The sequence below is a fragment of the Camellia sinensis genome, chromosome 7 (genome assembly GCF_055761805.1).
Source record: "Camellia sinensis isolate YWXY chromosome 7, ASM5576180v1, whole genome shotgun sequence".
Classification (NCBI taxonomy): Eukaryota; Viridiplantae; Streptophyta; class Magnoliopsida; order Ericales; family Theaceae; genus Camellia; species Camellia sinensis.
Window position 1 is genome coordinate 77948658 of NC_138967.1, and position 72089 is coordinate 78020746.

At 37.1% G+C, this 72089-nt stretch overlaps 4 protein-coding genes across 4 annotated transcripts in view; 3 read left to right on the top strand and 1 right to left on the bottom strand.

Annotated features, from left to right (window-relative positions):
- Positions 1–10136: 10136 nt before the first annotated feature.
- LOC114283749 (UDP-glycosyltransferase 74F2) lies at positions 10137–16857 on the top strand. Its single transcript, XM_082878271.1, has 4 exons — positions 10137–10235; positions 10416–10804; positions 13981–14162; positions 15832–16857. Exons 1-4 carry the CDS (start codon positions 10150–10152, stop codon positions 16570–16572), a joined length of 1398 nt encoding a protein of 465 aa, XP_082734397.1. The 5' UTR covers positions 10137–10149; the 3' UTR covers positions 16573–16857.
- Positions 16858–20635: 3778 nt separating this feature from the next.
- LOC114283748 (uncharacterized) lies at positions 20636–21340 on the bottom strand. The gene has a single exon (XM_028226619.2). It carries the CDS (start codon positions 21338–21340, stop codon positions 20636–20638), a length of 705 nt encoding a protein of 234 aa, XP_028082420.2.
- A 20893-nt stretch (positions 21341–42233) lies between these two features.
- LOC114283754 (UDP-glycosyltransferase 74F2) lies at positions 42234–45621 on the top strand. Its single transcript, XM_028226623.2, has 2 exons — positions 42234–42941; positions 44600–45621. The coding sequence occupies exons 1-2, from the start codon at positions 42285–42287 to the stop codon at positions 45338–45340; spliced, it is 1398 nt and encodes a 465-aa protein (XP_028082424.2). The 5' UTR covers positions 42234–42284; the 3' UTR covers positions 45341–45621.
- Positions 45622–64068: 18447 nt separating this feature from the next.
- LOC114261435 (UDP-glycosyltransferase 74F2-like) overlaps positions 64069–72089 on the top strand; it is an 18328-nt gene continuing 10307 nt past the window's right edge. The window contains exons 1-3 of the mRNA XM_082878276.1: positions 64069–64246; positions 69601–70088; positions 71753–72089. The exon at positions 71753–72089 is cut by the window's right edge and continues 324 nt beyond it. Of these exons, the coding sequence (XP_082734402.1) occupies positions 64078–64246; positions 69601–70088; positions 71753–72089 (994 nt within the window). The 5' untranslated portion in view covers positions 64069–64077. The remainder of the gene's footprint in view (positions 64247–69600; positions 70089–71752) is intronic.

Below are 72089 nucleotides of genomic sequence, written 5' to 3' on the forward strand. Positions count from 1 at the left end.
GGGGAATACATTGAGGCAAGGAAGGGTTTTCACCCTAGTTTCAGAAAAGACACAGAACACTGGAAAAGCGAATACAGGTATGATTTTTTTTATTATCTACTGTGATGTTAGCACTGTTCTCTATGCGATGGCTATGTTACTTATGCGGTGGAAATATGAACCTATGACCATGACGGAATAATATACCTTTGTTATTACTTGTTAAGGAATGATTATGTCTATATGACTACTTTTATATTGAACATTTCTGACGGAAGAATTATCACGTACAACCGAAATCTCTGATTTGAATATTATCAGCATGAGCTAAGTTTGGAGGACCAAACTTTTTAAGTTGGGGAGAGTGTAACGACCCAGAACCGTATACTATGATTACCAGTAATTAATTATGTGTTAGCATGATTTAATTGAAGATTATCTGTTGAACTTAGAAGAATATCTGTTGAGATGAGAACTTTGGGACTGAAATTGATGACCGTAATGGGTTCGGAAAACGAAATTGAACACGCCTATGTGATACCCGGAATTTGTAGAACCATTTGGGAAAATAAATTGAGAACTGAATTTCGTCTGATTCGTTAAGCCTTGTTTGGCTCAAGATAATGGCACAATTCTATTTTTATGGTATATATATATGTATATAGATAAAGATGTTGACCATGTTTTGACTCAAAACCAAAGAGAAGAAAAATCTGGAAAGGAGAGAGAGAGAGAGAGAATTCGTGAGAAAGGGGAAGAAGAGGAGGAAAAAGAGAATCAAGCTTAAATCTTCCTCAATTAAAGAATCAAGGTAAGGATCTTCTCTAAATTCTTGAAGTAAGGTTGATGCATCAATGATCTCATGTTAAATAAGAGGATTGAAAGGGGAATATGTGTTTAATTTGAGCATGCATGGCATGAATAGATGATTTATGGTTATATTTGTCATATTTTGAGGAAGAACCTCCATGGATATGAAGAAATGAAGCTTTTACATGAATAGTTATGATTCTTCACTTTAAATCATGGTTTGATCTTGTGCATGATGCATTTGGGTTTGTTTAGAAGCTAAAATGTTGAAATCAAGTGGGTTCCAAGTGTTTTGGGACTTGGGTTTTCATCAATGTTGAAGTGTTTTTGCAAAAAGGAAAGGTTAAAGCTTGAGAAGAGTCCAGAATTTCAGATTTTCGCGCGGTCCGCTCGAGCGGAGGTATTCTCGCTCGAGCGTGAAAATAGGCCTCCCAGCAGTTTCGGAAAATTGTGCAGTCCGCTCGAGCGGACAAAGTGGCGCTCGAGCGGGGACCTCTTTTTCAGGAAATTTTGAGAGGTTGAATTACTTGATTTCACCATGTTATTGACATCATTTAGCATCTCATAATCATAAAATAGAGTAAAGAAAGGATAATATGGCATGTATTAAGTGATTTAATGATAATGTGTATGGAGAAATGTGTTCTAATGTTGATAATTGCAGGTCAAGAGGCGAAGACCGTGCAATCGGTTTTGGAAACCCACTGTGAGTAACATTTCTGTAAAGATATGTTAGTATGATCTATGTTTAAAAGTGCTACGTTATGCTACGGTTCTGAAATGATAAATGTTTTCTGTGAACGAATGTCCAGTTTGCAAATCTAGTATGGCATCCATAGATAGTCCTAAGTGGACCAGTTTACGAGATCTCGGTATGTGTTTAATCGGTGTCCGGGACCGGTTACTCTAGTCGTTGGACGACAAATGTTATGTTCTATGGAGTATGCCATTATGTATGTTCTGATATGAGATGATTATGCTTATGGATGATTTATTTTATGGTATAGGAATGTGGAATCCGTTCACTACCCCTTTACGTTAATGTTACTTGCCGAGCTTTAGCTCATTGTTTGTATATATGTATTTATAGGTGAGCACTCTGGGAGTCAAGCCTAGGCGGGGTCCGAGCCGAGCCGCCGTTTTGAAGCCTACCCGGTGTTTTGGTGCCTCCGAGTTGGGGCTAGGCCTAGAAGGCCGTTAGGAAGCTTGGTTTTGGCTGTGCATGTGGCGTGAGCCTATGTTTTGTACATGAATCTTGTTTATATGTGATGTACAGTTAGTGGGTAAATTAACCACATTTTTGGCATGTAATGTATGTTCATATAAATGCACAGCTCTTTGGACTATTAGTGGTTATTGTTTTCGCTTCCGCGAGCCCCTTTTATTTATGTTTTGTATAGCAAGGCCTGTGGTAATCTAGGATTACTGGCCGGTCTCGTTGCCAAACTTCTAGGGGCGAGTTTGGGGCCGTGACAGCTTTGACATCGAAACTGATTTGTTTCAGGCATCGGATGAGTGGTGGGATAAAATAAAATTGGTAAGTAAAATTTTATTTTTGTATGTTTGTTTCATTTCATATTTTCTTGTTAGCAACTAATTTTTTCGTTTTGGTTGTTAGTAAAAATTCCACCTATTGCATGTACTATAAGGTTTTTCTTTCTTTCTTTTTTTTTTTTTTTTTTTTTTTTTTTTTTTTTGTACAATGTCTAATTTTTCAGACAAACAAAGTGTGTGCAAAGTTTAGGAAAACAACTTTGGAACACTGTGAGTTGATGGAGTCGATCTTCATAAGGGCATCTGCTACAGGTAAGAACCATTGGACCCTGGGAGATAAAGTAGTTGAACCTGTCGCTGTTTCATCCGATTTTGTTGACAGTATAGGAATGCAGCCATTCGTCGATCCGGTACCCGCATGTCCAAACGACATGGATTTAGATTCTTTAGTAGAACTAGTTGATACTGCGATGAAAAGGAAACGGACTCCATCAACAAGTTGTGCAAAGTTAAAGAAGGCAACAAGTGGTGCGTCAATTATAGCAGAAAGAATGAATAATTTGACAAACGTGATTCGGACCAAAAATCAGCAAGTCACTGTCAGGCTCCTCACAGGTTACGAATCATTGTACACAATTTCAGAGTGCATGCAATGGCTCAGGAACATTCCTTCCCTACTCGGTACGCCGCTATTCCATTTTGTGTCGACACTGATGGACAACGCAAATTACTGGGAAGTGATGATATGCCAGCCCAATGACGACCACATTATAGGCTGGTTGACACAGAACAGCTGCGATGTGGTGCTGCGGCGCCATTTACAAACCTGTTTAGGGCTCGCCAAGTTTGATAGCAGTGTGATGCTGAATATGGCCTTCCCTTCTCTTGGTTTCAAAAAATTTTGATTACCGTGGATGTTAGACTTGTAATAAACAAAATGGTTGTGTGCTTGTTTAATTTTTTTTTTCTTTTTAATTTTTTTTTGCTTTTCTCCAAAAATTATGATGTTTGTGTGTGTTTTTAGGATGGAATACATATATGTGTTTGGTTTTTATTATGGAAATTAGATTCACAACGGCAAGTTGCCGTGTCATGCTTTTTTATTTCCTTTTTTTTTTTTTTGTTAGCTTTATGTACCGTTTGTTTGGTTGTGTTGGTAATGCAATCAAATATTTCTTGGTTTGTATATTACTAAGTACCAATAAGTTTAGTGTATTTTTATTATGACTTGATCGATTATTACATGCAATTATACCTGTCTGTTAGGTATGTTCGACATGGTCACGCAAAATAAATTTTTTAAAGGTCGAATAATGTATTTCAGAACTGTTGTTACATTAGCCTAGTCCATCACGTGTAAACTGATTTCAACCATTCTTAATGTTGTAGGTGTCGCTGAAATCGAAGTGACGAACACCGGGGATGGAAGCAACAATGACAGTGTAATGGACATGCTTAACCAAACGACCATGTAGCTTCAACAACAAAATATCTGGACATTCCTCCAAGCATGCCAGTATGTCCAAGAGTGGTACAAAAAATACATGTGTAAGACGCCATGTCGCACTTCTATTTTGACCGGACATGCATAGATAACCGAACTATATGCGGGCTATGTCGGTCGATTTGAGAAAAATGTGTGTATGTCAAAGGAAGTGTTTGCGTCTTTGTGTCACACGTTAGTAAATGATTTTGGGTTACAAGTACCACAACGTGAACATGACTTAGCTATTCAAGAAAGCATTGCGATGTTTATCCATGTGTTGAAAGGGTTTCATAATCGCAATATCCAAGAATAGTTCCAACATTCGAGGGAAACTATGTCCCGGCACATGCATAATGTTTTAGCGATGATGAAGGAGTTCACTGTTGCACATTGCAGGCTAGCATATAGTCAGTATCATATACATATATACGTGCGGTCTAAATGGAAATACCTATCTTTCAAGGTGCTATTTTGAAACCTCACTCAGTTAAGTTTATTTCAATGTTTGGAAAGAATTTTGACATGACGTGTGAAAAACATCGTGTGTTTGGTCTCATCAATATTCGAATAAAAACCATTTCTTGTACCCTTAGAACTAGTAAGATAATTGGGTTGTTAGCAGGACTCTATCGAAGCCATTGGTGGAACACATGTTACTGCGCGGGTTACGGGGCCAAATGCTTCAACATATTTTGGTTGGAAATACCGTCACACTCAAAATATCATGGCAGCATGCGATTTTGACATGTGTTTCACCTTCGTATCGCTTAGAAGAGAAGGAAGTATGCACTATAGTCGCATCTTCAATGAGATAATAACAAATGACAATGTCCCTTTACTACATCCTAAAGAAGGTATCATATTGCATTTTCAAATTTTTGGTACATAATATTTGAGGAAAAAAAAAATTACTAAATTTGGTTTGTAATTTGAATTTCTGGTATTTTTGTAGGCAAATATTATCTTGTCAATGGTGGCCATCCGAAATGCATTGGTTACCTAGCACCATTTAGAGATAGCCGTTATTACAAACAACAATTTCGCGTTACTGAAAGGCATAAGACAACAAACACCCGCAGGAAATTATTTAACAAAGTTCACGCATCGTTACGGAGTGTGGTGGAACGCACTTTTGGCGCATGAAAAAATAGATGGGGGTTTATTCAAAATATGTCTCGATATGATTTTGCAAATGTGCAAGTTCAGTTGGTTGGCGTGTCAATGGCGTTGCATAACTATATACGTAGAAATACAGGCAATCCAACAACTGTTAACCCCATCTTCAACGAAAAAGAGGCTATGACATTAGTAAATGCCATACCAGAAGTTGCACATGACAAGGATGGTTTAATGGTTGGGGATAAGGACCCGCATATGGCATTGGTGTGATTTCGCATACGGGACAAGTTAGTGTACATGTGTAATAACAGAATGTTAGGAAACATATAATAGTCAACCTCCTATTTGTATGCTTGTAACATTGTTCAACCACAGTCAGGATGTATGTGATTATATTATCTTGTACAATATGTATGTGTTCACACGAAAAAAAATGAAATTTCAATGGTTTACATGCCTTATTTTGTAAAATTATTGGGTTGGAGAAAGATAAATTTTGTTATGTACTTGTAATAATTAAGCACGGTAGCAAGATGGCAAACCGCGATATTATGATTCAATAACTGTGACAGAAAAATTAAAAATTTTAAAAAATTAAAATGGACACGTAATATGTGGCCGTCGACTCAATTCTGGGTAAAGGTAAGAGTATGATTTATCCAATTTTTGTTTAACAAATTTGGTAAAATGAGAGAAAAGGTAATTTTGCAACTTTTTTTTCAAAAAATATGAACCCAAAATTTTTTTAAAAATATTCCAACAACCGGTTACTATCATTGACATAAAATTTTTGACAAGTTTGCCCTTTTTTTTAGAAAAAAAAGGCCAAAATTCTCATTTTTCCCGAAATTATAAAAAAAAAATTGCTTGTAAAAAAAACAAAAAACCAAAATAATCGATTGACGTGTTGGCCATGCAACCCACACGCCCAGGTAAATTAACAGGAAGAGGGAACACCTTCACCCCCGAGGGTATTTGGATAATTTCACATGTAGACAGATCATCAAAAATACACAAAAATCAAAAAAACTAAAAAATTTATCTCAAATTAAACTTTTTAGTCTCAGACTAAAATAATTGAAAAATTAAAAAGCCAACTCACATCTTAAACGAACACTAAATCATAAAAAAATGCTAATTAAAATACAAAAGTAATTTTTTTTTTAATTATAACTTGACTCAAATTTGAGTCGATGCGATGTGATGCAATGCAATGCTCTGGTCTGCTATGCTCTTAGTGACATGATTTTTTCTAAGTATTTGGAAAATTATTATTTTAATATGTCTTTTAGTTTTTTATTATTTTAATAGGTTAAAATTTTTATATTTGAAATATGATTAGATTTTTTTATAATTAAATGTGAAATTTGTAAGAGAAAAAGTGAAATAATTATAAATTTAATATGACATTTATTTTATTAATTATTTTAACCTATTTTATCTTCTTCCTTTTTTTTTTTTTTGTGTGTGTGTTTAAATTTTAGCCAAAAATAACCTAAACCTAAGTTGCCAAACACGCCTTTTAACTCACCAGATGGCCTTCATTATCCATGTTCTCAACCCGCGAATAAACCCTCCATTCCCAACATAAAAGACTAGCATATCACTCGTACTGTGCACGGATTATGTTTACAATTTATACTATATATTAAGTAAAAGGGAATTTTTAACCCCCTGAGAGTTTCAATATCCCAATCTGAACTTTTTAAATTTTTTATTTAAAAAAAAACTCAACAGTTATTAATTTGGTCAAAATCTCCTGGTCAGCATTTATTAACTTTTTTCAATCCACATGTCTTTCCACATGCTTGCATTTATTGATTTGGTCAAAATTTTCTGATTAGCATTTAAAATCTCCTAATATAAATAATTGTAGATACAATCTGTGTATAATTACTGCAGTACCCTTTTCAATTTCTCTCATACACTAAATTGTTAAATTATTTTTATAAAAAATCTTTAAAAACATAATTTATATATTAAAAAAATTTAAAACAAATATAAATATATATAATTATCTCGTACATAGCACATGTGATATGCTAGTTATCTATATATGTGAATTGGTATTTTTAAATGTCTTCTTCTTCTTTTTTTGTATTATATTAAAGTTTAACATTTTGATAATAATCACATGTGTTAGACTTTTCAAGGAATTAAATGTCTTTTTTTATTATTATATTATATTAAAGTTTAGTATTTTGATAATAATCATATGTGTTGGACTTTTCAAGAATTTTTTTTTATGCTTGTTCTTAATGCATTAAAGTGTTATTATGAGGGATAATAATCATATGTGTTGAGACTTTTCAAGGAATTCATATGTGTTGGATTTCAAAGAATTTTTTTTATGCTTGCTCTTAATGCATTAAAGTGTTATTATGAGGGTAAGACTTGAGGGTTGGGAGAAGTTAATAAATGCTAAGTTTTTTTTTTTAAATCAAAAAATCAGAAAATTTAGATTAGGATATTCTTGGTTAATTATGAAACATAAATCTTTTATTTTTTAACAAATTACAAATATACCATAAAATTTATTTAAAATATGAATTGGTCATATAATAGTAGAAATTACAACTATCGTTTGTGATAAATTTTAATTTAATACAATATTCAAGGAAAAGAAAGAAAGAAAGAAAAAAAAAAACTATTCTCCTATGCAATAATAAATTATCAAAATTGTTTATTGAAAAATATTTCTCATATCATTAAAAAATTATTAATTGACTTAATAATTTATTTATTAACAAAATGGTTAACTGAAATCTTTTTTCATATCATTAAAAATTATTAATTTACTTAATGATTTACTTATTAATAAAATTGATCAGTTGTTATGAGAGTATGATTTATGTATTAATAAAATTAGTCATTTGTATATGTATGTATTTTCTTCTGCTTCTTTATTAGTTCAGTGACTTATCTTAGTATTTTTTTTAGATGAGAGAATTATCTTAGTATTTGTTTTATATTTATCTGTTGAAAACAACTACACATTGTAATTTTTTTTTTTATGAATTCAGAAGAAATATTTAAAACTCATAAATTCACCAAAAATAATATGATAATAAAATTAGAGTCAACATTATTGGTTGTATAACAAATCAAAAAATCATACATATCATAACACATAATTTTATCATATATCTAAATGTTTTCTTTTTTTTCCTTTTTATATTATATTAAAATTTAATATTTTGATAATAATCATATGTATTAGATTTTTCAATGAATTAAATGTCTTTTTTTTATTATAGTATATTAAAGTTTAATATTTTAATAATAATCATATGTGTTGGACTTTTTAAGAATTTTTTTTATACTTGTTCTTAATGTATTAAAGTATTATTATGAGAAATAATAATCATATGTGTTAAGAATTTTCAAGAAATTCATATATGTTGGATTTCAAAGAATTTTTTTTATACTTGTTTTTAATGTATTAAAGTGTTATTATGAGGATAAGACTTGAGGGTTGAGAGAAGTTAATAAATGTTAATTTTTTTTTTTCAATCAAAAAATTAAAAAATTTAAATTAAAAAATTGAAACTCTCATAAGACTTAGAATTAAAAATCTCTTTTTACTTAATATATAAGGGTAGATTGGGTAAATGAGGGGTAGCTTTTATGCGGAAGGTGGATTGGACAACAGGCTAGAGATGGAGGTGGGTGGAACGGTGAGGTCAATGGTGGTAGTTCCAAATGGTGAAATGCAGCAGTAGAGAGAGGTAGTGGTGATTTGAAGCTGTGCGGGTAAATGATGAGCGGTGATTTATGGTTGGGTTGTTGTTGAATATGGTGTTTGAATACAGAGTCCCCTTTTTTTTTCTTTTTTCTTTTTTTTCTTTTTTTTAAAGCCATGGACAATGAGAAGATGAGCCGTGAGGAAGGAGAATGGGGTAGATTTTGGCATTTCTAGTCTTAATTATTATGATCTCATCAATTTCCGTTGGTCAATTGACAGCCCACTAATCGATGGACATGGTTGTCACACATTTTTAGAAAATAAAAGGCATCAGTTTGGTTTAAACAACAATGTTTCATCCCACTAAAAACATCACCACTAATAGTACTAATGTATTAAAAAAATAAAAAAATAATAAAAAAATACAACTCTAAGACCAAAATATCACATCATTAATGACGGGACCTACTGCGTGCTCCCAAGCATTTTTCTGGTTTATAATAGTCAATAAATGACGTAACAGACGTGCCAAACCATCAATGTCTATCACAACTTAGTACTTGTCCGACACACTTTCCTATCTCATTTTTAAATTTACTATTGTAACGAGTAATTAAAATATTAAGGCTAAGTTTGGTAATTAAAAAAAAATTAAAAAATTATTAAAAAAAATTAAAAAATTATCACTATTTATAAAAAAAAATATATAAAAAATTAATAAACGTAATATTAAAAACCAATCACGTCTACAGCAGCTTATGTCCAGACCTTGCCGCATAGGAGTGAAAGGAAAAAATAAAAATTATTACATGTGTATATTGGATGGTAAAGTTGGGCTTGTAGGGGCCACCACATGTCCTTTTTTTCTAATCGAAATCGTTCAATATGTAGAACTTGTCGAATATTATATGTCTATAAAAAATACTTCTATCGGATATCTCTAACTATATGATCAAATCAGTTTTATATAAAAAATGAATGGTGTTATAGTTAACATGTGACAAAAAAAATTAACACAATCAGATAGCTATCGATATTCAATGAATATGATTTTTTATAAGAATATAGTACTCGACGAGTTCTACACATTAGAACGGTTCAGATTAGAAAAAGGGACCCGAGGAGAGCCCCCACGAGCCAAACAATACCGTCCAATCAAAGGCCTAAAAGTAGTCAATCTTTTCCCATATCTTTTTCAACCAATGCCCTGCCCAACCGTACCAATTCATTAATTATCTTCTCCAACACATTTATTTATATAATATTTTAATACACATTTTTTCATAAAAAGTCAAAAAATTAATCCAAATATCTATATTTTCTTCCTCAATTTTTTAGTTCAAAAAGACAAAAAGTACACTTATTTAGAACACTCCAAACAACTCCTAAAAATCATATATTTTTTAATTATTAATTAATTACATTATATATGTTATTATATGTTATTAAATTTAAAAATTATTAAACCTAAAAAATGGTCAAGAAAATTGATTTGTATATGATTTTTTCTTTATTTAAAAGGGTTTGTCCATATGAAATAAGAGAGAAAAGATACAAGAGAAAGGTAAGAGAGAAGATGGGTAAGGAAAGGGGGTCCTCCTATGGAGCACATGTTTTGGCCCTTCCAAATCCAAGCCAAGGCCATGTTAACCTTATGCTCCAATTCTGTAAGAGAAAAATTAGGGATCATGAAAAAACTTTCATGAAAATGATCATGAAAAATTTATGACCCTTGGATTACCTTGATTAGTGTGTGGCATTTTATTCTAAATGTAATCCAAAGGTCATAAATCTTTCATGATCATTTTCATGAAAATTTTTTCATGATACCTAGCATTGCTCATTCTGTAAACGCCTTGTCTCCAAAGGTCTCAAAACCACTTTTGCCATCACCACTTTCATCTCCAAGACCATGAACCCACAATCCAACTATGTCCAATTCGACACCATATCTGACGGCTACGATGAAGGCGGCTTCATGCAAGCCGGTGATGTCCAAGCCTACCTCACACGCCTAGAAGCAACTGGCTCAAAAACCCTAGCTGACCTGATCAAGAGGCATCAAAACTCAGACCATCCCATTGATTGCATAGTCTATGATGCGTTTTTGCCTTGGGCTTTGGAAGTAGCCAAAGAGTTCGGCTTAGCTGGAGCTGCTTTCTTTACGCAGCCTTGTGCGGTTAATTACATATACTACTATGCTGATAAAGGACTATTGAAGTTGCCGGTGGAGCGGTTGTTGCGGATCTAGGGCACACCAGGGGACACTCACAAGCAAAAACACAAGACTTTTAACGTGGTTCGGCAAACCGGCCTACGTCCACGGGAGCGATGTTGTTATATATCAACAAATGGAGGAGATTACACACTCTCAACTCACTGTCTCTCTATATAACACACTCTCTCAGCTATGATGTCCTTATTTCAACTCACCATCACTTCTCTATATATAGAGATTACAAAGGCAAGAGGCACCCTTTGAAATGAGCTGGCTGCCAGCCCATTTTGGTGGCTTTCCAGATTGCTTCATGGCCTCATGGCCTCATGGCCAACTCACATGGCTTCCCCACCATGTAGCTGGCTGCTACTTTCCTTCACATGGCCAGAATCTCTGTAGCCAACTCAACTTGGGTTGATCTCCTACAAATCACCCCCTCAACCCATATGAGGTGATCCATAATAGCACCCCCTGCCTGGAGTGCCCGGCACCCCCTCACTGGCGTGCCATGCAAAGCTTACTTTGCAACTCTTTGAGATGGCATCTCTCCCTTCCATCCAGTCTTGGAGAGATCCCAATATGTCTCTAATTCAAGAGCAAAAGAAACTTTCTTCCCTGGGACATGCTTTGTTGTCTTGGTCTCTTTGCTCTGAGCTGTCTTTAAAAATTGGCCGCAATGGCTCCGTCTTGTGCACCTCCGAACTGCCTCCATGCGTTCTTGTACACTTTGGTTGCCATGTCTGCTGGGCCCTATGTCTCTTCTGTGCATGTCTTGTGCGTCTTGCCCGGTAAGTGACAGTAGCTCCGTCTGTCACAACCTTCTCCACAAGCCTGTACAGATTCCCCTCCAGTCGTCCATGTAGTATCACCGTATCTCCATGTATGACTTTGAGATTTCCTTTGCTAGATGTGAAGCTATAACCCTTCATGTCTAGCATACTTAAGGAAATTAGATTCTTCTTCAGTCTTGGCACGTGTCGGACTCCATCCAACGTGAAAATTTTTCCATCTTCCATTCTCAGCCGTACTGTTCCCATGCCAACAATCTTACTCACAGTGTTGTTAGCCACTCGAACAATACCTCCATCCTTGGCTTGGTAGGTAGAAAAAAGTTTCTTATCCATGCATATATGATATGTGCTTCCGGAATCTAAGATCCAGTCAGGTTTCGTCATACTCGACGAAACTGTAAATGCATACTCATCCTTAGCATTTACTGCAGCAGCGACATTTGATGAGCTCGCTTGTTCCTTGTGTGCCTTGTCCTCCTTGAGCTTTGCACAGTCTTTTATGAGGTGATCCTCCTGATCACAGTAATAACACTTTCTCCTGAAGCCTAACCTTGATTGCGAACGTCCTCTTGATTTGGATCTACCCCGTCTATTATTGGACCTACCTCTGCCTTGCTCATTTTCTGAGGCAACCATGGCATTTTCTTCTGGGTGTTTGCTACTGCTACCTTCCTGTTTCTTCATCGACTCATGAGAAATGAGCGTAGCAATCACCTCATCCAGTCCAAGAGCATCCTTCCCGTACAATAGAGTTGTCCTGAGATGCTCATATGATGCAGGTAGAGAGACCAGCAAGATCATAGCCCTATCTTCCTCCTGGGTCTTGTCTCCAATGGTGTCCAATTCCATTGTGATCCTATTGAACTCGTCCAGATGTTCTGTGAGGTTCGCACCTTCTGGCATTCTAAGTGTATATAGCTGCCTCTTCAGAGATAACCGGTTTGTCAAAGACTTTGACTTGTACCTCATCTCTAACTTTGCCCATAGCTCCGCCGGATCTACTTCACTGATGACTTCCCGGAGTGTGTTGTTCCCGAGATACAACTGAATTGTACTGTTTGCCAATTCCCTCAACTCCTCCATTTGTCATCCTTCATGTCTTCCGGTTTGTTGGACTTTTTGAGAAGAGCTTTCACCAGACCTTCTCGTGTTAAAATGTTTTTCACCCTTTGCTGCCACAGGGTAAAGTCATTACTGCCATTAAAAGGCTCAATCATGAAACTTGAACCTTTTCCTGCCATTGTAAATTTCTTCCCTTTTTAAAGAAATTCCGATTTAAGAATCTGACCGTACGGATGGGTCCGGAATATTCCAAATAGTTGGAACGCACTATTGGATCGCCAAAAAACGGACTCCGAATGGCCTAGATCTAGCCAAAAGAGTTTGAATGCCTCCGATTCAAAAACTAACCGTACGGATGTGTCCGGAATACTCCAAATAGTTGGAACTCACTATTGGATTGCCAAAAACGGACTCCGAATGGCCTAGTTCTAGCTAAAATAGTTTCAACGGTTCCTATCTGCTGAATCTGGTGCACCTGAGAAGCACCAGATAACTCCTCCGGTTCTGCTGACGTCAGGCTGACGTCCTCGGCTCAGTCAGCGGCTTGGTCAGCGGCTCGGTCAGCGGCTCCAGCTCGGTCAACGCGGCTCCGGCTCCGGCGGCTTGGTGCGCGCGTGCGACGCGTGTCGCGCATGAACTCACGCGTCTTCTTCCTTCGTCCGCGCGTGGAGCGCGTGGGTGAGACTGGGACCACGCGCCGGGAGTCTGAACGGCGCGTGTGGGCGCGTGATGAGACTGGGAGTCACGCGCAAACTTCTAGAGGCGTGTGAGGGCGCGTGGAAGCTCCTCTGGGCTCTGTTTTTGCTGTTCTGGACTCCTCTCGGGGAGTTCTTCCTCCTGGTATGGTCAAAAGTGGATTTCGACCACTTCGAAATCTGGACACTTTCGGAAAAAACTAGATTTTTCTCCACCCGGGCTCTGATACCAATTGTTGAGGATCTAGGGCACACCAGGGGACACTCACAAGCAAAAACACAAGACTTTTAACGTGGTTCGGCAAACCGGCCTACGTCTACGGGAGCGATGTTGTTATATATCAACAAATGGAGGAGATTACACACTCTCAACTCACTGTCTCTCTATATAACACACTCTCTCAGCTATGATGCCCTTATTTCAACTCACCATCACTTCTCTATATATAGAGATTACAAAGGCAAGAGGCACCCTTTGAAATGAGCTGGCTGCCAGCCCATTTCGGTGGCTTTCCAGATTGTTTCATGGCCTCATGGCCTCATGGCCAACTCACATGGCTTCCCCACCATGTAGCTGGCTGCTACTTTCCTTCACATGGCCAGAATCTCTGTAGCCAACTCAACTTGGGTTGATCTCCTACAACGGTCATCGCTGCCGGTGTCGATTCCGGGGATGCCGATGCTGGAGCTGGAGGACATGCCATCGTTCATATATGTGCATGGTTCGTATCCAGCTTACTTTGAGATGGTATTAAACCAGTTCCTGAATGTGGAGAAAGCAGACTATGTTCTTGTCAACACTTTCTACAAGTTGGAGGATAAAGTCAGTTTTATTTACTCTCTCTCTCTCTCTCTCTCTCTCTCTCTCTCTCTCTCTCTCTCTCTCTCTCTCTTCTTCTCTTTTCTGTTGATCATTCTGTGTTGAACATCACCAAAAATTTGGAAAACTAATTGGACCTATTGTATTTGTCAAAATATAAAGGCCGCTTTTGGTAGCATGTTTTTAGTCACTTCTTTTGGTTTGTAATAAAAGTTAGAGTTGGCTCTTTTGACTTTTTTTTTTTTTATTAGAAAGTTAGTTTTTAACCAATAGTAAAATTATAATTTTATTCTTCTTATGTCAAAATATACTATATGAGTGATGTTATAAATATTTTAAATTAAATAAGAATAATTTAGTCATTTTATTGTGATTTGACATTATAAAAAAATATTAATTAAAAGAATTAAAAGTAATTTTTTATCAACTTTTCAAATTATTTGTCCTAAAAAACCAAAAATTTAATTAAAAGTCAAAAAAAATATTTTTTACTATCTACTCAAAATAGACAAAAGGCGATGAAGTTGCTGTCAAAATAAATATATATATATATATATAAACCAATTAAAAACAAACCAGGGAGACTACGGGTTGGTTTGGGATGTTCCCAAAAAGTGCACTTTTTGACTTATTGGCTTATATGAGTTGGGTTTGGATTGGGTTTCATGTGATGTGTTAGAGAGGTGATGTGATTTAAATAAGATGATGTGACTTAAATAGGATAGTGACTTTTTGACTTTTTGTATTATTTAGTGTACCCCAAACTAAGCCTAACTGGGGTACACAAAATAGAGAAGAGTATGACCCCACAACCCATGTATATTATTTGTGGAATCAGGATCCACGCCTTGCGACTCTTACTTGACTTCCTACTTATTAGGTCATTGAGTCTATTTTTAGGCATAATTTTGATAATTCTAATCGTTCACATTTTAAAATTTGTTGAGTATATTATATCTGTAAAAAAATCAAGTTGATCGGATATTATTTATCAAATTTTTTTAAAAAGTAATTTTTAGTTCGATGATCCAAACGCATGCTTTTTGATATCCGATCAATTTAATTTTTCACAGGTATGATATACTCAACCAATCTTAAGATATAAACGGTTCGAATTATCAAAATTAAACCTAAAAGTAGACCCAATAACCTAACAAGTAGAAAGTCAAGTAAGAACCTCAAAGGGGAGGATCCTTATTCTTATTTGTGGCCCTATATGCGTCAAGAGAATGGAATTAGAAACCACTAGCATTTTTTCTATAAATTTAACAAAAAAATAATTTAGATTTATAGTATACATAAAATTCTTTGTGGACCACGCACATCTTCCGTGAATAATGGCCATAGGATAATTCAGAAATTTACCAAGAATTTTAGATCTAAGGTGTACATTTAAACTAGTTGAAAAAAAAAAAAAATTGTGTACATTTAAAGTTCTTGATGTAGGGGCCATACAATCTAGGCCATGCATTCTAAATTCTCTGTACTTTACTATTTTATTTTTTATTTTTTCAAATTTGTTTTATTGATGTACATATTGTGTACCTCATTTTCTTGAACAAATGGAGATGTATAAAAACATATATGTATACTTTGTACCTTATCGAAAACCAAAATTACTGTGGTGCAATGTTTTTTCTTGGGAGTTCTAACGTCTTTTTCATTATATTAGGTGGTGGATTCAATGTCAAAAGTTAGTCCACTGATGACGATTGGCCCAACAATTCCATCTCTCTACTTGGACAAGCGAGTCGAGAATGACAATGATTATGGGTTGAACCTCTTCCAATTAGACCCCTCCATGTGCTTAGAATGGCTAAGCCACAAGCCAAAAAAGTCCGTTGTTTACATGTCATTTGGTAGCATGGCCAATATTGGTGAAGAACAAATGGAGGAACTAGCATGGGGGTTGAAGAGAACCAATTGCTACTTCTTGTGGGTAGTCAGGACTTCCGAGGAGGCTAAGCTACCAAAAAAATTTGTGGAAGAGACATCGAACAAGGGCTTGTTGGTTGGATGGAGTCCACAGTTGGAAGTGCTAGCGAGCGAGACAATTGGTTGCTTTTTCTCACATTGTGGGTGGAATTCGACCATCGAAGCATTGAGTTTGGGAGTGCCAATGGTGGTTATGCCGCAGTGGACTGATCAAACGACGAATGCAAAGTTTGTCCAGGATGTTTGGAAGGTAGGTATTAAGGTTAAGGTTAATGAGAAGGGCATTGTTGGAAGAGAAGAAGTTGAGGATTGTATAAGGGAAGTGATGGAAGGAGAAGGGGGAGAAGAATTAAAAAAGAATGCCATAAAATGGAGGGATTTGGCCAAAGAGGCTATTAGTGAAGGTGGGACTTCTGATAAGGACATTGATGAGTTGGTATCCAAATTAACTAACTCTTTGTGTATGTCCTCATCTTGAATTACATGTGTTCATAACTAATACAATATTGAGGACCTCCAGTAAAAGGGGAAGTTAAGAGTTCAATTCCCCATCATTGCTATGAAAATAATAGTTTGTAATGTGAAGGTGTGACATAGGAAATTGTGTAAGCTGCTGAATTACTATTGAATATCTAATTCATTAGTGACATTTATCATTTGTGTTTACATTGCATTGATTGCCCATGGAAGGCACCTACAATTTGTAATTCAAATCATTTATAATTCACGTATTGAGTATTGAAATATATTTCTCTATTTCGTACCCTCTCAAATTTCTAACTATTTTGTTTTTTGATCAGCCAAAAAAAAATCTTTATTGATGAATAAACATACATGGTATGATAAAATACATCAATAAAGAGGAACTTGGAGCTAACAGAAAGCTCCAAGCGCCAGTTGGAGAGGAACCAACAGGAAAGAGAACAAAAACTCAAAAAAACAGCCACAACAACAGGCAGAGGCAACTCCATACAACCAACAAGAACAAAACAGAGTAGCATACAGAGCAAACCAGCAAATAGCACAGAGCAGCAACCAGAAAATAGCTATATGCAGACCTCACCATAACAGATGCAACAAACCAGCAACATACCAGCCATACCAACCATGTTATTTGCAGACCAGCAACATACCAGCCATACCAGGAAATAGCTATTTGCAGACCACCAAAAAACCAGTTGCAGACCTTACCATAACAGATGCAATCCACCAAAAAGCACCCAGCAACCAGAGCATAGCATACCACCAATCTTGATAACAGCCACTAAATGAAATCAATACAGCCAAATAGATGCAGAAAGCTTTTGACAATCTGTGCTTTCATTAAGCAGCTGACTGAAATCAACACAGCCCTTAATCCATACAGAAAAAAAGACCACCAAGACAGAGACAGCCTTCCCAAATAATTCAGCTCTTAATCAATTTGCATTCTAGATGGTCACAGAAGCAGAACAACCAAACAGCCTAACTATTTCTGATCAAAACAACAAACCAACCTTCCCATATAACAAACCAGCAGAGCAGATCATTAACAGAGTAGCAGATCATATCTGGTAGGTAGTAAATAATCAATGACAGCCCCTAATTCGCCTCAAATTCATAACAATATCATTAACAGAGTAGGGGAAGTTCTTAAGGGAGGCTTTAAGCCAAAAAGGTAATCTAACCTTGATGAGGTCCCACAGGTCAGCTGAGTTAGGAGGGACATCAGAGAAAATACACTCGTTTCTATTTTTCCAAAGAGAGCAGAGGACAACCAGGGGAGTGGCTCTCCAAAATTGCCTGAGAAAAGACTTAAAATTCACCCACATCCACCAGGAGAACAGATCTGAAACAGATAGAGAAATGCATCATTGGAGACCCCAATCCTGAAGCACAAAGGACCAAATGGCCCAAGAGAATGAGCAATGTAGCAGAATATGCTGGGCAGATTCTGGAGCAGAATTGCAGAAGATGCAAGAGGAGGAAATGTTGTTGTCTAGGATGCCAAGATTGTGCAAGAATTCAGAAGTTTTAATTTTGTTTTTCCATGCCAACCAACCAAACAATAGGACTTTGGGGGGTAAGATGTGGTTCCAAATAAACTTGCTTAGAACTAGTGGAGGCCCAAGAAGAGATGTACTAAAGGAGTATAAGGAGGACACATTGAACATACCAGAACCAGCAGCCGCAACAGCCCAAGACAAACTATCAACACACTCAAGTCTTAGAGAAGGAGCAGAGGATAACAAATCGAACAGTCTAGCTTCATCCACCAACTCCCAAGCATATAATGGTCTTCTATATGGGAGATTCCAATCATTAGGGCTAAATTTCATAGCATAAAAAAAGTAAAGGGAACCAGACTTGGCAGAGGAGAGGGTGAAAAGAGTAAGAAACTTGTTCTTGAGGGAGGTGGCACCACACCACTTATCATGCCAGAATTTGATCCTGCGGCCAACACCCACCTTAATTAGGCAATTATCCAAGAAGTAGTTAAAAATGATTCTACTCTGAGCCCCTATGAACATGATATCCTTCCACACCCTGGAATGTTTATAGGAAGTTTTCACTAGAGGAAGCCAACAGTTAACCTTTACCTTATATTTACTGCATATAACTTGCCTCCAAAGAGCATTAGTTTGAGTACCAAATTTCCCCACCATTTGAGGAGCAGGCAAGAGTTAACATCCCTAATCCTCCTAATGGCTAGACCCCCTTGAGGAACACTTTTTGTTACTTCTAGCCATTTGACCAAATGAATTTTCTTTTTTAATTCAAAACCGCCCCACAGGAATGCAACCTCTAGTTTTTCAAAGTCACGAGCCACACCTTCAAGCATCCTAAAGAGAGAGAGATAGTACACAGGTAAGCTTGAAAGAACGAACTTAATCAGAGTTAATCTTCCAGCGAAGGACAATGTTTTCCTCGTCCATCCTGAAAATCTAGCTCTGACAGAGTCAAGTACATGTTTCCAAGTTGATTTCCTACCAGGATTAGCACCTAGAGGCAGCCCCAAAAATTTCAAAGGTAAGTCGAGCACCTTGCAATTCAAGAGGTGAGCAAAAGAGTGTAGTGACTCATCCACCACACCAACTCCACAAACAACACTTTTGTGATAGTTGATCTTAAGACCGGATAGAACTTCAAAGCACCTAAGGATTCTTTTGATTATAACCACCTGTTCCAAATTTGCTTCACAAAAGAGGATAGAGTCATCAGCAAATTGGAGATGGGATATGAGGACCTTATTAGCTCCAACCAATATTCTTTTAAGAATGCCAAGATTAATTGCTCTGTTAAGAAGAATGTTGAGCCCTTCAGCAATAATATTGAATAGGAAAGGTGATAATGGATCATCTTGCCTAAGGCCTCTTTGCGGTGAGAACTCACTAGTTGGTGATCCATTCACTAGAATGAAGATACGGGCTATAAATACACAAGCTTTCATCCAAGAGATCCACTTAGACCCAAACCCAAAACTGGCCATCATGGAGAATAAGAATTCCCAGTTTATAGAACCAAAGGCTTTCTCAAAATCCAACTTGATAATTAGCCCTCGCCGTTTGGACTTCTTCCAATCATCAACTAGTTCATTAGCAATAAACACCTCACCAATGACATTCATACCACCTACAAAAGTTGTTTGTGCCTCACCAATAATTAAGGGCATCACTGGCTTCATCCTATGCACAAGAACTTTTGCCAAAATTTTGTATAGAGAACCAACCAAGCTAATGGGTCTATAATCAGTCAGATTGATGGGATTGGCAAGTTTGGGAATGAGGGTAGTTAAGGAGCTATTGATACCATAGGTGAGCTTGCTGTTATGGTGGAAATCTCTAAAAAATTGCATGATCTCAAGCTTCATAATTTTCCAAAATTTTTTATAGCACAACAAGTTGAATCCATCCGGGCCCGGAGCTTTGTTACCGCTACTCTCTTTAATGGTTGCCAAAACCTCTACTTTCGTGAAGTCAGATACCAAGAGGAGAGATGCAGGGCTACCCTCAATTGTTTTGAAGTCCCCATCCAACACAGGCCTATTCACCTAACTTTCCATGAATTGATTACTGAAGTGACGGAGTACTTCTTACTTAACTCTGCTAGGATCCTCACAAGGCACACCATTAACTAGAATGGAGTTAATCATATTTCTACTTTGTCTAGAACTTGCAAAAACATGAAAATATCTAGTGTTTTTATCCCCCTGCAGTGACCAATTCAATCTGGATTTCTGATACCATAACCATTCTACCCTCCTATAGAGTTTCCACACTTCACCTCTAACCTCCCTTCTCATGCCCTTTTCTGGAGCAAGTCGCCTCCGCAGTGATATCTAATGCATGCAATTCATCTTCTGCAGCTTTGAGCTTAGATGAGACATTGCCAAACACTTTCGAGTTCCATATCTTTAGTTCCAGCTTTAGTTGCTTAAGTTTTTGAAGGATTATGTAACCAGCCTAACCCATAAAATTAGAATTCTGCCAACAAGTAGTAAAGAAATTAGAAAAGCTAGGATGCAAAGTCCAAGCGTTGATAAACCGGAAAGGTTTGGGGCCCTAATATCTGTCATCTTTCATCAACAATAAAGGGCAGTAATCTGATATGAGCCTAGGCAAACCCCAAAGCTTCATGTTGAAGTGAATCAACCATTTAGGGCTAAGTAAGACCCTATCAACTCTGCTCCATTTCTGAGCCTCCTGAGCATTACACCAAGTGTATTTTCTACCATAGAAAGGAAGGTCGTTCAGTTCACAGGCATCTATAAACTCATTGAGGTCATTCATACCCCTGTCTTTCTGGGAACATCCAACTCTCTCTCCCATATGTCTAATCTCATTGAAATCCCCTCCCAAGCACCAAGGGAAAGGAAAGAAAACCTTGAGGTTGAGAAGAGCATTCCAAAAACTGGAATTGTTGCTGACCTCATTAGGAGCATAAATGTTAAGCATAACACAATGAAAAGAGTTATACAATGTACCTGAGAGTAAAATAAACCTCCTGTTACAGTAGCTACCAGATAATTGGAACACACCAGGATCCCAGATGCACAGGAGCCCACCTACTAAGCCTTCAGGGTCCATAGACAAGAACTCCATATTCCTATTACCCCATAGCCCCCTAGCCACAGAATCCGACACTATTACCTTCTTTGTTTCTTGAAAGAATGCCACATCAATGTGCCTATCTTTTAGGAGCTTTTTAATTCTACCCCTCTTCTCAGGCTTGCCAATACCTCTAACATTCCAAGATATAAGCTTCATAAAGAGACAAATACACACTTTGAACATCCCCCAGCTACTGTGCTTACATCTTAGCCTTACCCTCCGTGATAATTCTTTATTTGTCCTTGAGTTCCAGATCAATGATCTTATCTAACACTACATCTTCTTTCCCTTGAAAGTTTATACCAAGCTTTTGCCCCAGCTGAACAGTAGCTGCAGCTTCTTTGAGTAGAAAGCTACAAGGGCTGGAACTACCCTCAAAGAGATCAGATTGTGCAAGGGCAACAACAACTGGTCTAAAGAAATATCTAACTATAACAATAAAAAAATATCAATAAGTGTTATTTTCCTATTAGAATTCATTATCGATAACTAAATCACATTTATAAAAGGTTTCCAAAAAGTTGGTTACTTTATAGTGGTGGATTTTATTCCAAGTTTCTTATTTTATTTGAACAATAATTTCGTAAATAAATTTATTTTACTTAAAATTATATTTTTTTAATTGTAAAAATTATGAATACTATATCAAGAAAAAGAATTATAAACAACAATTGGATCCAAAGAAATAGACGTAAAATTTATCATATTTTTTATTTTTTCAAACTATGATTTTTTCTTTTTGGTTTTGTTTTATGTTTTTCAAAGTAAACAATCTAAAATGGCTAAATCCTATTAAAATTTTATCAATACAAATATTGATAAATTTTTCAATATATGAGATAGTCGATGAATCATATACTTATGTTTTTGTTTATCAAAAATTATTTAATTTCAAAATTTTGAAGTACTTTTATTATAAAATTATAAATAAATTAAAATTCTTTATAAAGTTTTTGGTTTATATTTTAATGAGAAAGATCAAAATTGAAATATATTATGGAGAATTGAACTTTTTCCAAACAATTTATAAAAATAAGATTTAATTGTCTATATTAAAATATGATAAGAATTAATAGCAATCTTCAAAACAAAATAAGACTTATTGATAATTTATTTATTTATTCCTTTTTTGGGAGTTCTATAAATGAATGGAAAATCAACTTAAAGAACTTTTATTTATTTATTTATTTATTTATTTATTTATTTATTTATTTATTTATTATTATTATTATTATTATTATTATTATTATTATTATTATTATTATTATTATTATTATTATTATTATTATTTTGTCAATTGATAAGAAATCAATTACAAATATGAGAAATATTTATATTATCAAATACACTACTAGCTTATAATAATTAGAAAGTTAACAAAGTCTAATATAACTAATATACCAAACCCAAACCCAACAAATACAACTAACTATATACAACCCTTATAATGTGGAGAAATAAATCACCACGACAAAGGGTATCAAACTGCTCTTTATAAGAGTTGAACCCAAAATCTCACACCGCAAAAGGTGTTACACAACAACTAATGTTAAGAACATTACCCTCTTATCTTTTAAAAAAAATCAATTCCAGAGCCATCAAATCTATTAATATGTGGCATTTTGAAATTATCAAGAGGTAAACAGCTACATCCTCTAAACCAGCAACCAAGTTTGGAAGGCAGTTAGGCCCTTTGGTCTAACTGAATCATCTCTGTACAAGTGTATATATACACATTTACTCAATACTAGTAATAACAACCTAACTAATCCTAACTATCTAACAAACTAACTACATCTTGTTATTATATAATATTCTCCTACAACCATACATACGGTAATTATGATGCAACTACTTTATTCATGGCTGATGCATTCATTATCTGATGCATTATCCTTAGCATTCCCCCGCAAGATAAGAGGTGGAGAAGCAACCCTTAGCTTGGAAGTCAAAAAAGCAAATCAAGTAGAGGATAAGGCTTTAGTGAACACATCAGCAAGTTAATGAGACATACTTAAGTAACAACTGGTGAGCTGCAACTTTTTCTCGGACAAAATGGCAATCGACTTCAATGTGTTTAGAGTGGCTATGAAATACTAGGTTAGCAGCTAAGAAGATGGCAGACTAATTATCACACCAAAGCACAAGAAGAGAAGGTTGGGGAATAGCAAAATCTGCAAGCAATATTTGTAACCAAGTCAATTCGGCTGCTGTATGAGCTAAAGAACGATACTTAGCTTCAGTGGAACTGTGAGAGACGGTGGATTGTTTCTTAGAAGACCAGGAGATGAGGTTCGAACCCAAGAAAATACAGTACCTAGAAGTAGAACAGCGATCAGAGTGATCACCTTCCCAATTAGAATCACAGTAAGCTTGAAGCTGAAAATCACTAGGTGTAAAATGCAAACCATGTAATAAAGTCCCCTTGATATATCGAAGAATGCGTTTAACAGCAGAAAAATGGCCAACAGTAGGAAAGTGCATGAATTGGCAAGCTTGATTAACAGCATAAGAAAGCTCAGGGCGTGTGATGGTTAGATATTGAAGGGCGTCAACAATACTGCGGTACAAAAAAGGTTGGTAAAATGGCTGAGAATTAGTGGAAAGAAGATGAGATTTCAGAGAGACCGGAGTGGCACACGGTTTGCAATCTTTCATACCAGCCTTGTCAAGGATATCAATAGCATATTTGGTTTGAGAAAGAAAGAAACCATAAGAGGAAGATTGAACTGAAATGCCAAGAAAATAGGAGATATGACCCAATTCTTTCATGGAAAAGGTTTTGTGCATATGGGTTAAAAGAGTTTGAAGGAAAGCTTCATCAGTACCAGTGAGAAGAATGTCATCAACATAGATAAGGAGGTTGGTGATAGAAGAAGATGTTTTATGAACAAATAAGGAGGAATCACATTTGCTTTGAAGAAAGCCTTGGGACAGAAGAAAACCAGAGAAAGTCGAAAACCAAGTCCAATAATGAGCTTGCTTGAGACCATATAGTGCTTTATGAAGTTTACACACCAAGATACGATTAGAAGGATCAACAAATCCTGGTGGTTGATCCATGTAAACTTCTTCCTCAAGATGACCATGAAGAAAGGCTTTACTAATGTCCAATTGCTTTATAGGCCAATGATGATGCAAAGCCAAGCATAACAAGATACGAATAGTAGGCTGCTTGGCCACAGGACTGAATGTGTCATGAAAATCAATACCATGTTGCTGAAGAAAACCTTTAGCCACAAGTCTGGCCTTGTGTCGGGCGACAGTCCCATCAGAATTTTTCTTAGTTTTAAAAACCCATTTACAGGCAATGGATTGCTTAGAGGGAGGAAGAGGAACAAGAGACCAAGTTCCTTGTTGTTACAGAGCATTGTATTCATCAAGCATAGCTTGGAACCAAACAGGAGAAAAAAGAGCATGTTGATAGGATAGAAGTTCAATATCAGCAGGAGACAGAGTAGTAGAGGCTAAAAGGCAAGTAGAGTGAGACTTAGATCGAGTGGTCATAGGGTGAACATTAGTGGAAGAAGGTGGTAGAAGAGGCAGGACAACAGAGATAGAATCGATAGGCACTGGCAGAGGCAGTGTAGGAGGAATAGACGGGACAGAGGTGAAACAGATGTCTGAAAAGGTAGGGAAGCAGGCTGGGGTGGAGAGAAAGCAGGAGGAGACTAGGACAGACCAGGTTGGGACTGAGGGAGAACAATCTGGGGCTAGGACAGAGCAGTGGACACTGATTTTGGTGAAGACAGAGGAGAAGAGAACCAAAAGAAGGTCTGAATCTGAGACAAAGTAGACTGTGAGGACTGTAAAGAAGAAGAGGAAAAGGGAAAAGAGGTCTCATGAAATCTGACATGTCTGGAAAGGAGGATTTTACCTGTGAGAGGATTGAGGCAACAATAACCTTTGACAGAAGGATGATACCCCAGAAATACACAAGGAGCTGATTTGGGAGCCAATTTGTGAGGAGAATAGGGGCGAAGCCAAGGGTAACACAAGCAACCAAAGACTTTAAGGTTAGTGTTGTCAGGAGATTGATGATAAAGCAGTTCATAAGGTGAAAAATTAGAAAGAGTTTTGCTAGGAAGCCTATTAATGAGATAGGTGGCTGTGGCTATGACATCAAACCAATATGTAAGGGGTAAAGAAGAGTGGTGCAAAAGAGAGATAGTAGTTTCAATAATATGCAAGTGTTTGCGCTCAGCTACTCCATTTTGAGATGGAGTGTGGGGACAGGAGAATTGATGATGAATACCATGAGTTTGCATAAACATTTTCATAGAATGATTTGTAAATTCACCACCACCATCAGATCATAAAATCTTAAGAGGGAAGCCAAATTATTTTTTAGCAAATGCTTTGAATTCCATAAATTTGGAAAATACTTCACTTTTGTAACAAAGAGGGTAAAGCCATGTGAATCTAGTGAAATCATCCACAAACTACACATAATATTTGTAAGTAGAAGTAGAACAAGTGAATGGTCCCCAAACATCTGAGTGGATTAATGCCAATGGATTATTTACAGAAGAATTAGAAAGTGTAAATGGAAGTCTATGACATTTGGAAACAGAACAAGCATTACAATTCAAATGTGCTTTATTAACAGATGTAGACAAAGACAACTGATGTTTCAGAACTTGAAATTTTGAAAATGATGGATGGCTTAAACGCATGTGTAGGTAGTAACAGATGGAGCAATAGATGTGTCAGCATCAGAGGAGGTGTAGCTATGAAAAGCATGAGGTGATGATGATGAAGGCAGTACAGGAAAATGATATAAACCATTAGTATGCAAGCCTTTGGGCAGAATAGCTTTAGAGGCCTTGTCCTGAATGACAAAAGAAGAGTGATCAAATATAATATTGCAGTTATCATCTTTGGCCAATTGATGCACTGAAAGCAAGTTAGAAGAAATGGAAGGAACATGAAGAACTTTATCAAGACGAAAAGAATGGTGTGGTGTGGGCAAGATACCTTTCCCAGTGTGATGAATGGGAAGAGAAGTACTATTTCCAATTGTTACTTGATCAGTGCCATCATACGGTTGATAAGAATTGAAGTGATGCAGATCATTGGTTATATGATCCGAAGCTCTAGAATCCAAGAACCAAGGACAAGAAGTCTGAGAAGAAGAAGCAATATCTGGTGTAGATGCAACAAATGCTTGATGAGATGTAATAGAGGAGGATTGTGACTGAGTCTGTGAGGGAGCATGAAACTGTGGATCAAGGCGATGCCAACACTCCATGGCTGTATGATTGACCTTTCCACAGATTTGGCAAATGATGCCATATTGAGACCTAGTGTGAGATTGAGATCTGCCACGAGAACTGGAATATCTATTAGAACCAGATCCAAAACCACGATATGCATTTCCGCGATATGCATTTTTGGACTCTCTTGAATCACCACAAGAGAAGCCACGATTATGATGATAAGAAGTAAAACCTTTAGAAGAATTAGTATCTTTCATAGCTGCGTAAGCTACAGTTAGATCAAAGGCATGGTTGATCTTTCCTTCAACATGAATAGCCTCGGAGCATAGGAGAGAAAAAAGATTCTCCATTGTAATACTCTCCGATAGAGCACGAATAGCCGTTTTAAGCGAATCATATTCAGTAGGAAATCCATTCAATGTAATCAACACAATATCTTCATCATCGATAAAAGAAGAAGCAATATTCAACTGATCAACAATCGCCTTAATATTACTAAGATAAACTTCCATGGAATCTGAATTTTTAGAAATCAAATTCAGCTTATTCCTGAGTTGATGAATGTGAGATCCAGACAGAGAGGTAAAACGTTTTTCAAGAAACATCCAGACCTCAGAACTGGTGTGAAGATGAAGAACAACAGTGAAGATCGCTGGAGAAAGTGTAGCAGTAATATAACTCAGAAGATGTGCATCTATCACTCTCCATTGTATAGCCTCTGGATTACGAATCTTAGAGCCCGAAGAACTTCGAACTGAATCTGGTGGACAATGATATAATCCATCAACAAATTTGAGAAGATCAGTTGCACGAAGAATGTTTTGCATTTGATTTTTCCAAATGATAAAATTTGTGCTATCCAATTTGACAGTAATGAAAGAATTAATATTTGAGATTAGCATGGTGAGATTGGAAGGGATAGATGAAGGAGAAGAGGAAGCCATTGCCAGGATCACTCGTTAGAGCGGCAATGCTCAGATACCATGAAGGATGTATTTCATTGAATGATAAGAAACAAAATCATCTCTGTACAAGTGTATATATACACATTTATTCAATACTAGTAATAACAACCTAACTAATCATAACTGTCTAACAAACTAACTACATCTTGTTATTATATAATATTCTCCTACAACCATACATACGGTAATTATGATGCAACTGCTTTATTCATGGCTGATGCATTTATTATCTGATGCATTATCCTTAGTAAGCGATTCTGTCAGCATTGATGTCGAGATTACAAACCTCGATCTTAGGTTCGTCTCTTAGCTGGTCTAGTGCGAGTATAAGAACAACCGGCACCTCTTCCCTTGGAACTTCTTGTGGTTTCGATGGTGGTGGTAGTGGTAGTGGTAGTGGTGTAACTACTTGAGCTTGCATAAATAATTTAAATATGATTTTTTAGAAATTATTTTTAATTTAAAAATTACAATAAAATATTAAATAGAATAAAAACAAATTTCTTACAAAATAAAAGTGTTTGAATAAAAAAAGGTAAAAAGAAAATTTAATATGATATTTTCATTTAATCTGAAAATAATTGTAGATGAATAATAAATTATCACTTATAACCCTCTTCTTCTTTTTTTTTTAAATAAAAAAGTTTAGCAAACTATCACTTTTAATATAAAAAAAAATTAACATTTCTTTCTAATTTATTTTAGCAAAAGTTTTGAGTCAAAGATATCTTTATAATTTTAATTTCTTTAATTAACAATTGAGATTTAAAAATTAAAAAAAAAATCTAACAAAATTCATCATATTTGGTAAGTACTAAAAAAGTTATGTTTTGTTCTTTTGTCAAAAATATATATATATATATATATATATTGTATTAAAAAATATTATTGTTCAAGTCCTTATAGTTTACAAAATATATAATTTTTTTATAAAATTTAAAACAAAAAAGAAAAAACAATTTAATAGCGATTAATAATTTGAACACATGTATATTATGATACATGTGAATATTGATCACATTTAATTGTAGCAATATAATTTGAAAAAAAAAATTAAATTTGAAATTTTATTTTATAATTTAATAAAGGATGCAAAATTTAAGGAACGAATAGCAACATAATTTAAGTAAGAATCCAAATTTGAAATTTTATTTTAGGGTAAATTACAAATACACCTCCTAAGTTTGTTTAAAATACAGATTGCCCCCTATGGTTTGGAAAATTACAACACCCCATTGTTAAAAAATTTTATTTAACAAAATTAACTAAAAATATAAAATTCATAATTGCTCTCCTATATAATAATAAAATTACCTAAATTGTTAATTGAAACATATTTATAATATCATTAAAAGCTATTAATTGATTTGATGATTTATTAATAAAATGAGCGATTTGTTATGAAATTAGAAATCTCAGGGGATGGAATGTAATTTTCAAAACTATAGGGGCAATTTGTATTTTAATCAAACCTCAAAGAGTGTATTTGTAATTTACCCTTTATTTTAAGAATATAAAATTAATTTATAAACCAATCACATTGTAATACGTATTAACAACAAATTAAACAAAATAAAAAAATAAGAAAAAAGAATTACAACTTTCAATGAAATGACAATATTTTGCAATTAAAATAACATATATATAGATAAATCATAGAATATATCATTATTTAAAACTTATATATTTGGAATAAGTCATTATAATTTTAAATTTAAATTAGTGGACTGCTTTCCATATTTAGTGCTCTCAAATTTGAATTTTGAAATGGATTAGTATACTTTCTACTTATTATCATCATTATTATTATTATTATTATTATTATTATAAATGATATACTTTAAAAATAATAAATTTAGAGATATTAAATATATATATATATATATATATATTCTTGAATTCGAGCTATGGAGGATTTTTTTAATTAATTAAAATCAAAAAATTAAAAAATTTAGTTTGCGATATTGGAACTCTCACAAAACTTGTAGTTATAAACCCTTTTTACTTACATAATAGATAGATAGATACATTTAATAAAAATTTATATTTGTTTTAGATATTTTGTTAATATACAATTTTTTTTTTTTAAATATTTTTTATAAAAATAATTTAATAATTTCATCACTAACCATAGTATATGAGAGAAATTGAAAAGGATGTAGCAATAGGTATGAGAGAAGTCAAAAAGACTTGTGAGTTAGAAGAAGTCAATAAATGCTAAGGGTTTTTTTTTTTTTTTTTTAAAAACAAAATCAAAAAAATTAGAAAAGGAAGATTGGGATATTGAAGCTCTTACAAGACGTGTAGGTTAAATGACTCATTTTTGAAAAATTACTCATAAATCCCATATTGGGAAATGTTGCTCTACCTAGTCCTGAGGGTTTTTTTGTAAACCATTTAGTCCTTTTTATATTTGGTATGGTATCTTTGTTTGTTATATTTTATATTTGGTATGGTATCTTTGTTTGTTATATTGTATAAATATCAATATATTATATCCCATATTGTTGTATGATGATGTTTGATGAGGTTGAAGATGTAGTTGATGTTTGATGATGTTCACAATGTCGGTGATGTTGATAATGTATGATGATTGTAGGGAAGTGGTTTGGAAATACTCTTCTGATCCTGGAGAACGCTCGTGATCTTCTTCTGGTTACCTGAAAAGGAATAAACAGTCCGATCGGAGGTGCCGGAATTAGCACTCCGACGGACAAGTTAGAATCCGCACTCAAGAATGTTTGTATTCTAAGTTAAGCACAACAATTCTCACATACCTTTCTTAGTTTGTTGTTCCTTTATTTATACTTGTTTCCTAGGCCTCGTGGCCAGGCCCACTTGTCACTCATTATCCTCTTATTTACTCAGCTCCATAGTTCGGTATCTATTCGGCCTATCTATTATATTCGACATCCTTATCGTGTAGGATAGAGCCGTGTAACATCTGTCTTCTATAGTACGCTTCTGATTATTCCAATTATCTGGCTCCCACATTGCCCCCCAAACACCTCGTTAACATCAGTTAGTCGGCGTGTTTGGCTAGAAGTCAAAAATTCGGCGGTTAATCTTCTTCCCGATCCCTGTGACGCTTTCCCGCCCTATTCATGCTTCTCTCGCATTTATTACAATTTGAAACTTAAGTCCTTTCGAAAACATACTTTTTCGAATATTTGAACTTCCTAGACTGCCAGTCGGTATCTCTTCTTTGACGCGTTTTTTGCAACTCTTATCCGTTCTCTCCTTGTCTCTTTGTCTCCTTTGCCTTTCGTAAGTTTTCTTCTCTTCTCCTTGCAATCCTGTTTTCTGCTTTTATTTTTGATTTTATTATATCCTTGAGTCCTTACTAGAATGGCTAAGCATTTGAAAGACCTCCTTTCCGATGGTCGAATTTCTGGGTTCCGAAGACATTTTTCTATCCCTGAGGATGTCCATCTTTCACTGGTAACGGACAATATCCTTGATATGGAGAGGGATGACCAAAACACAATCGTCTTCCCTCCCCTGTCTATTGCGGAGGGCGGAGTTCGCTTTTCCCTACACCCATTTCTCAGGGCCGTCCTCCGCTATTGGAGTCTGATTCCTTCGCAACCCAATGTGAATTTTTTCCGAATCGTAATGGGAATCATAGAGTTGAACCAACGTCTCAGGATCAACCTTGGCATTCCGGCGATTCGGCACTGCTATGCTTTAGCTAAATCCTCCGGTCGGCTCGGGCGCTACTTTCTCAAGGCCAAGGACACCGACCATCACTTGGTAACAATGTTTGCCAACTCTGGCAAACGAGTTGACAATGTAATGGTCAATGTCCGAGGCAACTAGGAGTTCGGCGAAGGCGAAGATCGCCTAGACCCTATTCCCAGACGAAGGTGTGAACCAGGTCGCCGTATAACTCCTTGTTTGTTAATATTTCTTTTATGCGAATTTTTCTCCAAACCTTACCCTTTGTTCTTGCAGGCAATAAGTTGAACAGGATTTTGACCTCGGCTGATGACGCAGTCCTTGCGGAAATTAAAACTGCAAAGTATTTTGGCCGTCCAAACGTACAAAAGCAAGGGAGGGCTGCCCATATTCTCCTGCGGTATGAGCCTACCTACACTACGTTCTCGGCCGCGAACGACTTCCCGATCCCAACCGGCGAGCAACACCTTACGGCTCTTGTCTTCTCCAGTTTCAAGATCCTTAGGCAAATTGGTCTTGAAGCTTCTGATTCGGAGCAAGGCTTAGAGCAGGTTGTCGAGGTAGATGCTGAATTAACGAGGTCGTACGCCGTCGAGGCCGAAGAGGTCGACAAAGCTCTGAAATCAGCGTTTGAGGCAGCCGATCTTAACCAGCCTAACTCACTGTCCATTTCGGGTCGGGCGGAGTTTTCCTTCGGAGATATTTTTACAAACTTGGGAGACCTTCCCGGCACTTTTTCAGAGGGCATGGCTAGGGAGAATCTCACGCAGATGGCGAGAAAGAGAAATGCCGAGCAAATGGCCGCTCGAAAGAAAGCCGAGGCCGCTCGTTCTCGTTCTAAGCCTGCCCCGGTTGAATCTTTATAACCGGTTACTGGAGAAGAAACGGCGTGAGTTGTTGTGGTCGAGACGGAGGGGGCTGAACAGCAGGTTACGGAAGAACGGCTGGTTTCAGAAGAGCGGGGCGAGACGGAGGGGGCTGAACAGCGGGGGAAAAAACGTTTCGCCAAGGGTGAGGCTGGCTCGGAGGATAGCCCTGCTGACAAATGGCCTTGCTTAGAGGAGTCCGACGTGGTTGTCCCCTTTGTTGTTCAACCAAAGATCAAAGACACGCCAATCTCCTCTGACGCATCTGCCATAAAGAATCCAGCCTTGGCGTCGAGCTTGGCCGCCTCAGTTTCACTACCGGCTGACAAGGCCACCTTTCGAGAAGAGCCAAATTTGGTAGCTATAGCGTTCGCTACCCAGTCGGCCCTTCTGGTATGTATACGATACTTTCTTTTTTGCTTGCTTGGTTTGGTTTGCATACGATGTTGCTTGATGTGGTGATCCAAACTTGTTTTGCAGACGGTTGGAGGGATAGCCAAACTAGGCCGCCAGCAACGTGATACCATTGAAAGAATTGGCCGCTTGAAGTTTGAAGCTGTAGGTGAAAGAAGCAGGGCCAAGTTCGAGGTGATGAAGGCCGCAATGGAAAGTGCTCAAGCCGAAACTGAAAAGGAGAGGGCTCGGACTGCTGACCAGCTCAGATCTGAAGCCGAGGATAGAGCGAATGCGAACGAGGAGTCGCTCAAGTTAGCCCAGGAGGCGCTTTCCAAGGCAGAGGCCGAGTTAGAAGAATTGAAGGTGGCCAAGGAAAAAGCCGAATTTGTAGCTTTTACGGCGCTAGAAGCTGGGAAGAGCGCCGCCTTGAAGGAATACGTAGATGAGGTCCCCAAATTCGAGAATCAGGGATACAAACATGGGTGGCTCAAAGCCCTTGCTGCCGCTGCAATTACATTGGCCTTGCCAATTCCATACGAGCAAGTGGACGTTGAGCCACTTGAGTATGATCCCGAGGATTGAGCTGGGAGACATTCTAGTTTTATTAGGTATCTTTAATTTCAATGTACGTTTTTGTTTAGTGGATTCAAGGCAATTTTCATGTATAAATTAGTTACTATCCACACTCAATTTATTAATGAAAATTTCCTTGCCGTTTCACTGTTACTTGTACGTAGTTTTTGAATTTAATGAAGGGTTTTGCCTTCCACTACTTTGGATAACAGTGTAATCTTGGCCATTATATTAGTTTAATTTCAATTTATCCGAACAAGTAAATCGATTCATGAAGCGGCTCTCAGGCCGAAAAGATTGATGAATCTGCCTTTACCCCAACTGGTTCATGAATTTCAAACGCCGAATCACACAATATTGATGAGTCGATTCGTGAAGCGACTGCGGCACTCAGGCCAAATAGATTGATGAATCTGCCCTTACCCCAGCTAGTTCATGAATTTAAAACGCCGAATCACACAACATTGATGAGTCGATTCGTGAAGCGGCTGTGGCACTCAGGCCGAATAGATTGATGAATCTGCCCTTGCCCCAGCTGGTTCATGAACTTCAAACGCCGAATCACACAATATTGATGAGTCGATTCGTGAAGCGACTGTGGCACTCAGGCTGAATAGATTGATGAATCTACCCTTGCCCAAGCTGGTTCATGAATTTCAAACGCCGAATCACACAATATTGATGAGTCGATTCGTGAAGCAGCTGTGGCACTCAGGCCGAATAGATTGATGGATCTACCCTTGCCCCAGCTGGTTCATGAATTTCAAACGCCGAATCACACAATATTGATGAGTCGATTCGTGAAGTGGTTGCGGCACTCAGGCCGAATAGATTGATGAATCTGCCCTTGCCCCACCTGGTTCATGAATTTCAAATGCCGAATCACATAATATTGATGAGTCAATTCGTGAAGCGACTGCGACACTCAGGCCGAATAGATTGATGAATCTGCCCGTGCCCCAACTGGTTCATGAATTTCAAACGCCGAATCACACAATATTGATGAGTCGATTCGTGAAGCGGCTGAGGCTGCGGTACTCAGGCCGAATAGATTGATGAATCTGCCCTTGCCCCAGCTACTTCATGAATTTGCCATTACGGAAGTTAAGACTGCCTAAATCATTATTTGATGGGGGCACGACTCGGTCGGCTTCGGGCTGTTGAGGTTTCGATATTAGTGAGATTGCCAATTAGGCGCTGCCCTCGTAGGGAATCAATGAATGAAGGTCCTGAGTAACTCAGTCCAGGTCTTTGACGAAGGATAAACAAGCGCGAATGTCGAATAGACTGTTTTTAATAGCAAAGGGGAAGCGAGGACGCTAGCTGAGCTGGAAGGAGACATGAATCGAAGTGGCGAACCTTCGCGCTCGGGAGGTAGGATTTCGAGGGATCGGGAGAGACGTCAATCTCCTCGTCGTCAAAGTAGGTCGCCTAGGAGGGACAAGAAGCCACGGGGCAAATCCCCGCAACCCCATTCTGAAAGGGAGCCCGGTGAGAACCCACGCCCATTGAGTTTTGCAGTCTTCGTGGGGAATAGGCCCATGACAGATGCGGACTCGATCGTTCGAGATTCAAGTGTGGCAGTCGAATTTGCTCGACAGATTTTTCATCCCGAGGTCCAGCAGTCGATGTTAGGTCGACAGGACTTCGAAGTGTTTCGTGAAGGCATCCACGGTGTGGTGAAGGGGCTCTATACCACCTACGAAATCGGCATGCGTCTCCGTGCTTCCCACCGAGAAATAGAGAAGAGGGATGAACACATCCGAAGTTTGGAGGCTCGCGCGGAAGCGGCTGAGCATGAGCTAAGGAAGATCGAGGCCGTTCAGGCACAACCCATCGGACAGGCCAACCCAATCGTAGAAGAAAGCGTTACCCAGCGGCTTATCAGTACCGTGCTCGCTGATCGCGATACGGCGAGCATGTTCGTGATGGAATCAGCGAAGGCGAGGGCCTATGAAAAATGCTTCCATGATGGCCGGAAAGTAGGGATATAGAAGGCCAAGGAAAAGCTCGCCGAAGAAGTTTGCCGATGCGAAAATCGTGGATTTAAGCATGGTTGGATTAAGGCGCTTAAGGCGCTTCAGGCCGACGAAGCTCTTTGAGCAGCGGGGGTCGATTCGGCATTGCCATTATACCAATGTAACCATTTTCCATTTTCCGCCTTTGAAGTCGAGCAGAGTGAGGATGAGGGCGACGCCGTATATATAAAAAAAATATTCAATGTAACGTTCGAACGCAAATCGCGTTCATAATTATGTAATTATTGTCTGATTGAATAAAACGTTCTATTTTAAATGTTTCATTGTACTTTTCATTCGGCACACACGTGTTTGCATGCGTTTCATTGTATAAACATTGACCGGCTTGAATTAACTAGTCGTCTTAATTCCGAACGGTTATATGCTGGCTTGTCATGAGCATTCTTCACTAAATATATTTTTGGCATGTCACGCAAGGTCAATTGCGCCAATGAGGTTTCGAATTCGGAGGCTTAACCGGCCCAAAGGTGTCATGCACCAGGGGCTCCGAATCCGAAGACAGTCAGCCCATCTATAATTGTTGTTTATATAATTAGGCCATTTTAGCCAAAGATTGATACATGGAGTGGCTGTGGCCAATATCACTCGGCGTCCGTCTTTCGGAGTTCAATGTTAATGAAATCACCTCCAGGCCACTGCAAGGATTGTAGAAATACATCGCCTCGGACTTTTCGCTCCAGTGACTTCGCTTACTGTGCTCAGACTCGATTTAAAACGATTTTGTTGCGTGGGGTTAGATATGTGTGAATGTCGAATGGAGTTTTTCTTCAGCAGCAGAGGAGAAGCTCGGACTTTGGCTGAGCTTGACATTGCAATGAATCGCAGCCGAGAACCCACTCGCGCGGGAGGTAGGACGTTCAAAAAACGGAAAAAAAATGTCAGCCTCTAAGTCGTCAAAGCAGATCAGCTCAAAGGGAGAAACAACAATGGTGAAGTTCTCCGCAATCGTGACCGAGAAATGAGGCCGACGCAGCGCCGCGACCGTTGAGCATTACTGTTTTCGTGGGGAATTCCTTTCTTGTTTTGGATCTTGGCCTTGACGTTGTCTATGGCGTCAAAGGTCCCCGCCTCAAAGGTGGTTATATTGTTGTTGTGAATCGTGGATTCAAGTTCGGTCAGATCAAAGCATTTCAAGTTGCGGGTGCTCTCTGATCAGCGGGCGTTGATTCGGGGCTGTCGCTTGTACCAACGTGACGCCGTATGACAATAGACATTGTAATGCTTTGAACGCAGATTGCGTTTTTCTATAATTACTGTTTGATTGAATAAAATGTTTCATTCTAAAAGTTTATCTCATTCTGAATTTTTGTATGCTAAATTAAACATCTTATTTTGAATGTTGGAACGATTTGTCTTGTTCATGCGGTTGTACTGGTTTAACCTACATATCCCTGCTTCGATGTGTAAATGTTTTCATTCTAGAGGGCACTCCAAATTCGAAATATTACTCGGCCCTTGAGCGTCGCTCGGTGGCACTATTTGGTCAGCCGAATTTAGAGGCTTTATCGGCCTGAAGACGTTGTGCGCCGATGGGGCTCCGAATCCGGAGTCTTTGTGGGCCCAAAGGCACCATGCGCCGATGGGACTCTGAAACCGGGGGCTTTATCGGCACAAAGACGTCTACGCCGATGGGGCTCTGAATCCGAAATCTTTTTAGGCCCAAAGGCGCCATGCGCTGATGGGGTTCCGAATCCGGAGGCTTTATCGACCCAAAGACGTCTGCACTGATGGGGCTCTGAATTCGGAGGCTTTATTTGGCCAATCGTGACATCCACAAAGGGCACATCGAATCCGGAGCCTTTATCGGCCCAAAGACGTTATACGCCGATGGGGCTCCGAATTCGGAGGCTTTATAGGCCCAAAGACGTCATACGCCGATGGGGCTTCGAATCCGGAGGCTTTTTTTGGCCAATCGTAACATCCACGAAGGGCACTCTGAATCCGGAGGCTTTATCGGCCCAAAGACGTCATGCGCCGATGGGGCTCCGAATCCGGAGACTTTTTTTTTTTTTTTTGCCAATCGTGACATCCACGAATGGCGCTCTGAATCCGGAGGCTTTATCGGCCCAAAGACGTCATGCGTCGATGGGGCTCCGAATCCAGAGCCTTTATCGGCCCAAAAACATCATGCGTCGATGGGGCTCCAAATCCGAAGACTTTATTTGGCCAATTGTGACATCCACGAAAGGCGCTCCGAATCCGGAGGCTTTATAAGCCCAAAGACGTCATGCGCCGATGGGGCTCCGAATTTGGAGGCTTTTTTTTGGCCAATCGTGACATCCACGAAGGGCGCTCCGAATCCGAAGGTTTTATCGGCCCAAAAACGTCATGCGCCTATGGGGCTTCGAATTCGAAGACTTTTTTTTGGCCAATCGTGACATCCACGAAAGGCGCTCCGAATCCGGAGGCTTTATCGGCCCAAAGACGTCATACGCTGATTTGGCCAATCGTGACATCCACAAAGGGCGCTCCGAATCCGGAGGCTTTATCGGCCCAAAGACGTCATACGCTGATGGGCTCCGAATCCGGAGACTTTATTTGGCCAATCGTGACATCCACAAAGGGCGCTCCGAATCCGGAGGCTTTATCGGCCCAAAGACGTCATGCACCGATGAGGCTCCGAATCCGGAGACTTTATTTGGAACACTTTTGAACTGGATTGCACAGGTCAGGTTTAATGATAGAATTTGCACAAGTGCATTAGGAGCAAGGCCACGTGCCTAATTTTCCATCAACCGGCCTCTTATCATCCGGAAATACCTTCAGGAGCAACTTTCCCGGCGTGTAGCGGCGCAGCTGGACGCGTTAAACATATGTCTTGGGAAGCTGCTGCTGGTATCGCCTAGAGCTTCCGTGGCTTTTCGTCAGGGAGCCGTCCGACATCGTCGAGACTATCTCAATTCGAGACTTTAGTGGAGTTGACCTGCGTCTCCATTGGTGTCTTTCTAGAAAGGAGATAGCATGCTTGTGCGGATTGCCGGCAACCACAGATTTGCTCAACGCCGTGTTTGGTCGGGAAGCGTAGCAGCTGATGATAGGTGCTTGGCACAGCCTAAATAGTATGTAACCACGTTCACCCCATGATGAGGTTATACGACAAAGGGAGCTTGACGACCAAGAAGTCCACATCCACTGTTTGGGAGCCCGCCTGAACAGGTAACCTGATTTTCCCCAACAGGTACTCTGGATTTGCGTTGAAGCCGAATAATGGATGAGGAGCCAAAGACAGGTCTAATTTGTTGAAGCCGAGTTTGATGAAGGTCTCATAATACATGACCTCCGAAGTGCTCCCCTGGTCTATGAGGACGCGTTCAACGGTAAATCGGTTCACATGTAGTTCAATAACCAATGGATCAATATGGGGGAGCGTTATGCCGATAAGATTGGAATCGTCGAAGGTAATGCTCGGAGCTTCGTGGGGCTGTTTCGTTTGTGTGCGTTTCTTCTGGGGGGTTGAATGAATTACGTGTATGGTACATGGCGTTGGAAGGTTGTATATCATATGTATAACGCCGAGGGGAGGTGACTTCTGCCTAAGGGCGACAGTTTTGATTGTGCTCTTCCGGACGTGTTGCTGGAGCCAATCATCTTGCACCAATTCCTCAAGGTGATCTTTCAAGGCATAGCAACTGTCTGTATCATGACTGTGATCTTTGTGATATTCACAACACATGTCCCGCCTTCTCGTGTCAGGAGGTCCCACCATCTTGGATGGCTATTTGAAAAACGGAAGATGTTGGATTTTGGACATAATTGAGTTGATTGGCTCTGACAGCTCCGTATATTTCTTGTTGGCGCGCTTTGTGCGCTTGCTATTGACCTGCAGTTGCTCATTTGCTTGGTGTCAGCATTGATCGCTGGATCGGCGAGATTCCCGTCTCTTGTCTCGTTTAGCCCGCTGTCGTAGTTCAGGGCTTTGAGGTGGTCCGGAACTTATTGGCTAAGTGATTTCGAGAGGGGCCGTTTTGTTAGCCACGTGTCCGGCTTTAACCCGCAAGGCGTCATCTTCCACTTTGCAGTATTCCTCTACTTTCTTCATCAACCCCCAAACTGTTTTAGGAGGTCTTCTAGTCAAGGAACTGCGAAGGGCACTACCTGGGTGTAATCGCATTTTGAAGGCGGTGATGGCCATGGATTTGTTGCAAGCGTCATCAACAAGATTAAAGCATTCCCAATATCGCGCCGAATATGCTCTTAGTGTTTCTCCTAGGAGGATTTGCATTGCCCAGAGAGAGTCGGCTTGCTTCGGCTGGACTTCCTTGGTGATGAATCTGGCCCTGAAGGATTTCTGTAGTTGGTGGAAGGTTTTGATCGAAGCCGGCTCCAGTTTATAATACCACCTAACCACCAATGGTCCCAAACTGCTGGGAAATATTCAACACATGAGGGCCTCGTCGTCTGCATGCAATGTCATGGCCTGCTTGTAGTGGTGGATGTGGTCGGTGGGGTCTGATTTGCCGTCGTACAAGGTGAACGACGGTGCTTTGAATTTCTTGGGTAGCGCAGCCTTTGCAATCTGTCGTACGAAGGGATCGTGTTGGTCTTCGTCTGAACTGTTCCTTCTTCACTTGTGCATTGTATGGGGACTTTCTTCGGAAGAGTTGGTGGTTTCATGTCGTCCCTTCTTCCCGGGCTCCAAGGATAATGAGTCGGAGTCGCTATCAGTGTCTTGTCGTGCTCAAGGTTGTCGACCACCTGCCTTCGGAGATCGTTTCGGATTTAGGCGCGCAGCTTGCTTAGACTTCGCCATTTCCAAGGCCAAATCTTCACGAAGACGTTCGTTTTCAGCGATTATGTTCTCCAACCTCTATTCATTTTGCTTTGCTTGTTCCATGATCGCCTGCATTGTCTCGTGCTCCGAAGTCGAGGGTGAGGCGAAATTCAAGGCACGTCTTGCGGCGATAGTCTCTGTTCCAAGCAAGTTTCTTGGAGTGGTTTCGTCTTGCGGTATAAGGTCGACAGTGACTGTCGGAGGATCTTCCATCACGCTCGCCATGGATGTGTTTAAGTATTCCCACTAACGGCGCCAATTGTGGGGAAGTGGTTTGGAAATACTCTTCTGATCCTGGAGAACGCTCGTGATCCTCTTCTGGTCACCTGAAAAGAAATAAACACTCCGGTCGGGGGTGCCGGAATTAGCACTCCGACGGACAAGCTAGAATCCGCACTCAAGAATGCTTGTATTTTATGTTAAGCACAACAATTCTCACATACCTTGCTTAGTTTGTTGTTCCTTTATTTATACTTATTTACTGGGCCTCGTGGCCATGCCCACTTGTCACTCATTATCCTCTCATTTACTCGGCTCCATAGTTCGGTATCTATTCGGCCTATCTATTATATTCGGCATCCTTATCGTGTAGGATAGAGCCATGTAACATCTGTCTTCTATAGTACGCTTCTGATTATTCCAATTATCCGGCTCCCACAATGATTTAGTTGATTTTTGATGATGTTGATGATGTTTTATGATGTTAGTGATCTTGATGATGTTTGATGAGGTTGAAGATGTAGTTGATGTTTGATGATGTTCACAATGTTGGTGATGTTGTAGTTGATGTTTGATGATGTTGATGATGTTTTATGAAGTTGGTGTTGTTGATGATGTTTGATGATGTAGTTGATGTTTGATGATGTTGATGATGTTTTATGATGTTTGATGATGTGGTTGATATTTGATGATGTTTGATAATGTAGTTGATGTTTGATCAATATTGATGATGTTTTATGATGTTGGTGATGTTGATGATATTTGATGATGTAGTTGATGTTTGATGATGTTGTTGGTGTAGTTAATGTTGCTGATGTTTGAAATGAGGGAAATCTAAAAAATGCCTATAGTGAGCTTTTAATATTCAAATAGGACTTATTAGTCTACAAAATAAAAGATAGGACCAAATGGTTTAACATATTAAAATTTGAGATTTATTGGTATTTTGCCCATATATAAATAATATAATTATTTAATAATTAAAAATATATGAAAAAGTTTTATTTTGAATATTTTAATTGCTCGTCACAATACTAAACTTTAAATTTAAATAAAATTGTTTATCTTGAATCTATATATTATATAAGAAAAAGAGATTCATAATCCAAAAGTCTTGTGTGAGTTTCAATATCCCAATCTTAATTTTTTAATTTTTTGATTTTTTTTATAAAAAAAAAAACCTTAGCATTTATTGACATCTTTCAACCCACAAGTCTTTTTGACTTCTCTTATACCTATTACTACACACTTTCCAACTTCCCTCATATACTATAGTTAGTGATGGGATTGTTAAATTATTTTTATAAAAAAATCTCTAAAAAAAATTGTATATTAAAAAAATATCTAAAACAAATATATTTTTTTATTAAATTTATCTATCTATCTATTATATAAGTAAAAAAAGGGTTTATAACCACAACAATTCTTGTGAGAGTTCCAATATCTCAAACTAAAATTTATAATTTTTTATTTTAAATAATTAAAAAAATCCTCTATAACTCTCATTCAATATATTTAATATCTCTAAATTTATGACTTTCCAATATAAAGTATATCATTTATATATATAAAATAAAAAATAGAAAGTATATTAATCCATTTCAAAATTCAAATTTGAGGGCACTAAATATAAAACGCATTCCATTAATTTAAATTTAAAATTATAATGATTTATCCCATAATATATAAGTTTTAAATAAGGATCTATTCTATGATTTATCTATATATATACTATTATAATTGTAAAATATTATCATTTCATTAAGTTTGAAAGTTGTAATTATTTGTTTTTTTATTTTGTTTAATTTTTTTTGTTAATATGTGTTACAATATGATTGGTCTATAAATTAATTTTATATTCTTAAATTAAAGGATAAATTACAAATACACCCTTTGAGATTTGATTAAAATACAAATCGTTCCTGTAGTTCTGAAAATTACATTCCACCCTCTAAGGTTTTTAATTTCATAACAAATTGTCCATTTTATTAATAAATTATCAAATCAATTAACAGTTTTTAATGATATTAGAAATATGTTTCAATTAACAATTTAAAAATTTATTATCTTATAGGAGAGTAATTATGAATTTTATATTTTTAGTTAATTCTGTTAAATAAAATTTTTAACAATTGGGTGTTTGTAATTTTCCAAATCACAGAGGGCAATTTGTAGTTTAAGCAAACCTCAGGAGTATATTTGTAATCTATCTATCTATCTATATATTATAGCAGGAAATATTATTAAATTTAAAAATTATTAAATCTAAAAAATGGTGAAGAAAATTGATTTGTATATGATTTTTTCTTTATTTAAAAGGGTTTGTCCATATGAAATAAGAGAGAAAAGATACAAGAGAAAGGTAAGAGAGAAGATGGGTAAGGAAAGGGGGTCCTCCTATGGAGCACATGTTTTGGCCCTTCCATATCCAAGCCAAGGCCATGTTAACCCTATGCTCCAATTCTGTAAACGCCTTGTCTCCAAAGGTCTCAAAACCACTTTTGCCATCACCACTCTCATCTCCAACACCATGAACCCACAATCCAACTATGTCCAATTCGACACCATATCTGACGGCTACGATGAAGGTGGCTTCATGCAAGCCGGTGATGTCCAAGCCTACCTCACACGCCTAGAAGCAACTGGCTCAAAAACCCTAGCTGACCTGATCAAGAGGCATCAAAACTCAGACCATCCCATTGATTGCATAGTCTATGATGCGTTTTTGCCTTGGGCTTTGGAAGTAGCCAAAGAGTTCGGCTTAGCTGGAGCTGCTTTCTTTACGCAGCCTTGTGCGGTTAATTACATATACTACTATGCTCATGAAGGACTGTTGAAGTTGCCGGTGGAGCGGTCATCGCTGCCGGTGTCGATTCCGGGGATGCCGATGCTGGAGCTGGAGGACATGCCATCGTTCATATATGTGCATGGTTCGTATCCAGCTTACTTTGAGGTGGTATTAAACCAGTTCTTGAATGTGGAGAAAGCAGACTATGTTCTTGTCAACACTTTCTACAAGTTGGAGGATAAAGTCAGTTTTATTTACTTTCTCTCTCTCTCTCTACTTCTGTTTTGTGTTGATCATTCTGTGTTGAACATCACCAAAAATTGGGAAAACTAATTGGACAGATTGTATTTGTCAAAATGGACTTTTCTTAAGCGTACCTTGCATATGGTATGTAAGTCATTTATGACTTTACATTTATACCTTTGTATGTCTTGTATTTACGATATTTTTGTACATTTACACCTTGCATATAGTGTGCAACCTTAAGGGGGTTGCACACCTAAACATTACCCTGTCAAAATATAAAGACCGCTTTTGGTAGCATATTTTTAAGTCACTTCTTTTGGTTTGTAATAAAAGTTTAAAGTTGGCTCTTTTACTTCTTTTTTTTTTTTTTTATTTGGAAAGTTGGTTTTTAACTAATAGTAAAATTACAATTTTATTCCTCATAGGTCAAAATATACTATATGAGTGAAGTTATAAATATTTTAAATTAAATAGTGATAGTTTAGTCATTTTGTTGTGATTTGACATCATAAATAAATATTAATTAAAAAAGTCAATAGTAATTTTTTATCAACTTCTCAAATTATTTGCCCTAAAAAGCTAAAAATTTGATTAAAAGTCAAAAAATTACTTTTTACTATCTTCCCAAAATAGACAAAAGGTGATGAAGTTGCTTTAAAATATATATATATATATATATAACCAATTAAAAACAAACCATGGAGACTAATTGGGCACACAAAATAGAGAAGAGTATGACCCCACAACCCATGTATATTATTTGTGGTCTCTCCTTGAGGTTCTTACTTGACTTCTTATTTGTTGGGTCATTGGGCCCACTTTTAGGCATAATTTCGTTAATTTTAACCGTCACATCTTAAGATTTGTTGAGTATATATCATACTTGTAAAAAATCAAATTGATCGGATATCAGAAAGTATATGTTCGGAAAACTATTTATCAATTTTTTTTAAAAAAATAGTTTTTAGTTCGATGATCCAAACACATGCTTTTTGATATCCGATCAATTTGATTTTTTACAAGGATGATATACTCAACAAATCTTAAGATGTAAACGGTTCGGATTATCAAAATTGGGCCTAAAAGTAAGCCTAATAACCTAGTAAGTAAAAAGTCAAGTAAAAATCTCAAGGAGAGGATCCAGGTTCTTATTTGTGGCCCTATATGCGTCAAGTCAATGGAATTAGAAACCACTAGCATTTTTTCTATAAATTTATCAAAAAAATAATTTAGATTTATAGTATACATAAAATTCTTTGTGGACCACGCACATCTTCCGTGAATAATGGCCATAGATGTTAAGTTCTTATCTTTGGAACCAAAGGATAATTCAGAAATTTACCAAGAATTTTAGATCTAAGGTGTACATTTAAACTAGTTGGAAGAAAAAAAAAAAAAAAATTGTGTACATTTAAAGTTCTTGATGTACGGGCCATACAATCTTGGCCATGCATTCTAAATTCTCTGTACTTTACTATTTTATTTTTTATTTTTTCAAATTTCTTTTATTGATGTACATGTTGTGCACCTCATTTTCTTGAACAAATGGAGATGTATAAAAACATATATGTATACTTTGTACCTTATCGCAAACCAAAATTACTGTGGTGCAATGTTTTTTCTTGGGAGTTCTAACGTCTTTTTCATTATATTAGGTGGTGGATTCAATGTCAAAAGTTAGTCCACTGATGACGATTGGCCCAACAATTCCATCTCTCTACTTGGACAAGCGAGTCGAGAATGACAATGATTACGGGTTGAACCTCTTCCAATTAGACCCCTCCATTTGCTTAGAATGGCTAAGCCACAAGCCGAAAAAGTCCGTTGTTTACATGTCATTTGGTAGCATGGCCAATCTTGGTGTAGAACAAATAGAGGAACTAGCATGGGGGTTGAAGAGAACCAATTGCTACTTCTTGTGGGTAGTCAGGGCTTCCGAGGAGGCTAAGCTACCAAAAAAATTTGTGGAAGAGACATCGAACAAGGGCTTGTTGGTTGGATGGAGTCCACAGTTGGAAGTGCTAGCGAGCGAGACAATTGGTTGCTTTTTCTCACATTGTGGGTGGAATTCGACCATCGAAGCATTGAGTTTGGGAGTGCCAATGGTGGTTATGCCGCAGTGGACTGATCAAACGACGAATGCAAAGTTTGTCCAGGATGTTTGGAGGGTGGGTATTAAGGTTAAGGTTAATGAGAAGGGCATTGTTGGAAGAGAAGAAGTTGAGGATTGTATAAGGGAAGTGATGGGAGGAGACGGGGGAGAAGAATTAAAAAAGAATGCCATAAAATGGAGGGATTTGGCCAAAGAGGCTATTAGTGAAGGTGGGACTTCTGATAAGGACATTGATGAGTTGGTGTCCAAATTAACTAACTCTTTGTGTATGTCCTCATCTTGAATTACATGTGTTCATAATACAATATTGAGGACCTCCAGTAAAAGAGGAAGTTAAGAGTTCAATTCCCCATCATTGCTATGAATATAATAGTTTGTAATGTGAAGGTGTGACATAGGAAATTGTGTAAGTCGCTGAATTACTATTGAATATCTAATTCATTAGCGACATTTATCATTTGTGTTTACATTGCATTGATTGCCCATAGAAGGCACCTAAAATTTGTAATTCAAATCATTTATAATTCACGTATTGAGTATTGAAATATATTTCTCTATTTCGTACCCTCTCAAATTTCTAACTATTTTTTTTTTGATCGGCTAAAAAAAATCTTTATTGATGAATAAACATACACGGTATGATAAAATTCATCAATAAAGAGGAGCTTGGAGCTAACAGAAAGCTCCAAGCGCCAGTGGGAGAGGAACCAACAGGAAAGAGAACAAAAACTCAAAAAAAACAACCACAACAACAGGCAGAGGCAACTCCATACAACCAGCAAGAACAAAACAGAGCAGTATACAGAGCAAACCAGCAAATAGCACAGAGCAGCAACCAGAAAATAGCTATATGCAGACCTCACCATAACAGATGCAACAAACCAGCAACATACCAGCCATACTAGCCATGTTATTTGCAGACCAGCAACATACCAGCCATACCAAGAAATAGCTATTTGCAGACCACCAAAAAACCAGTTGCAGATCTCACCATAACAGATGCAATCCACCAAAAAGAACCCAGCAACCACAGCATAGCATACCACCAATCTTGATAACAACCATTAAATGAAATCAATACAGCCAAATAGATGCAGAAAGCTTTTGACAATCTGTGCTTTCATTAAGCAGCGTACTGAAATCAATACAGCCCTTAATCCATACAGAAAAAATGACCACCAAGGCAGAGACAACCTTCCCAAACAATTTAGCGCTTAATCCATTTGCATTCCAGATGGTCACAAAAGTAGAACAACCAAACAGCCTAACCATTCATGATCAAAACAACAAACCAGCCTTCCTATATAACAAACCAGCAGAGCAGATCACTAACAGAGTAGCAGATCATATTTGGCAGGTAGCAGATAATCAATGACAGCCCCTAATTTGCCTCCAATTCAGAACAATATCATTAACAAAGTAAGGGAAGTTCTTAAAGGAGGCTTTAAGCCAAAAAGCTAATCTAACCTTGATGAGGTCCCACAGGTCAGCTGAGTTATGAGGGACATCAGAGAAAATACACTCGTTTCTATGTTTCCAAAGAGACCAGAGGACAACTAGGGGAGTGGCTCTCCAAAATTTCCTGAGAAAAGACTTAAAATTCACCCACATCGACCAGGAGAACAGATATGAAACAAATAGAGAAATGCACCATTGGAGACCCCAATCTTGAAGCATATAAGACCAAATGGCCCAAGAGAAGGAGCAATGTAGCAGAATATGCTGGGCAGATTCTGGAGCAGAATTGCAGAAGATGCAAGAGGGGGAAATGTTGTTATCTAGGATGCCAAGGTTGTGCAAGAATTCAGAAGTTTTAATTTTGTTTTTCCATGCCAACCAACCAAACAATAGGACTATGGGAGGTAAGATGTGGTTCCAAATAAACTTGCTTAGAACTAGTGGAGGCCCAAGAAGAGATGTACTAAAGGAGTATAAGGAGGACACAGTGAACATACCAGAACCAGCAACTGCAGCAGCCCAAGACAGACTATCAACACACTCAAGTCTTAGAGAAGGAGCAGAGGATAACAAATCGAACAATCTAGCTTCATCCGCCAACTCCCAAGCATATAATGGTCTTCTATATAGGAGATTCCAACCATTGGGGCTAGATTTCATAGCATAAAAAAAGTGAAGGGAACCAGACTTGGCAGAGGAGAGGGTGAAAAGAGTAGGAAACTTGTTCTTGAGGGAGGTGGCACCATACCACTTATCATGCCAGAATTTGATCCTGTGGCCAACACCCACCTTAATTAGGCAATTAACCAAGAAGTAGTTAAAAATGATTCTACTCTGAACCCCTATGAACATGATATCCTTCCATACCCTGGAATGTTTATAGGAAGTTTTCACTGAAGGAAGCCAAGAGTCAACCTCTACCTTATATTTACTGCATATAACTTGCCTCCAAAGAGCATTAGTTTGAGTACCAAATTTCCACCACCATTTGAGGAGCAGGCAAGAGTTAACATCCCTAATCCTCCTAATGGCTAGACCCTCTTGAGGAACACCTTTTGTTACTTCTAGCGATTTGACCAAATGAATTTTCTTTTTTAATTCAGAACCACCCCACAGGAATGCAACCTCTAGTTTTTCAAAATCACAAGCCACACCTTCAGGCATCCTAAAGAGAGAGAGACAGTACATGGGTAAGCTTGAAAGAACGGACTTAATCAGAGTTAATCTTCCAGCGAAAGACAATGTTTTCCTCGCCCATCCTGAAAGTCTAGCTCTGACAGAGTCAAGTACAGGTTTCCAAGTTGATTTCCTACCAGGGTTAGCACCTAGAGGTAGCCCCAACAATTTCAAAGGTAAGTCGAGCACCTTGCAATTCAAGAGGTGAGCAAAAGAGTGTAGTGACTCATCCACCACACCAACTCCACAAACAACACTTGTGTGATAATTGATCTTAAGACTGGATAGAACTTCAAAGCACCTGAGGATTCTTTTGATTACAACCACCTGTTCCAAATTTATTTCACAAAAGAGGATAGAGTCATCAGCAAATTAGAGATGGGATATGAGGACCTTATTAGCTCCAACTAATATTCTTTTAAGAATGCCAAGATTAATTGCTCTGGTAAGAAGAATTTTGAGCCCTTCAGCAACAATATTGAATAGGAAAGGTGATAATGGATCACCTTGCCTAAGGCCTCTTTGCGGAGAGAACTCACTAGTTGGTGATCCATTCACTAGAATGGAGATACGGGCTATAGACACACAGGCTTTCATCCAAGAGATCCACTTAGACCCAAACACAAAACTGGCCATCATGGAGAATAAGAATTCCCAGTTTATAGAATCAAAGGCTTTCTCAAAATCCAACTTGATAATTAGCCCTCGCCATTTGGACTTTTTCTAATCATCAACTAGTTCATTAGTAATAAACACCCCATCAATGACATTCCTACCACCTACAAAAGCTGTTTGTGCCTCACCAATAATTAAGGGCATCACTGGCTTCATCCTTTGCACAAGAACTTTTGCCAACATTTTGTATAGAGAACCAACCAAGCTAATGGGTTTATGATCAGTCAGATTGATGGAATTGGCAAGTTTGGGAATGAGGGTAGTGAAGGAGCTATTGATACCATAGGTGAGCTTGTTGTTACTGTGGAAATCTCTAAAAAGTTGCATGATCTCAAGCTTCATAATTTTTCAAAATTTTTGCTAGCACAACAAGTTGAATCCATCCGGGCCTGGAGCTTTGTTACCGCTACTCTCTTTAATGGCTGCCAAAACCTCTACTTCCGTGAAGTCAGATACCAAGAGGAGAGATGCAGGGCTGCCTATTCACCTAACTTTCCATGAATTGATTACTGAAGTGACGGAGCACTTCTTACTTAACTCTGCTAGGATCCTCACAAGGCACACCATTAACTGGAATGGAGTTAATCATATTTCTGCTTTGTCTAGAACTTGCAAAAACATGAAAATATCTAGTGTTTTTATCCCCCTGTAGTGACCAATTCAATCTGGATTTCTGATGCCATAACCATTCTACCCTTCTATAGAGTTTCCACACATCACCTCTAACCTCCTTTCGCCTGCCCTTTTCTGGAGCAAGTAGCTCTCTAGCCTCCGCAGTGATATCTAATGCATGCAATTCATCTTCTGCAGCTTGGAGCTTAGATAAGACATTGCCAAACACTTCCGAGTTCCATATCTTTAGTTCCAACTTTAGTTGCTTAAGTTTTTGAAGGATTATGTAACCAGCCCAACCCACAAAATTAGAATTCTATAGCGATCCCGGTTGTCCCCTTTACTGTTCAGTTGTATTCCGGACTCGGTTCCATGGAGTTAGTAGTTGTATCTATCTTGTTGTCGTCCTTTAAATCCATTTGTTTGAGTTTTAGGATGTGTTGGGCTTGGTTGTTACAGGTTGGTAGAGCTTTGGCTCCCATTGCTGTTGCCCAGTTTTTGAGTGGTCCGCTCGAGCGGGTCATTTTACGCTCGAGCGGGGTTTACACCCTTCCAGCATTTCGAGTCCCTGCAAAACTTTTGTAGGTATGTTTTCTACACTTGAGCGGGTTTATTGCGCTCTGACGGGTTGCGCTCGAGCGGGCTTGTTGGCGCTCGAGCGGTTAGTACCTCGTTGGTGAAAGTTCTGAGAGATGAAAATCTACGCTCGAGCGGACTGGTCTTTCGCGCTCGAGCGGGTGTCCTTTGTCTTTGTGTCTTGGAGCTCGAGTGGGCATTCTTGCGCTCGAGCATACCCAGTTTTCTGTTCTTGACGCTCGAGCGTCCTGTTATCCGCTCGAGCGGGAATGTCGTATATCATTTAGCAGCTGGGCGTTTTAAAATCACTTCTTACTTTCTCTCTCTCTCTCTTACTTTCTAAAAACGTTTTTGAGAGCTTCTCTCTCTAGGATCTCCCTTCTCTCTAGGGTTTGATCTAGTTAGAGTGTCTCCCTATCCTCCGGTCTTTGTAAAATGTGTGTTGATCGTCGAAGGCTCCATTTTGATCCGTGGATCTTTGAGTTCGGAGCATTTTTGGTTTTCTTCAACTTCCCGTTTGAGCTCTAACTTCGAGGTATGGATATCCTACTCCTCTTTATGAGCTTTGTCTTTGAATTTTAGCATTTTGATATGTTGGGGGTTGTTGGGTAATTTTGAGAAAGTTTGGGTCTTTGTGTAATTTTACAAAAGATGGGGTTTTATTTATAATTAAACCTATATGCATGTTTGGCATAGAGAAATGATATAGATGATGAACTATGGATGAAAGTGGAACCTTGGAGTTGTTATGTTAATTATGAGAGAATGCCCTAATTAGTTGGATAAATTAATTTGTATAATTAATTTTGAGAAATGAGGAATTGAATTGAGAGTATTCAAATTGAAAGGATTATGGGATTAACGAGTGTAGTTGGATTCATTTAATCGCTCACCCAGGTTGAATTTAATTGTTGTAGACAATGCATGATGATTAGGCAAACTAAAACTAATCGATTGAGTATGCTATCGAATATAGCGGTTGGAATAATACATCGACTTTATGTATTAATTGTTTATGTATATGATCTATGTTTATATACATTGTGTGTGTGGGAGGAGATAGGGGATGTACTCCACGGTTTAGGGGAAGATAGGGGATGGACCTCTAAGCCGGGTTGTGTGTGACATTGATACAGCACTACAATGTGTATCAAGTGTTGATTATGGAAGTGTTTAGATTGATTTGATATAGCACTAAAATGTATATCGTTATCAATTGTGAAGTATAGAAGTGTTTCTATGTCATGTTGATACAGCACCACAATGTGTATCGTTCATATAGTATGGAAGTGGCTTATGTGTTATTAATACAGCATCAAAATGTGTATCCACCATGAATTTCGAAAATGTTTTTAAGATAAGTCTTATTCTCATCAAGTTATTTGGCTAAGTTTTAAGCCTTGTTTTCAAACTCAAAGTTGAAAAAGAAATGAGAAATGAAATGCAACATGGATTTAAATGTCATTAAACCAGAATGTGATATAAGTGAGTGTATCGGTGTTGACCATCTATCAATTGCTAATCTTTTAGTCATTGTTCATAGCTGGTTTAGCGTATTTCTGCTGGACTATGGCTCACCCTTTATGGGACATCATTTTCAGGTACAGGTAGTATGCCACCTCCAAGGACATAGCTTGGGAGGCTAGAGGCAGACAGACTGCTTTTGTTGTTTTCTTTCTTTTGATGTTTTACATGTAAATTCAAGCCATGGGCTTAATATGTATTGAGTTAGCACTCTTTTTTTTTTTTTGTAACCAAGTGTTAACTTGGAAAGCTGTAAGCCCGTAGGGCATTTGCTTTTGTTGTTAACATTTAATACTTTTATGAGAACTACTCTGATTAATGGAAAGATGGTTGGTTTCTTTGTATCAATGCATGTCTAAAGAGATGGGTTTTATATATTATTTTGAGGGCGTTACAAATTCTGCCAACAAGTAGTAAAGAAATTAGAAAAGCTAGGATGCAAAGTCCAAGCGTTGATAAACCGGAAAGGTTTGGGGCCCCAATCTCTGTCATCTTCCATCAACAATAAAGGGCAGTGATCTGATATGAGCCTAGGCAAACCTCAAAGCTTCATGTTGAAGTGAATCAACCATTCAGGGCTATGTAAGACCCTATCAATTCTGCTCCATTTCTGAGCCTCCTGAGCATTACACCAAGTGTATTTTCTACCATAGAGAGGAAGGTCATTCAGTTCACAGGCATCTATAAACTCATTGAGGTCATTCATACCCATGTCTCTCCAGGAACATCTAACTCTCTCTTCCATATGTCTAATCTCATTGAAATCCCCTCCCAAGCACCAAGAGAAAGGAAAGAAAACCTTGAGGTTGAGAAGAGCATTCCAAAAAGTGGATCTGCTGCTGACGTCATTAGGAGCATAAATGTTAAGCAGAACACAATCAAAAGAGTTATACAATGTACCTGAGAGTAAAATAAATCTCCTGTTATAGCAGCTACCAGATAATTGGAACACACCTGGATCCCAGATGCACAAGAGCCCACCTGTTGAGCCTTCAGGGTCCACAGACAAGAACTCCATATTCCTATTACCCCCTAGCCCCCTAGCCACAGAATCCGACACTACTACCTTCTTTGTTTCTTGAAAGAATGTCACATCAATGTGCCTATCTTTTAGGAGCTTTTTAATTCTACCCCTCTTCTCAGGCTTACCAATACCTCTAACATTCCAAGATATAAGCTTCATAAAGAGACAAATACACACTCTGAACATCCTTTAGTTACTGCACTTACATCTTAACCTTACCCTCCTTGATAATTCTTTCTTTGTCCTTGAGTTCCAGATCAATGATCTTATCTAACACTACATCTTCTTTCCCTTGAAAGTTTATACCAAGCTTTTGCCCCAGCTGAACAGTAGCTGCAGCTTCTTTGAGTAGAAAGCTACAAGGGCTGGAACTACCCTCAGAGAGATCAGATTGTGCAAGGGCAGCAATAGCAGGTCTAAAGAAATATCTAACTATAACAATAAAAAAATATCAATAAGTGTTATTTTCCTATTAGAATTCATTATCGATAACTAAATCATATTTATAAAAGGTTTCCAAAAAGTTGGTTACTTTATAGTGGTGGATTTTGTTCCAAGTTTCTTATTTTATTTGAACAATAATTTCATAAATAAATTTATTTTAATTAAAATTATAGTTTTTTAATTGTAAAAATTATGAATACTATATCAAGAAAAAGAATTATAAAAAACAATTGGATCCAAAGAAATAAACGTAAAATTTATCATATTTTTTATTTTTCAAACTATGATTTTTTTTTTTGGGGGGGGGGTTGTTTTATGTTTTTCTAAGTAAACAATCTAAAATGGCTAAATCCTATTAAAATTTTATCAATACAACTATTGATAAATTTTTCAATGTATGAGATAGTCGATGAATCATATACTTATGTTTTTGTTATGAAAAATTATTTAATTTCAAAATTTTGAAGTACTTTTATTATAAAATTATAAATAAATTAAAATTCTTTATAAAGTTTTTGGTTTATATTTTAATGAGAAAGATCAAAATTGAAATATATTATGGAGAATTGAACTTTTTCCAAACAATTTATAAAAATAAGATTTAATCGTCTATATTGAAACCTGATAAGAATTAATAGCAATCTTCAAAACAAAATAGGACTTATTGATAATTTGTTTATTTATTCCTTTTTTGGGAGTTCTATAAATGAATGGAAAATCAACTTAAAGAACTTTTATTTATTTATTATTATTATTATTATTATTATTATTATTTTGTCAATTGATAAGAAAACAATTACAAATATGAGAAATATTTATATTATCAAATAGACTACTAGCTTATAATAATTAGAAAGTTAACAAAGTCTAATATAACTAATATACCAAACCCAAACCCAACAACTACAACTAACTATATACAACCCTTATAATGTGGAGAAATAAATCACCACGACAAAGGGTATCAAACTGCTCTCTATAAGAGTTGAACCCAAAATCTCACACCGCAAAAGGTGTTACACAGCAACTAATCTTAAAGCACATTACCCTCTTATCTTTTTAAAAAAAATCAATTCCATAGCCATCAAATCTATTAATATGTGGCATTTTGAAATTATTAGGAGGTAAACAGTCGCATCCCCTAAACCAACAACCAAGTTTGGAAGGCAGTCAGGCCCTTTGGTCTTCTTCATAGCCTTCTCTAACTTGGCAACTCCAACTTGGCGATGAAGAATGTATTTCATCGAATGATAAGAAACAAAATCATCTATGTACAAGTGTATATATGCACATTTATTCAATACTAGTAATAACAACCTAACTAATCCTAACTATCTAACAAACTAATTACATCTTGTTATTATATAATATTCTCCTACAACCATACATACGGTAATTATGATGCAACTGCTTTATTCATGGCTGATGCATTCATTATCTGATGCATTATCCTTAGCATTCCCCCGCAAGATAAGAGGAGGAGAAGAAACCCTTAGCTTGGAAGTCAAAAAAGCAAACCGAGCAGAGGATAAGGCTTTAGTGAACACATCAGCAAGCTGATGAGAAGTAGAGGCATACTTAAGTAACAACTGGTGAGCTGCAACTTTTTCCCGGACAAATTGACAATCGACTTCAATGTGTTCAGAGCGGCTATGAAATACTGGGTTAGCAGCTAAGGAGATGGCAGACTGATTATCACACCAAAGCACAGGAAGAGAAGGTTGGGGAATAGCAAAATCTGCAAGCAACATCTGTAACCAAGTCAATTCAACTGTTGTATGAGCTAAAGAACGTTACTCAGCTTCAGTGGAACTACGAGAGCCGGTGGATTGTTTCTTAGAAGACTAGGAGATGAGGTTCGAACACAAGTAAATACAGTACCCAGAAGTAGAACGGCGATCAGAGTGATCACCTGCCCAATTAGAATCATTGTAAGCTTGAAGCTGAAAATCACTAGGTGTAAAATGAAAACCATGTAATAAAGTCCCCTTGATATATCGAAAAATGCATTTAACAGCAGAAAAATGGCCATCAGTAGGAGAGTGCATGAATTGGCAAGTTTGATTAACAAAATAAGAAAGCTCAGGGCGTGTGATGGTTAGCTATTGAAGGGCGCCGATAATACTGCAGTACAAAAAAGGTTGGGAAAATGGCTGAGAATCCGTGAGAAAAAGAGGAGGTTTCAGAGAGACCGGAGTGGCACATGGTTTGCAATCTTTCATACCAGCCTTGTCAAGGATATCAGTAGCATATTTGGTTTGAGAAAGAAAGAAACCATGAGAGGAAGATTGAACTGAAATGCCAAGAAAATAGGAGATATAACCCAATTCTTTCATGGAAAAGGTTTTGTGCATATGGGTTAAAAGAGTTTGAAGGAAAGCTTCATCAGTACCAGTGAGAAGGATGTCATCAACATATATAAGAAGGTATGTGATAGAAGAAGCTGTTTTATGAACAAATAATGAGGAATCACATTTGCTTTGAAGAAAGCCTTGGGACAGGAGAAAACCAGAGAAAGTCGAAAACCAGGCCCAAGGAGCTTGCTTGAGACCATAGAGTGCTTTATGAAGTTTACACACCAAGATACGATTAGAAGGATCAACAAATCCTGGTGGTTGATGCATGCAGACTTCTTCCTCGAGATGACCATGAACAAAGGCTTTACTAATGTCCAATTGCTTTATAGGCCAATGATGATGCAAAGCCAAGCATAACAAGATACGAATAGGAGGCTGCTTGGCCACAGGACTGAATATGTCATGAAAATCAATACCATGCTGCTGAAGAAAACCTTTAGCCACAAGTCTGGCCTCGTGTCGGGTGACAGTCCCATCAAAATTTTTCTTAGTTTTAAAAACCCATTTGCAACCAATGGATTGCTTAGAGGGAGGAAGAGGAACAAGAGACCAAGTTCCTTATTGTTGCAGAGCATTGTGTTCATCAAGCATAGCTTGGAACCAAACAAGAGAAAGAAGAGCATGTTGATAGGATAGAAGTTCAGTATCAGCAGGAGACAAAGTAGTAGAGGCTAAAACGCAAGTAGAGTGAGACTTAGATCGAGTGGTCATAGGGGTGAACATTAGTGGAAGAAGGTGGTAGAAAAGGCAGGACAATAGAGATAAAATCAATAGGCACTAGCAGGGGCAGTGTAGGAGGGATAGATGGGACAGAGGTGAAGCAGATGTCTGAAGATGTGGTGAAGCAGGCTGGGGTGGAGAGAAAGCAGGAGGAGACTGGGACAGACCAAGTTGGGACTGAGGGAGAACAGTCTGGGGCTGGGACAGAGGAGTGGACACTGATTTTGGTGAAGACAGAGGAGAAGAGGACCAAAAGAAGGTCTGAATCTGAGACAAAGTAGACTGTGAGGACTGTAAAGAAGAAGAGGAAAAGGGAAAAGAGGTTTCATGAAATCTGACATGTTTGGAAAGGAGGATTTTACCTGTGAGAGGATTGAGGCAACGATAACCTTTGACAGAAGGATGATACCCCAGAAATACACAATGAGCCGATTTGGGAGCCAATTTGTGAGGAGAATAGGGGCGAAGCCAAGGGTAACACAAGCAACCAAAGACTTTAAGGTTAGTGTAGTCAGGAGATTGATGATAAAGCAGTTCATAAGGTGAAAAATTAGAAAGAGTTTTGCTAGGAACTATTAATGAGATAGGTGGCTGTGGCTACGACATCAAACCAATATGTAAGGGGGAAAAAAGAGTGGTGCAAAAGAGAGATGGTAGTCTCAATAATATGCAAGTGTTTGCGCTCAGCTACTCCATTTTGAGATGGAGTGTGCGGACAGGAGAATTGATGATGAATACCATGAGTTTGCATAAACATTTTCATAGAATGATTTGTAAATTCACCACCACCATCAGATCGTAAAATCTTAAGAGGGAAGCCAAATTGATTTTCAACAAATGCTTTGAATTCCATAAATTTGGAAAATGCTTCACTTTTGTAAGAAAAAGGGTAAAGCCATGTGAATCTAGTGAAATCATCCACAAACTACACATAATATTTGTAAGTAGGAGTAGAAGAAGTGAATGGTCCCCAAACATCTGAGTGGATTAATGCCAATGGATTATTTACAGAAGAATTAGAAAGTGTAAATGGAAGTCTATGACATTTGGAAACAGAACAAGCATTACAATTCAAATGTGCTTTATTAACAGATGTAGACAAAGACAACTGAGGTTTTAGAACTTGAAATTTTGAAAATGATGAATGGCCTAAACGCATGTGCCAGGTAGTAACAGATGGAGCAACAGATATGTCAGCATCGGAGAAGGTGTAGCTATGAAAAACATGAGGTGATGATGATGAAGGCAGTACAGGAAAATGATATAAACCATTAGTATGCAAGCCTTTGTGCAGAATAACTTTAGTGGCCTTGTCCTGAATGACAAAAGAAGAGTGATCAAATATAATATTGCCGTTATTATCTTTGGCCAATTGATGAACTGAAAGCAAGTTAGAAGAAATGGAAGGAACATGAAGAACTTTATCAAGACGAAAAGAATGGTGTGGTGTGGGCAAGATACCTTTCCCAATTTGATGAATGGGAAGAGAAGTACCATTTCCAATTGTTACTTGATCAGTGCCATCATATGGTTGACAAGAATTGAAGTGATGCAGATCATTGGTTATATGATCCGAAGCTCCAGAATCCAAGAACCAAGGACAAGAAGTCTGAGAAGAAGAAATAACATCTGGTGTAGATGCAAAAACTGCTTGATGAGATGTAACAGAGGAGGATTGTGACTGAGTCTGTGAGGGAGCATGAAACTGTGGATCAAGGCGATGCCAACACTCCATGGCTGTATGATTGACCTTTCCGCAGATTTGGCAAATGATGCCATACTGAGACCTAGTGTGAGATTGAGATCTGCCACGAGAACTGGAATATCTATTAGAACCAGATCGAGAACCACGATATGCATTTCCGCAATATGTATTTTTGGACTCTCTTAAATCACCACGAGAGAAGCCACGATTCTGATGATAAGAAGTAAAACCTTTAGAAGAATTAATATCTTTCATAGCTGCGTAAGCTACAGTTAGATCAGAGGCATAGTTGATCTTTCCTTCAACATGAATAGCCTCGGAGCATAGGAGAGAATAAAGATCTTTCATTGTAATACTCTCCGATAGAGCACGAACATCCGTTTTAAGCGAATCATATTTAGTAGACAATCCATTCAATGTAATCAACACAATATCTTCATCATCGATAAAAGAAGAAGCAATATTCAACTGATCAACAATCGTCTTAATATTGGTAAGATAAACTTCCATGGAATCTGAATTTTTAGAAATCGAATTCAGCTTATTCTTGAGTTGATGAATATGAGATCGAGACAAAGAGGTAAAACGTTTTTCAAGAAACATCCAGACCTCAGAATTGGTGTGAAGATGAAGAACAGCAGTGAAGATCGGTGGTAAAAGTGTAGCAGTAATACAACTCCGAAGATTTGCATCTATCACTCTCCATTGTATAGCCTCTGGATTACGAATCTCAGAGCCCGAAGAACTTCGAACTGAATCTGGTGGACAATGATATGATCCATCAACAAATTTGAGAAGATCAGTTGCACGAAGAATGTTTTGCATTTGATTTTTCCAAATGATAAAATTTGTGCTATCCAATTTGACAGTAATGAAAGAATTAATATTTGAGATTAGCATGGTGAGATTGGAAGGGATAGACGAAGGAGAAGAGGAAGCCATTGCCAGGATCACTTGTTAGAGCGGCAATGCTCTGATACCATGAAGAATGTATTTCATTGAATGATAAGAAACAAAATCATCTCTGTACAAGTGTATATATACACATTTATTCAATACTAGTAATAACAACCGAACTAATCCTAACTGTCTAACAAACTAACTACATCTTGTTATTATATAATATTCTCCTACAACCATACATACGGTAATTATGATGCAACTGCTTTATTCATGGCTGATGCATTCATTATCTGATGCATTATCCTTAGTAGGCGATTCTGTCAGCATTGATGTCGAGATTACAGACCTCGATCTTAGGTTCGTCTCTTAACTGGTCTAGTGCGGGTATAAGAACAACCAGGACCTCTTCCCTTGGAACTTATTATGGTTTCGATGATGGTGGTAGTGGTAGTGGTGTAACTACTTGAGCTTGCATAAATAATTTAAATATGATTTTTTAGAAATTATTTTTAATTTAAAAATTACAATAAATAATTAAATAGAATAAAAACAAATTTCTTACAAAATAAAAGTGTTTGAATAAAAAAAGGTAAGAAGAAAATTTAATATGGTATTTTCATTTAATCTGAAAATAATTGTCAATAAATAATAAATTATCACTTATAACCCTCTTCTTCTTTTTTTAAATAAAAAAGGTTTAGTGAACTATCTCTTTTAATAAAAAAAAAATAACATTTCTTTCTAATTTATTTTAGAAAAAGTTTTGAGTCAGAGATATCTTTATTCTTTATTTTAATCTCTTTAATTAACAATTGAGATTTAAAAAAAAATCTAACAAAATTCATCATATTTGGTAAGTACTAAAAAAGTTATGTTTTATTCTTTTGTCAAAAAAAAAAAATTGTATTAAAAAATATTATTGTTCAAGTCCTCATAGTTTACAAAGATATAATTTTTTTTATAAAATTTAAAACAAAAAAGAAAAAACAATTTAATAGCGATTAATAATTTGAACACATGTATATTATGACACATGTGAATATTGATCACATTTAATTGTAGCAATATAATTTGAAAAAAAATAAATTAAATTTGAAATTTTATTTTATAATTTAATAAAGGATGCAAAATTTAAGGAACGAATAGCAACATAATTTAAGTAAGAATCCAAATTTGATATTTTATTTTAGGGTAAATTACAAATACACCCCCTAAGGTTTGTTTAAAGTACAGATTGCCCCCTATGGTTTGAAAAATTACAACACCCCATTGTTAAAGTTTTTTATTTAACAAAATTAACTAAAAATATAAAATTCATAATTGTTCTCCTATATAATAATAAAATTACCTAAAATGTTAATTGAAACATATTTATAATATCATTAAAAGCTGTTAATTGATTTGATGATTTATTAATAAAATGAGCAATTTGTTATGAAATTAGAAATATCAGGGGATGGAATGTAATTTTCAAAACTATAGGGGGCGATTTGTATTTTAATCAAACCTCAAGGAGTGTATTTATAATTTACCCTTTATTTTAAGAATATAAAATTAATTTATAAACTAGTCATATTGTAATACGTATTAACAACAAATTAAACAAAATAAAAAAAAATAAGAAAAAAGAATTACAACTTTCAATCTTAATGAAATGACAATATTTTGCAATTAAAATAGCATATATATAGATAAATCATAGAATATATCATTATTTAAAACTTATATATTTGGAATAAGTCATTATAATTTTAAATTTAAATTAATGGAATGCTTTCCATAATTAGTGCCCTCAAATTTGAATTTTGAAATGGATTAGTATACTTTCTATTTTTTTTTTATTATTATTATATATATATATATATATATAAATGATATACTTTAAAAATCATAAATTTAGAGATATTAAGCATATATATATATATATATATATTCTTGAATACGAGCTATGGAGGATTTTTTTAATTAATTAAAATCAAAAAATTAAAAATTTTAGTTTGAGATATTAGAACTCCCACAAGACTTGTAGTTATAAACCCTTTTTACTTAGGCAGTGGCTTTGGTCCAGTTCAAGATCGGACTAGACCGTGCTGTTGGGCCTGTGGGGGCCCACAACGGGTCCCGTTTTGATAATTTGAACCGTTCAATGTGTAAAACTCGTCGAGTATTATACACTTATAAAAAATCACGTTGATCGAATGTCGATAGCTATGTGAACAAAACAATTTTTTATCAACCGTTAATTGTTTCACCGTCATTTTTTTTATACAAAACTAATTTGATCACATAGTTATTGATATCCGATCAATGTGATTTTTTACAAACATGTAGTACTCGACGATTTCTACGCATTGAATGATTCGAATTATCAAAACGGACCCAAAAATGGGTCCCATGGACTGAACCGGAAGGGTCCAGTCTTGATCTCAACTTGAGACAAGCTGGACCCTTTTACTTACATAATAGATAGATAGATAGATAGATAGATTTAATAAAAATTTATATTTATTTTAGATATTTTGTTAATATACAATTTCTTTTTTTTTAAGATTTTTTATAAAAATAATTTAATAATTTCATCACTAACCATAGTATATGAGAGAAGTTGGAAAGGATGTAGCAATAGGTATGAGAGAAGTCAAAAAGACTTATGAGTTGGAAGAAGTCAATGAATGTTAAGGTTTTTTTTTTTTTTAAGCAAAATCAAAAAAAAAATTAGAAAATTAAGATTGAGATATTGAAGCTCTTACAAAACTTGTAGGTTAAATAACTCATTTTCTTTGTATAATATATAGATAGATAGATAGATTACAAATATACCCCTGAGGTTTTCTTAAGTTACAGATTGCCCCCTGTGATTTGAAAAATTACAAACACCCAATTGTTAAAAAATTTTATTTAACAGAATTAACTAAAAATATAAAATTCATAATTACTCTCCTATAAGATAATAAATTGTTAAATTGTTAATTGAAACATATTTCTAGTATCATTAAAAAATGTTAATTGATTTGATAATTTATTAATAAAATGGACGATTTGTTATGAAATTAGAAACCTCAGAGGGTGGAATGTAATTTTCAGAACTACAGGGACGATTTGTATTTTAATCAAATCTCAAGGGGTGTATTTGTAATTTACCCTTTAATTTAAGAATATAAAATTAATTTATAGACCAATCATATTGTAACACATATTAACAAAAAAAATTAAACAAAATAAAAAAACAAATAATTACAACTTTCAACCTTAATGAAATGACAATATTTTACAATTATAATAGTATATATATAGATAAATTATAGAATGGACCCTTATTTAAAGCTTATATATTATGAGATAAATCATTATAATTTTAAATTTAAATTAATGGAATGCGTTTCATATTTAGTGCCCTCAAATTTGAATTTTGAAATGGGTTAATATACTTTTTATTTTTTATTTTATATATATAAATGATATACTTTATATTGTAAAATCATAAATTTAGAGATATTAAATATATTGAATGAGAGTTATAGAGGATTTTTTAATTATTTAAAATAAAAAATTAGAAATTTTAGTTTGAGATATTGGAACTCTCACAAGAGTTGTTGTGGTTAAAAACCCTTTTTTACTTATATAATAGATAGATAGATAGATTTAATAAAAAATTATATTTGTTTTAGATATTTTTTTAATATATAATTTTTTTTTAATGATTTTTTTATAAAAATAATTTAGCAATCCCATCACTAACCAGAATATATGAGAGAAGTTGAAAAGTGTGTAGTAATAGGTATAAGAGAAGTTAAAAAGACTTGTGGATTGAAAGATGTCTAAATGCTAAGGTTTTTTTATAAAAAATAAAATCAAAAAATTAAAAAATTAAGATTGGGATATTAAAACTCCCACAAGACTTATGGGTTATAAATTCCTTTTTCTTATATAATACTAGCCTATCACCCGTGCTATGCACGGGATAATAATAGATATTTATATTTATTTTAAATTTATTTTAATATATAAATTATATTTTTTAAGATTTTTTATAAAAATAATTTAACAATCTTATCACTAACCATAGTGTAAAAGAGAAGTTGAAAAGAGTACTGCAGTAACTATACACGGATTGTATCTATAATTATTTGTATGAGGGGATTTTAAATGCTGATCAGAGGATTGTATCAATAAATGCAGGCATGTGGAAAGATATGTGGATTGAAAAAAGTTAATAAAAGCTGATCAGAGAATTTTGACCAAATCAATAAATGCTGAGTTTTTTTTAATAAAAAATTTAAAAAATTCAGATTGGAATATTGAAACTCCCACAGGCCTTGGGGGTTAAAAATCCCCTGTTGCTTAATATATAGTATAGATATGGATAATATAACATAGATAGACAGATGTGTTGAAATTTTCAAGAAATTTTGTTTATGCTGATTTTTAATGCATTAAAGTTTAATTATGATGGGGTTTTGACCACATCTCCCAAAAAGCATGGGGATTGGGAGAAATTAATAAATGCTGAGATTTTTTTTTTCAAAATCAAAAAATTAAAAAATTAGTATTGAAATATTGGAACTCCCACAAGCTTTGGGGGTTAAAAACCCCATTTTGCTAAAGTATAGATACTAGCCTATCACCCGTGCTATGCACGGATTGTGTTTACAATTATCTATATATGTGAATTGTGATTTTTAAATATTTTTTTTTTTTTTAAATGTCTTCTTTTTCTTGTGTTTTTATATTATATTAAAGTTTAGTATTTTGATAATAATCATATGTGTTAGTTTTTTCAAAGAATTAAATGTCTTTTTTTATTTATTATGTTATATTAAAATTTAATATTTTGATAATAATCATATGTGTTGGACTTTTCAAGAAATTTTTTTTTATGCTTGTTCTTAATGCATTATGAGGGATAATAATCATATGTGTTGGGACTTTTTAAGGAATTCATATGTGTTGGATTTCAAAGAATTTTTTTTATGCTTGCTCTTAATACTTTAAAGTGTTATTATGAGGGTAAGACTTGAGAGTTGGGAGAAGTTGATAAATGCTAAGATTTTTTTTTTTTAAATCAAGAAATTTAGATTGGGAGATTGGAGCTGTGAATTGTGATTTTTACATTTTTTTTAAATGTCTTTTTTTTTTTTATTTTTTATATTATATTAAAGTTTAATATTTTGATAATAATCATATGTGTTGGACTTTTCAAGGAATTAAATGTCTTTTTTTTTATTATATTATATTAAAATTTAATATTTTAAAAATAATCATATGTGTTGAATTTTTCAAGAAATTTTTTTTATGCTTGTTCTTAATGCATTAAAGTGTTATTATGAGGGATACTAATCATATGTATTGGGACTTTTCAAGGAATTCATGTGTTGGATTTCAAAGAATTTTTTTTATGCTTATTCTTAATGCATTAAAGTGTTATTATGAGGGTAAGACTTAGGAGTTGAGAGAAGTTAATAAATGCTAAGATTTTTTTTTTTTTTTTAAATCAAAAAATCAGAAAATTTAGATTGGAAGATTGGAGCTCCCACAATGCTTGGGGTTAAAAACCCCCCTTTTACTTAATATATAATATAGATATAGATATATAGATTTAAGATAAAAAAAATTATTTAAATTTAAAGTTTAGTATTGTGACGAGCAATTAAAATATTCAAAACAAAACTTTTTCATATATTTTTAATTATTAAATAATTATATTATTTATATATTATTAAATTTAAAAATTATTAAATCTAAAAAATGGTGAAGAAAATTGATTTGTATATGATTTTTTCTTCATTTAAAAGGGTTTGTCCATACGAAATAAGAGAGAAAAGATACAAGAGAAGGTAAGAGAGAAGATGGATAAGGAAAGGGGGTCCTCCTATGGAGCACATGTTTTGGCCCTTCCATATCCAAGCCAAGGCCATGTTAACCCTATGCTCCAATTCTGTAAACGCCTTGTCTCCAAAGGTCTTAAAACCACTTTCGCCATCACCATTTTCATCTCCAACACCATGAACCCACAATCCAACTGTTAACATATAATATACTATACCTTTGTAGCTGTAAAGAGAGCTCACCCACTACCACACACCTTCAACCTTCAGCTTTAACAGAAGCCTTTATATTGTTTAATGTATTGTCATAATGCTTTCGGTGCTCTATTGTCCCATTGTCTCCTTCTCCTCTCTATAAAGGGAGAGAGCTTATTCTCTTGTAAACACACAAACACAATAACAGATAGTGAATATACCAATCTTTCATTCCAGTCTCTCTTTTTTTCTCTCTCTCTCTCTCCTTAGCAATCTTTCATGGTATCAGAGCCCAGTAATACAATTCTGGCATTCTTCAATTTTGGTGCTTAGTCCCGTACACAGTGGAACTACACCAAACAGCTCGGAATCTCCTTACGATTCCAACGGCACCAATCCCGTCACCAGAAACGCTGTCACGGGCTCTCACGCCCCGCCTCTTTGCTCGGCGCGTCTCTGCTTCCGTTGCCACGCTCACACGCGCCTTCCACTCTGCCCTTCCGTGCGCCGTGCCTGCTACCGTGCACCCGCGTGCGCCATTCGTCTACCGTGAGCCGCGCGTGCACCGTTCCACTATTGTGCACCCGCGTGCGCCGTTCCGCTACCGTACGCCGCACGCCCTCTCTGCTACCGTGCGCCGCACGCTCTCTCTGCTAACGTGCGCCGCTGACATCATTTTCCATCCTGCTGACATCATCTCTACATAGCCCACCTTTCCTAGCTATTTTCGGCCTTCCGGACTCACTGGTACACTCTGTTTTACCTACTTTTTCTCCTACAGGTCTATTCCTATCAATTTAGCCTTACTCAACTATTATTATGGATTGTCATGATGTCTCCTATCCCATTTCCGTTATTTTGAATGGTTCCAACTATGTTCTATGGGCCCAAGCCATGTCTTCCTTCCTCAAAGGAAAGAAGCTCTGGCGAATTATCACCGGGGACATGACCCAACCGATGAAAGACACTGCTGAAACCACTGTTTCTCCTGCTACTCCTACATATGAAGATCGTCTTGAGGAATGAGACAGTAAGAATTACCAAATCATTACCTGGTTTCGAAATACTTCTGTTACGTCTATCAGTCTTCAGTTTGGTCACTTTCAGCTTGACTCTGTCACTACTCCTGCAAAAGACATCTGGGATTTTTTGAAAGAACGATACCAGACCACTGGTCTTGCTCATCAATATCAACTTCAGAGCCAACTTCATCGGATGCGCCAAGAATCTAGTCAGTCCATCAATGACTTCCTTTCTCAAATGTACTCCGTTTGGGACCAGCTTGCTCTTTCCGAACCGACTTGGCCTCACCGAGAAGATGCTGTTTTATTTACTGCTTATCGTAATCAGCAAAGGTTGGTGCACTTTCTCATGGCTCTCACTTCATCTTTTGAGCCCGTACGTGCCTCTCTTCTTCATCGTCATCCCTTGCCCACTCTGGAACAAGCTATTTCTGGGTTGTTATCAGAGGAGACTCGTCTTGGTACTCTCCAAACTCATCATGTGGACTCTGTTCTTTCCACTCCTCCGTACCGGCCATCATTCACCCAGCGGACCACTGCCTGCCTCTACTGTCAGAATCGGGGCCTTCCTTCCACACATCTCCTGGTCAATTGCCCCGTCAGAACCTGCCGATACTGCAACAAACTTAGTCCTGGTCATCTGCAACAGGATTGTTTTCGCAATCCATCCCGCTCATCCTCCAACAGCCACTCTTCTTGCGGTGGTTCTCCTCGGGGGAGCTTTCATCGTTCCCGGAATCAGTCTCATTCTGGGAATCAGTCTCATCACACTGCTGCTGCTGCTACTGCCGCTGAGGGTTTATCCGAGTCTCCTGCTCCGTCTACCCCTCTCTTTTCTCCAACGGATGTCGAGGCCATGTTCAAACACCTTCTCCCCCCAACTGGTACATCTCCTCATACTGCTTTGTCTGTAATTCCAGGTAACTCTTCTTGGTATTTTGACTCTGCCTGTTGTAATCATATGACCTCCAGTTCAACTATATTTTCTTCCATCTCTTCATCTCCTCATATTCCCTCAATTCAAACTGCTGATGGTTCTCTCATGACTGTCCGTCATATTGGTACTGTTTCCACATCTTCTTTATCTTTACCTCAAGTTTATCATATCCCTGCTCTCACTTTAAACCTTATCTCCATTGGTCAATTATGTGAACTTGGTCTAACTGTCACCTTTTCTGCTACTCATTGTTTGGTGCAGGACCCTCAGATGAGGCAGACTATTGGGATCGGCCGTAAGCACGGACGTCTCTATGAGCTCATTCACCTTCATGTTCCTGACTCTCCTCAGATCGCTGCTCCTGCATCTGCTTCCTCATTATCTCCTTTTCATCTTTGGCATTGTCGCTTAGGGCATATTTCTGTTAATCACTTAAAGTCTTTGGTTTCTAGTGGACAATTGGGTCATGTAATTCCAGATACTTTCGATTGTATACCCTGTCAACTTGCCAAACAACCTGCTTTATCCTTCAATAAAAGTACTTCTGTTTCCTGTGCACCTTTTGATCTTATACATTCGGATATTTGGGGCCCCTCCCCTACTACTACTATGGGGGGATCTCGTTATTTTGTTGTTTTTATTGATGATTTTTCACGGTTTACTTGGATTTTTCTCATGAAAACTCGGTCTGAACTCAAAACCCTTTATTATCGATTTGCCCAAATGATCCACACCCAATTTTCCAAAACCATCAAACTTTTTTGCTCTGACAATGCTATGGAATATCGGGATTCCGATTTTCTTTCTTTTCTTCAGCGTCATGTTACACTGCCTCATCGTTCCTGTGCTGGCACGTCCCAGCAAAATGGTCGTGCTGAACGGAAGCATAGGCATATTCTTGACACTACTCGAGCTCTCCTTCTCTTTTCTTCCTGCCCTGAAAGCTTTTGGGGGGAAAGCTGTCCTCACTGTTGTCTACACTATCAATTGTGCTCCTACCCCTGTCATCCATAATCAAACTCCCTTTGAACGTCTGCATGGAACTCCCCCTCCCTATACTAATCTATGGGTTTTTGGCTCTGCCTGCTTTGTTCTCCTTCAATCTCATGAACGCACCAAGCTTGAACCTCGTTCTCGTCTTTGTTGCTTTCTTGGGTATGGAATTGAACATAAAGGTTTTCGCTGTTGGAACCCTCTCTCTAAACGTCTTCGTATCTCCCGCCATGTCATTTTTTGGGAGCACCAAATGTTTTCCTCCCTATCCTCCTTTCACTTACCTACACTTTCCACTAATGTACTGTTTACTAATCCTTCCATAGATCTCTTCTCTGATGATTTTGATACAGGTTCCTCCTTCATTGAGACGCCCTTGCTCACTCCTGCTCCCGACCAGACTGCTCTCCCTGAAGGTCCACCTCTCCCTGCGCCACCTTCTTCTCCACCGGTTCTTCCTCCCACCGATCCTCCTACAGGTCGACCACACCGGGTAACTCAACCTCCTATCCACCTTCGTGATTATATTGTTGGGTCTGCTGCCTTTTCTACTTATGAACCTACCTCCTATCATGAGGCTTGTACTAATCCTCTTTGGCAGCAAGCTATGACTGATGAACTTCAAGCTTTGGACAAAACTCATACTTGGGATCTTGTTGATCTTCCTCCTGGCAAAACTGCTATTGGCTGCAAATGGGTTTACAAAATCAAGACTCATTTTGATGGATCTATTGAACGCTACAAAGCTCGTCTTGTTGCCAAGGGTTTTAACCAGGAATATGGGATTGATTATGAGGAAACCTTCTCCCCTGTTGCTAGGCTTACCTCTGTTCGCAGTTTACTGGCTGTTGCTACTGCTCGCCACTGGGAGCTCTTTCAAATGGATGTCAAAAATGCTTTCCTCAATGGTAATCTTCTTGAGGAGGTCTACATGCAACCTCCACCTGGGTCTACTTTTCCCCCTCATAAGGTTTGCAAACTACAGCGTGCCCTCTATGGCCTCAAGCAAGCACCCCGCACTTGGTTTGTTAAGTTCAGTTCTACCATTCATGACTTCGGGTTCACCTCTAGCTCCTATGACTCTGCTCTTTTTATACGAACTACTCCTCATGGTACCACTCTTCTCCTTCTGTATGTGGATGATATGATTATCACTGGTAATGATGCAGCTGGTATTTTCCACCTTAAACGTTTTCTCCACCGTCAATTTGAGATGAAGGACCTTGGTACTCTTAACTACTTTTTAGGCCTTGAAGTCTCTCATGATTCTACTGGCTCTTATTTATCTCAGGCCAAATATGCATCCGATCTTCTGGCTCGTGCTGGTCTTACCGATTGCAAAACTACATCTACTCCAATTGATCCTCAGATTCGTCTCACTCCTCTCGATGGGGCTCTCCTCCATGATGCTACTCTTTATTGCCAGCTCGTCGGTAGTCTTGTCTATCTCACAGTGACTCGTCCTGACATTGCCTATGCTGTTCACATTGTTAGTCAGTACATGTCGGCTCCTCGCACTCCCCACTATACTGCTCTACTCCACATCCTTCGATACCTCAAAGGTACTCTGTTCTATGGCCTTCACTACTCTGATTCCTCCTCTCTTGAACTGCGTGCCTTTTCTGATGCTGATTGGGCTGGGGATCCTACGGATCGACGCTCCACCACGGGATTCTGTTTCTTCTTAGTGGATTCTCTTCTTACTTGGCGTAGCAAGAAACAATCCCTCACTGCCCGTTCTAGCACCGAAGCTGAATACCGGGCTCTTGCTGATACTACTCAGGAACTTCTCTGGCTTCGCTGGCTCCTCACTGATATGGGTGTTTCCTCTTCTGGCGCTACCTCTCTTTATTGTGACAATCAGAGTGCCATTCAGATTGCTCACAATGATGTTTTTCATGATCGTACCAAGCATATTGAAATTGATTGTCATTTCGACAGCATGTTACATGTGGTACTGTTCATCTTCTCCCTATTGCTTCTGCCGATCAACCTACTGATATTTTCACCAAGGCTCATCCTCCTGGGCGCTTCTGTGATCTTGTTTTCAAACTCAACTTGGTCGATGCCTACCCTCCTTGAATTTGCGGGGGGCTGTTAACATATAATATACTATACATTTGTAGCTGTAAAGAGAGCTCACCTTTGTAGCTGTAAAGAGAGCTCACCCACTACCACACACCTTCAACCTTCAGCTTTAACAGAAGCCTTTATATTGTTTAATGTATTGTCGTAATGCTTTCGGTGCTCCATTGTCCCATTGTCTCCTTCTCCTCTCTATAAAGAGAGAGAGCTTATTCTCTTGTAAACACACAAACACAATAACAGATAGTGAATATACCAATCCTTCATTCCAGTCTCTCTCTTTTCTCTCTCTCTCTCCTTAGCAATCTTTCACCAACTATGTTCAATTCGACACCATATTTGACAGGTACGATGAAGGCGGCTTCATGCAAGCCGGTGATGTCCAAGCCTACCTCACACACCTAGAAGCAACTGGCTCAAAAACCCTAGCTGAGCTGATCAAGAGGCATCAAAACTCAGACCATCCCATTGATTGCATAGTCTATGATGCGTTTTTGCCTTGGGCTTTGGAAGTAGCCAAAGAGTTCGGCTTAGCTGGAGCTGCTTTCTTTACGCAGCCTTGTGCGGTTAATTACATATACTACTATGCTCATAATGGACTGTTGAAGTTGCCGGTGGAGCGGTCATCACTGCCGGTGTCGATTCCGGGGATGCCGATGCTGGAGCTGGAGGACATGCCATCATTCATATATGTGCATGGTTCGTATCCAGCTTACTTTGAGATGGTATTAAAGCAGTTCTCGAATGTGGAGAAAGCAGACTATGTTCTTGTCAACACTTTCTACGAGTTGGAGGATAAAGTCAGTTTTATATACTCTCTCTTCTTCTTCTCTTTTGTGTTGATCATTCTGGGTTGAACATCACCAAAAGTTTGGAAAACCAATTGGACCTATGTAGGGATGTAATGGGTTGGGTACGGTCCGTATTTAAGTAAAAAATTACATCAAATTGATAATGTCAATTTTATTATTTTAAACACCGATACAGACCGCTTTTCCCATCAACTGCACTGAGCCGAACCGATTGAAACAGTTCAGTTTGATGCGATTTAATCGGTTTAAGATTTTTTAAACTTGAGTCACTTTTAAATATAATCATTAATCTATATAAAAATATTAAATTAGTTATTTGTTTACCATTTCAAAAGTATCCAATCTATCCATTTAATACATTTCAATTTCTAAATTAACAAAAATGAAAATAAAAAAATTTAAAAATACTTAGATTTTAAGAATAATGAATTAGAGTTAAAATTAATATAATAAAAGTTTATAAACTTAGGTTATAAAGATGATTAGGTTAATAATTTATTATACTTATTAATATCATTATATTATTGGATTATATATATATATATATATATTATAAATACAATATAGGTTGAAACGGTCGGTTTCGGTTTAAATCATTGCACAAAATACTTAAACCGATATCGAACCAAAAATCGAAAAAAATCAAATTTAAAAATCGCACAGACCAATTCTTGTTAAAAAACAAAACAAATATAACCAGTTTAGTTTGATTCAATCAATTTAGTAAGTTTTTTTGATTTTCCTTACATTAGACCTATGTGTATTTGTCAAAATATAAAGGCGATGAAGTTGCTCTTAAAATAATATATATATATATATATATGACCAATTAAAAACAGACTATGGAGACTAATTGTGTGCACAAAATAGAGAACGGTATGACCCACAACCTATGTATATTATTTGTGGCCCTATATGCGTCAAGTCAATGGAATTAGAAACCACTAGCATTTTTTCCTATAAATTTATCAAAAAAATAATTTAGAGGCCTCGTTTGGGAAGGTTCTGTTTTAGCCAAAAAGTCAAAAAGTTACTAAATTAGCCAATTAGCCAATTAGTCATACCAAAAAGTCAACAATTACGGCTTCTCTCTACTTTTTGCACAGCTTTTCGTGATTAGTCAAAAAGTCATCCCAAACATACAAGTTTTTTTTACCTACCTTTTTAGCCAATTAGCCAAAAAATTACTAAATTAGCCTGTTCCCAAACGAATAATATACATAAAATTCTTTGTGGACCACGCACATCCTCCGTGAATAATGGCCATAGATGTTAAGTTCTTATCTTTGGAACCGAAAGATAATTCAGAAATTTACCAAGAATTTTAGATCTAAGGTGTACATTTAAACTAGTTGAAAAAAAAAAAAAAAAAAAAAAAAAAAAAAAAAAAAAAAATTGTGTACATTTAAATTTCTTGTTGTAGGGCCATATCTTCAGTCAATCTTGGCCATGCATTCTAAATTCTCTGTACTTTACTATTATTATTTTTTTTCCAAATTTGTTTTATTGATGTATATGTTGTGTACCTCATTTTTTGAACAAATGGAAATGTATAAAAAATTATGTGTATACCTTGTACCTTACAGTAAACCAAAATTACTATGGTGCAATGTTTTTTATTGGGGGTTCTAACGTCTTTTTCATTATATTAGGTGGTGGATTCAATGTCAAAAGTTAGTCCACTGATGACAATTGGCCCAACAATTCCATCTCTCTACTTGGACAAGCGAGTCGAGAATGACAATGATTATGGGTTGAACCTCTTCCAATTAGACCCCTCCATTTGCTTAGAATGGCTAAGCCACATGCTGAAAAAGTCCGTTGTTTACATGTCATTTGGTAGCATGGCCAATCTTGGTGAAGAACAAATGGAGGAACTAGCATGGGGGTTGAAGAGAACCAATTGCTACTTCTTGTGGGTAGTCAGGGCTTCCGAGGAGGCTAAGCTACCAAAAAAATTTGTGGAAGAGACATCGAACAAGGGCTTGT

Excerpts from the sequence above, each read along its gene's own strand:
- LOC114283749 (XM_082878271.1), top strand. The coding sequence starts at position 10,150 with ATGGGTAAGGAAAGGGGGTCCTCCTATGGAGCACATGTTTTGGCCCTT. Across the intron at positions 10,805-13,980 it reads ACTATTGAAGTTGCCGGTGG|AACGGTCATCGCTGCCGGTG; the intron begins AGCGGTTGTTGC and ends TTGATCTCCTAC. Across the intron at positions 14,163-15,831 it reads TCTACAAGTTGGAGGATAAA|GTGGTGGATTCAATGTCAAA; the intron begins GTCAGTTTTATT and ends TCATTATATTAG.
- LOC114283748 (XM_028226619.2), bottom strand. The coding sequence starts at position 21,340 with ATGAAGCTTATATCTTGGAATGTTAGAGGTATTGGCAAGCCTGAGAAG.
- LOC114283754 (XM_028226623.2), top strand. The coding sequence starts at position 42,285 with ATGGGTAAGGAAAGGGGGTCCTCCTATGGAGCACATGTTTTGGCCCTT. Across the intron at positions 42,942-44,599 it reads TCTACAAGTTGGAGGATAAA|GTGGTGGATTCAATGTCAAA; the intron begins GTCAGTTTTATT and ends TCATTATATTAG.